The sequence below is a fragment of the Lampetra planeri genome, chromosome 53 (genome assembly GCF_965212315.1).
Source record: "Lampetra planeri chromosome 53, kcLamPlan1.2.h2, whole genome shotgun sequence".
NCBI lineage: Eukaryota > Metazoa > Chordata > Hyperoartia > Petromyzontiformes > Petromyzontidae > Lampetra > Lampetra planeri.
The window spans coordinates 3,650,831-3,711,589 of NC_136159.1; the positions used below are offsets into that span (position 1 = coordinate 3,650,831).

The following is a 60,759-nucleotide window of genomic DNA, read 5'->3' on the forward strand; positions in this document are numbered from 1 at the left end:
TTGCATAGACCGCAATACCTGCAGTCATAATGCAAACAAAAAACACAACTCTGATAATGTATGCACTGTCCTTGAAGTTGATTGGTCCACACCCGAGACAGCTTTCTTTAGAGCCTAGTCTCACATGGGTTGGACCAGATGACGCCATATTTTTACTGGCAAATGAGGTTCCAATGGTATAAACAGACCCTTCAAATACATTTTCCTCTCTCTCGTCGCGGTAAACCTGGCCGGGTGGCACAGTGGTTGGGGCAGTAGGTGGGTAAGGTGCTGACTCAGCCCATCATCCGTGCAGGGTCGATAAAATTAGAACCACTTAGTGCGCAAGTCAATCGTTTGCTATCCACTCCCCAACGTTTCGAAATTGTGGAATTTCCATTGCGGTCACCAGCCCGGCCTGAGCTAATCCCGTGAGAGGCGAGCAACACCCACAGACCATCGGGCTCCGTGGTATAATCTGAGCAAGGGGAAGCACCACGTTTAAGGTGAAGTCCCTCTGCGTGTCGCATGTTCACAACAGCGAACATTGCGAGCTAGTGGTGTGATCTCCCCCCCGGTGCTTCCCCCTCCCTCCCTCCCTCCTCCCTCCCCACACCGCCGTCTCAGCTGCGTTCACAACGCTGACTCATCGATCAGCTGAGGCCAGGAAGCGAAACTTGGGCTGCTTGCAGTCAGCAAACAACACGTAATCATCATCATCACCATCACCGCAATGTCTGGCACGCAAAAAAACTAACAACAGCAACAACAACAACCGATGTTTCGTCTGTCTTTTATTGTTGTTGGCAGCATTCAAGGTGACCGTATTTCAACCAAAGCCTGGTCAGTTTGCTGAGGTCAGTCAACTTGTCCACATGATTCAGCCTGGGGGGTTGGGGGGGGGGATCAGCTGCAGCTCACGCACGCTCGGGGGCCGTCCATAAATGACGTCACGCGATTTTGGACGATTTTTGACCCCCCACCCCCCCCCCCCATTAGTCACACGGCGTCACAAAAAGTCAGACCCCCCTAAAATATGACGTCACAAAGCTCTGCCCTCCCCCCCCCAAAATAAAACATGCTTCAAATCGCTTTAAACTATTGTCATTGTAGTGCGTATTTAATGAGGCGCTGCACTCTGATGTTGTAGGAGAAAACATTTATTAAAAAGTCAATTTAATTAAGTAGAACGTGTTGTCTATATTTATTTAAAGTTGCGCATTTTGATGTGACGTCACATTTCTCACCCCCCCCCCCTCCCTTGAAGGCACGGACAGAGCACTCAGGAGGGGTCACAGCCTCTCCCCAGCGTGGACGTGGGAGCACAGAAGTACAGGACAACAATGGGCAATTGCTGCAATTCCTTCCCTAATCAACGTTTTTGGGTTTAGATCGCGTTATTTATAAATGTGTCGTAACCCTCCATTTATAAATAACGCGATCTAAACCCATAAACGTTGATTATGAATAATATTGCTCGCGAAAGCCTACGTGTTAAAATTCCTTCCCTGATGCCCACCACGATGACCCGCAGCCAAAAACACCTGTGCATGGTGGTTACCATTCCAAGTACGAACAGGGCTCAGCGCCTGCTTAGCTTCCAAGATCTGACGAGGTCGAATACATTCCTGGGGTCATTGGCAAAACAAAAAAACGATTTAAAATCGGCCACAAACTGATGGATTAACTTAATCCAATTGCCTTTCGGCGGTGAGAGAACCCCGCTCGCAAATTGGAAGATCGCGATGTAAATATTCGCAGGTGCTGTCCAACTCAGCCGAATCATCCCGACGGGGCAGATACAATAACAGCAACAACAACAACAACACCATGTGTACGTGCATCGAGGGTGCAGTTTGGGTCACGGTACTGACATCAAGGCCGTAATTATCATATATATATTGGGGGGGGGGGGCATCCCCACATCCCCCCCAATATTTCTCAAAATGCCCCCCCAATATATCTCTATAAAATAAATTTCTGTTTATGTGATTGTGGTCATCGTTGTACTTTATTAATCCCGAATCTCTGCCAGTTACGTACAATGAAACAAGAAAAGGTAAAAAAGAAAAAACAAAGCAATGTAATGCAATACACTATTAGACATTATTGTAACAAATAAATAAAAAGTCCATCGCGTGTGTTAATGAATTTTTGTAATATTTTAGGCAGGAAATGGCAGGAAATTCGTTTTCAAATTTAGATTAACTTTTTCTGGGGGGGGACCCCCAGACCCCCTGGACGATTTTGTCCCCCCCAATGTTGACTCCATGGCTACGGCCTTGCCTGACACCCAACGCGTAGGGTCATGCCAAGTGGCAACAGCAGCAGCAGCATCATCAGCAGCAAGCCCTTTGTCAAACACGCACCACGGGCAAACATGAGGGTGTGTGGGTGATTCCCCCCGTCGTTCAAAAGCGTGAAACGGACAGCTTGCATTTTTATTTAATACCATCGCGGGAATTACCCAAATTCATTTCGGATATCTAGCCATCAATTTCCCATTTAATCAGCCGTCTTCCATCATGATAATCCTTGTCATCGTCGTCGACATCCCTCCGGGGTAGATAATTCAAGTGCCAGATCCACAGTGACAGTATTTAGTTGTGCAACAACTGGCCCCTGTCGTGGCAATGTGGAATGTTCACATATTGAGCAAAGAGACGCATCGACTTGTGTTGTTGTTGTTGTAGTAGTAGGTTTTTACCCTTTTAAACTGGTACAAAACTGACACCTTTATTCAAGGCATCATGTTTGCAATAACCACAACACAAGTGCATATTATTATCATTATCAAAGTTGCTTCTTTTTGTTTGCTTTTTTGACTACTTGTGTTGTGGTTATTGCAAACATGATGCCTTGAATAAAGGTGTCAGTTTTGTACCAGTTTAAAAGGGTAAAAACCTACTACTATATTTTGCCACTGGTAAAAGAGATCTCATAGAGTTGTTGTTGTTTGACGATACCAATTTAAGGTTTCCCGTTTACCCCCAAGGGGTAATCCTTTCCCGGAGGTAATGCCGCACAATATTCTAAACAGCCGTGCCACGTATGTATGCTTGAAAGCCTCGATGAGTCTCAAGACCCTTTCAGCAGGGTCCTGCCACACATACCGATTGGCACGTGCGGTCAATTTCACGACACATCAATTCGCCTTAATGCGGTTATCAAATCCAGAGAACCCGGACGCCAAAAAACCCACCATTACGACACCGAAAACTCCGCACAGATGGATTCAGTCCACTTTGCTGTGTGCTGTTCGGCGAGGTGTACCGATGGCCCAGGTTACCGCTCAGCTTCCGAGATCTGGTCGGAGCTGCTTGGTCACAGGCAATAATTGGGCTTAGGCCGTTCATATAAACGAGCCCATTGTGTTGTTGTTTTTTTCAAACTTAGTACTTTCATTCCATCGCAGCCAAGAACGTGCATTTGTTTAAATAGTTTTAAATCCACTTTGACGAGAAGGGGGGGGGGGACCAAAAGACTCCGTGCAGAAATTTGAACACCACCACCCAACCACCGCTACCGAGCCAACTCACCCACCTCCAAAGACAAAGATCCCCCGTATAGCCTGCACAGACTGTTGGGGCAAGTTCTCTTTGCGAGTAGCAACCAATGAAGGCCGGCACGGCACACAAGTGGGTGGATGGGCGGCACCACGCCTGGCCGCCTTTGTTTACCTAGTGGCGATGTTTACACATCGCACCAGATACTGTACTCATTTATGGCTGAGTTGACCTAGGTGAGGCTCAAGATCGTCATTGGTATTGGGGGTGGCGGCCGTGAACAGGAACGGTAGCGCAGCGCTAGGCCGAGGCTTTGGCAACCAAAATAACAAGGATAATTTTTTTTCTTCCAAATTCGGTTAAAAAACAACAACAATATTACACACAGAGCCGCAACGGGCGTGCGTAACGTCACGAAACGCTAACCGCTGCGCCACCGCTCCCCCACCACCACCTCCTCCACCACCGCCCCTCCACAGCCTCAAGAAAACCGAGACAAACACATGACACGAGTGGGTGGGGTGGGGTGGATGGTAGTGGTGGTGGTGAGGTTTTTGTGTGTTGTTGTGCTTCTTCTTGTTAAAGAGAGAGCTCCTCCCTGGGACGCTGTTGCCTGGCCGCACGAAGCAACCATTGGCTCAGCCGACAACGCGCGTTCGTGTGCACCACGTGGTTGGCTGCCCCCCCCAGAGGGCTTCGTCACGCCGCAGATGATTCGTCTCGACCCTTTCGCGTCTCTCGGCATGGGAGGAATTGTTGTTTTGATTTCTGACAGCTCTCTCAAGTTCGGGCCCTCACTCCCCTCCCTCCCTCCCCTCCATCCCGTCCTCCTCCGTCACCTCGAGGCGGAATTAATAATTTAATGAGCTCATCCCAGGCAAGGGAGCAGAAACGGTTGTACGATGGCCGCGTTCTGAGTGTTGTTTTTGCTCTTGCAGCCAGCGTCAGAGATTATTAATTAAAAGCCACTGAGGCTGGGAGTGTGTTTTTTGTTCTCTCTGTGTATTTCTTTCTTTCTCTTATCACTTTCAAGCGGGGGGGGGGGGGTTCGTGAAACATCACAGCCAGCATTGCTAAGACTTTGGGGGGGGGGGGGGTTCAAGCCCTGGGGCTTCTGTTCCTCTCTGTCGTACGTGGTCAATCCACTGCCGGATGTGGGACTCACAGAACTCACAACCCACCCCCCCATCTCACGCCTTGCGGGTCGTGCGGATTATTTGACCAGACTTCGTCAAACTGCTCCGTGTATTTGCAGGCCCCCTATGTGGGCCCACCTCCACCAGCCCACAGGGGATTATTGTGTCCGTCCGTCCGTCGTGCAGGGAGGGGCTGGGTGGGGCTGGGTGGGGAGGGTGGGGGTGGGAGGGGTGGGGCTGGTTGGGGAGGGGCTGGGTGGAGAGAAGAGGGTGGGGAGGGGTGGGAGGGGCTGGGTTGGGAGGGTGGGGTTGGGTGGGGAGGGTGGGGTGGGGCTGGGTGAGGAGGGGCTGGTCACCCCGTGGTGCCCTTATAAAACTCAACGTTTAACCTACTCACGCCGGCTTGTGCCCGCCCTCACAGTCGGGCATATTTGCGGAATACACCACGCCGCCGTTGACCCTGGCCATTGACCGAGCAACCTAACGTTCCTACCAGCTCCCTCCGCAGCAGGAATGTGTTTTGCCCGTCAACCTGCCCAACAACGCAGGCCAGCAGCCCAAGCTTGTTGGTGCATCGCCAGTCAGCTTTCTGGGATTACTCCATGACCAAGGATCGCCCCGAGTGAGCCTCACGTCTCGCCGGAATCATGATGGCCAAGTCCAGAGACACCGAGACAGCGCCTCTTGGGACGATCACAAATGTGCAATGACGACTTGGACGCAACTTGCCTTGAGATGGTTTCTTTATTATTAAGGAAATCATCTCAAGACAAGCTTCGCTGCGGGAATTCGAAGACAAAAATGTGTAAATAAAAGCGCACAAATGAGTCGATTGGGACGAGGCACAGCAGCAATCACCGTCCCCATGCGACTTTGGAGACTCATGAGTGATTGCAGGTCACGTGCCGACTCAGTTTGCGGTGTCTCTCTCTCGCCCCGGTGGTCGTGTTGGTTTTTTTCTCTGGGTCCTCCGATTTTATTATTACACGCTTTTATGTAACTCACTCTGTCTGTTGTTGTCGTTGTTGTCGTTGTTGTATCCTCAAATCTTGTAACTCAATTTTAACCCACTTCCCAATGTGGTATCGACTGCCTACTTGGTATACTTATGTCATACTGATGACAATACTATATTCTACCATAAAAAAGACATATTTTTAAACACTATTTTTTATATGTTATGTTTCGGCTTGGATCTAATTGTCCACGCTCAGCTGACGTTGGCTGTAATTGGCCACTGTCCCTTACGTTATGGCAAGCCTCGGGGCCACTTCCTGGAGTCGTGGAGTTCATTTCATCATAGCGTGTTTAAAAGAAAATTAAATACTACTTATTCTCTCCACAATTACAGCATTTGGCTGCCGCAGTTACATTTCCACGTGGCGATAATCCGCCAACTTCGTCGGGCTATCATTTGCTGCGGTAGCCAAGGTGGCTTCTGAAAAAAGAGTTTTAGCAGCTCCAGTGGCTCTTTAACCCGGTCAAATAAAAAAAATAGTTTCGTTTTGGTTTATCTTGCGCCACCGCACAGAGGAGAGCTGTCACTAGGAGTGCCCTTTCAGATGTGATTGATGCTGGCAGTGTAAGTCGCCCATCGTTGCGTGCAAAGAACTCGCTCTCTTTCTCTCTGCCTGAGACGCCCCATGAAAAACAACTGCTCATCACATCATCATCGCCATGATGATTATTATTATACTATCATGTTTCGCCTGCCAAATCACGCGACTGTGTTGAGGCCTCGTGTCGTTGCGTAGTGCGTCAGCTGTGATCGCGTTGAGCTGGGAGGCAGAGGTCGCAAACGGGTTTTGATTCCTTACCCGTACCCGGCCGCACCAGGGTCGCAAATGGGTACCCGTACCCGTACCCGGCCGGGTACGGGTCCCGTACCCGTACCCGGCCGGGTATGGGTACCCGTTCCCTACCCGTACCCTACCCGAAATGAGTGACAAACGGTTACTCACCAGTGACTCACGGCCTACCCGTACCCGGCCGCACCATCGGGTAGGGTACGGGTATCGGGTACCCGGTTGCGACCTCTGCTGGGAGGGAATTGTGCCGTCCCATAACCACCTTCCCCGCTCACTCCTGTCACTCTCTCCCGACTAGGGCTGAACGATTAATCGATTTAAAATCGAAATCGCAATTTGAAACAATGCGATTAGCAAAGCGCAAAGGCGGCGATTTTTTGCGATTTGAAAAGTCCGATTGCTTTCTCATTGGAATTGTTTTATTATTTTCATCTTATTTAATTTAACAATTGTTCTATGTTTGATTGTTCTATTTCAATAAAAAAAATCATTTTTATAAAGACATGTTGGAAACAATTCATACATTTTAAGCTATCATCCTTGCATTAGAATATATATAACAGTTCATATTTTGATGGTATCATGTGGTAATGCCCCATCACATGTTTTAAATCGATTACAAAGTGAATATTGAACTGAAGCTTGACTTAAAAAAATGTCATCGCAAATCAAATAAAAATCGCAACATCTGTCAGTAAAATCGCAATTAGATATTTTCCCCAAATCGTCCAGCCCTATTCCCTACCTTTCCAATCATCCCACGAGTCCCTGCTGATCTTACTCCCACACCCCCCTTCCTATCTCGGGGAGTTTCCATCGCAGCTCCCCTCCGTCCTTGCGTGCCTCTCTTCCTCCCTGCCTCCCTCTCCCCCGCCCCGCTTAGCCAAAGGCACGCAGCAGAACACGTGCAAATCATCACGTAGTGCACGCACACCTTCCCACACAGAGACAAAGATCCCCCGTGTAGCTCTTAACAGACTGTTGGGGCAAGTGCTGTTAGCGAGCACCCTTTGAAGACCGGCACGGTACGCGAGGGGGTGGGTGGCCCAGCAACCACACCCGGCCGCCTTTGTCTCCCCAGTTGGCGGTGTTTATACACCGCACCAGGTACTCATTTGAGGCTGAGTCGACCTAAGGGAGGCCCAGGACCGGTTCAGATAATCGTCACCGGTGTTAGCCGTGAGCGGTAATCGCAGCGTCTGCGCACACACATTTCCTATACTTTACACTCCTATCGTGTTGTTGTTGTGTACTGTTTGTTGTTGTAACGTTCTGATCCGCTCCTACTGGACACCTGTGAAAAAGAGCTTTAGAGCTCATCGGATTCCTCCTGCAGTACAAATAAACATTCCGATTCTGTGTGTGCACGTGCGTGCCGTGGGGAGCCGTGAGCGCGCTTCGATCCCCGCTCACGCCCACCAACACCGGTGACGATTATCTGAACCGGTCCTGGGCCTCCCCTAGGTCGACTCAGCCTCGAACGCGTAGCTGGTGCGGTGTATAAACATCATCGCCACTGGGGAGACAAAGGCGGTCGGGCGTGGTGTTGTCTACCCACCCCTTCATGTGCCGTTCTGACCTTCATAGGTGCTCGCTAACAGCACTTGCCCCTACAGTCTGTTAAGGCGATCATACCTGTCAACCCCTTATCAGTGCCCTACCTTATTACAGACCAATGCAGACCGTATTGGTCACCCCGTGCCCCCTATATAAATCTCAACGTTCATCCTACAAACGGCTGTACCCCGTATGGACCTCAAAACTCAATATCCCTGTGCAAGAATACGGGGTAAACCGTATGGGTTGACAGCTATGAGGCTATAAGGGGGAGCTTTGGGCTTTGTGTGGTGTACGTGTGCTCGTCTGCCAGGAGGCGAGTGTACTTACTTGAATCCAAAGCATCGTAAAAAGTTTCATTTCGCGACGCACATCTGACTCGGCTAGGTGGCAAATGTGGCAACTGCCTTTGCCAACTCATTTCAACGTCTCCCATGAATGTTGTCCGCTAAACTGCCTCCTTGTTTTTGCTCAGAATGTTTTAAAAGTTACAGACAATTCACCCGAGCAAACGTGCGTTCCAGCGCATGCTATTTCGTTGAGTTAATCCGGTCACAAGATCTGGCTGTGTGAGACTCACTGAGCTGAAAATATCATAATTGACGTTCTGGTCAGAGTTGACATTGGTGTGGCTTTCTTGTCGTCATCCTCACTTGAATCATCGTTGTCAATAGCGTCGCAATCAATACACCTCATTATGATCACGACCATCCAATCATCATCAATAAACAACCATCATTATCCTCAACAATAAATCATCACGATTATCAATAAGCCACCAGCACCACCATCACCATCATCAGATCATCATCATCCGCAATCCACCATCATCATCATCATCATCCCTCTGCGGTGGTTAAAATAGGCACCAACTGACGAGACTGCATCCCGTGGCACTGGGAGGTGTGTCAGCAGTGACGACTCCTGCTGCTGTTGCTGCTGTTGTTGTGAGCGGACCGGTGCAATTCGCGTCCATGAGCAGCATCACCCGGGACACTCTAGGCCCCGTGAACTGATTCCACCCATTTCGATTTAAAGCTTTCGTGACTGCAGGGATTCATCTTCTTGGTTCTTTCGGTAAAGTCATCACGTAGAAGGGAAATAATAAAATAATAATAGTATGTTTTATTTTTATAATAATAATATTATGTTTTATTTTTATTATTTTTTTATCATTTCCCTTCTACGTGACTTTACCGAAAGAACCAAGAAGATGATTCCACCCAATTCCGTGACTCACCAGTGGCCCAGCGGTCGCCGATCTGCAATGGCTGTCAGTTGCCGAACGAACACATTCTAAAGTCGCTCTCATTACGCACGCGAATTGCTCGCCACAATTGCGCCACAATACCTCGCTGTTCTCGTAAACCATCGTCAGGCGAACTCCGCTCACCATCGCAGCAGCAGCAGCAGCGGCGGCTTTTGGCTGCTCGCCATCGAACGAAGGCGGCGGTCACCGCATCGCGCGAGCGATTTCAGATGCGCTTCTGCGGCCGTCTGGAACGTTCTTCCCTTCCGATATGAGGAAGCCACCGGAGCATTGCACCGTGAAATCGTCTCGATTGAAAACTCATTCGTATTAGGCTGCGTCGACCTAAAGGAGGACCACACCTCCGATTGCCATGGTTGGCCACGTACAGTGCGAAGTTCAACATACGTGGTCATAATTCGAACCTAGGTCGCAGGTCAGTCGCATAATTCGTTGTATCAAAGTGTCTTCTCTCTATTGGCGGTGCTGAGTCGGTGATGGAAACTCCGCATTTCTATGGCAGGACCAGTCCCTCCCAAAAAGAAAAATCACTGTTATTGACTCTGGAGGGATGATGATGGTGGACTGAGTCGATCTCTGCAACTATCTCGAATGCTCTTCCTTTCCAGTATTAGAAAGCCACAGGACCTATGCACTTGGAAATCCTCTAGATTGAAAACTAATTTATTTAGATCGGCTTTGTGTGTTTAGTTTGATGTCCTTCCCCCGCACCTCCGATTAACATGGTTGGCTACGTACGGTGCAAAAGAAGTTCAACATACGTACGTAGTCGGGGTGTGGTTCCTGTACTACAATGACCGTTGGGAGGGTGGGAGGTTTGTACCCTGTTCAGGAAATGAACTGCACAAAGTTTAAGTGTATGAAGGATGCTTTCACTGGTCCCTGCTGCGTGAACAAAGGTCTGTATGTTATCGTTGTTATTAAACTGCAGCAGCAACAGATGGTCCCTAATGATCTAATCTGGATGCACTCCCTCCCCGTTGGTGTGTTTTTTTTTTGGGGGGGGGATACAAAAGTCTCGTAAACTTGTCCCAGAAGCCAGCACGGCCAAGTGAGGTGATCGGTCAGTCAATGAATAACATCTTCTGGACTTTATTTCACTTCTATGGGAAGTTTCAGCGTGGGTTTTTTTTGTTTTACACGAGGATGAGAAAAAAACCCGTGCATATGCGTGGATGATTACGAAACGGTTGCCAACATATTTGTGTTGTTTTTTTCCCCCCTAAAAAGTTGTGACATTTTGTAGAGAACGCCAGTAGGCAGATGAGATCATTCAAAACGTAAAACAAGTAAGCAGTGCTTGGGCAAGATACTTCACATGGTCCATGAACAAGAACATTTTTAAAACTAATTTTTATTTTTTACCAGGCAAGGCCCCACTGAGCCGTATAGCTATTTTTCAGAAGCCACGTGGCCATTAGAAATGACAGCTCAACGAAGTGGCTTATCACGTGGGAATTTATTGCAGCCGAATATTATAAACGCGCGTTTATAAATGTGGAGGGGAAAAACCGGAGGACCTGGAGAAAAATCCACGCGACCACGGGGGGAGAAACGCAAACTACAAATATACAGCAGGCGGTCAGGGTTGATGATCGAACCTACGACCTCCTGTATACCAGGCGAGGTAGTTAACATCTCGCCACCGTGGTTGTTCTACTTGATACTGAACTCATACCCAGTATTTATCACGTAACTCCCTGTCATAGGCCACACACTGAAGTTCTACCACTTCAGGTGATACTAAATGCATTCAGACAGGCAAAGACAAAGATCCCCCGTATAGCCTGTAACAGACTGATGGGGCCAAGCAGCACCTATGACGGCCGGCACGGCACGCGAGGGGGTGGGGTGGCCAGCACCACCACGTCCGACACGCACTCACCCACACACCGAGACGGACACAGCCTGACGGGCACACAGAGGGACAACACACACATGGACACACGGTGACCAACAACAACAATGGCGGACACAACTAATGCATTAACGCTTTCAACTTTTATCTGGTTGGCAGGGCAGTTCATAGGAGGGGTGGATGTGGAGCCCGGCGCAAACCCCACAACGTGGTATTACTCCACCTGACACTGCGACGTCGAGGCGCGGGGTCCTCCCCCCCCCCCCAAAGCGCGGGGCCCGGGGCGTGTTACCCTAGGGAAGGGCCTCTCGAAATTCCGTCAGGCCTCTGGGTTTTTGAGGCTGAGTGCGCTAACCATTGCGCCACCGCTCCACGCCGTAATTTGCACATCATTTGCATGCATCGTAAATCATAGATGGCGCGTGCTGTTAGCGCAAGAATCGACTTTAATCCAATTCATATGTATATAGACCGCCTTCGCCAAAGTCGCGTGACAGCTTACACAACGGCGACACGCGGAATGGAACGATGCAGTTGACAGGGGCAGTGCTGCAAGGGCTAATGAATGGGTGACGTCAGCGACAGAGGGGTAACGTGGGGGGGGGGGGGGTTCAAGAAAGGGCTGACACGGGGGAGGGCTGACACGGTTGTGGAGGGGAGAGGGGAGAGTTCAAGTTCAAGTTCATTTATTAGGTGTAGCCCTGTGAGCCATTCGGCTCTTGAATCGGGTGCAACCGCAACAAACAAAAAAACAAAAACATGAACAAAAAACATCTTTAAGTGAATATGTGACTAAGTGCAAACAGAAAATCCAAGAAAAGACAGCAAAATATTGCAGAGGGAGAGAATGGGCGAAACAGAGAAAATGCGAGGCTTTAAGGGGAGGAGGTGAATGAGAACGTGAGCCACAGCATGGCCAGGAAGATACGAACACCGCCTCCCACATGTCGTGCCCTCAACAAATCTCGTTTGACACATCCCATCAGCCACGTGGCCGTCTGGGAAGTGCAATCGTCTCAGCAGCATCAATTGGTTCAGCACAACAAGCAACATCACTCCGGGCCGGTTTTGACATCCAGTGTCTCGTCAGCAAGGCGAGGCTCGATCGGACCAATGCTGGTGGACTGCCCAGATGTTTATGGGCAAAGGAGCGCTCCCTCTCTGTTCGATATGTGGAAAAATATGCTGGAAGGTGACACTGACGGCTGCTCTGTGCTGCTTCCAGTGTTCAGGGGCCTGCTCAAGGCGCGGCTCCGGCTGGAGCACGCCATGTACCACACACACGTCGGTTATGTGCAGCGCGTCTTCTTCAAACGCTGGGGAGCCGGACAAGCCCCTCTCTGTACCAGCGTGGACGGCACCCTCGTGTTCACTGACCATCACCACCACCACGTGACTTTTCTTTCGTGTTGTGCGCGCTGCATTCAGCGCCACAGCGCGTGGATTTGTAGCGATTATTTGTGTTGCTGGTGACTTTGTGTATTTCATATCGGAATCGCCTCCAGTGCTGTTGCTGCTGGCGGCAATAAAAGTAGTTTAAAAGTCAAAAGTTTCTGTTCGATGTGGGTTCGAGCTCGAGGCGAGGCTGTACGATACACGCAACGCGAATTGATCATTCGCCTCCTCGTAGAGATTCGTAGTTTTGGTGTGGAGGGACAGGTCACGTAGATACGTCAAGGTCGAGGTTACAGTGCTCGGCTATTGCCTCCTCGGTTATTTGACCTTCGATTTATCGACGATGCATCGTTGCGCGACTCAAGAGCCACGGACGAGCGGAACGAAAACAGCGAGAGGATCCGGCTATAAATAGAGCCAGATAGTGTCACCATTGTGCAAACAAAAAAAACGCGGCTCTCAGCAAATATTGAAGTAAACCCAAACTCTTGAAGTTGAGCTTTCGTTCCCGACGCGGCGCTCACCTCTCTATTCATTGACCGGCGGGGTGTTAGCCAATCTGTTTTCCCGTTCAAAGTTTAGACAAATATCCCCCGTGTGGCCACAAACAGTCGGTTGGGGGGCCAGGTGCTATCAGCGAGTTCTGTGACACTTATGAAGGCCGGCGCAGCGCACGAGGGGGTGGGTGGCCAGCACCACGCCCGACCGCCTTTGTCTCCACAGTGGCGATATTTACACATCGCACCAGGTACTGTAATAATTTATGGCTGAGTCGACCTAGGGGAGGCCCAGGACCGGTTCATATAATCGTCACTGGTGGTGGTGGTGGCCTTGAACAGGAATCGTAGCGCAACGCTAGGCTAGGCTTTGGTAATAAAAATAAAAAAGAATATTTTTTTCCCCCAAATTCGGTTTAAAAAAAAACCTAAATTGAGGTTGAGTCGACCTTGTGGAGGCCCACTACCGGTTCAGATATAATCGTCCTCACTTTTTTTCTTCCTCTTGGTTCTTTCGGTAAAGTCACGTAGAAGGGAAATAATAAAATAATAAATATAAAACATAATAAAATATTATATATAATATAATATTTTATTATGTTTTATAAAATAATATTATTTTATTATGTTTAATAAAATAATAAAAATAAAACATAATAAAATATTATATTATATATAATATTTCATTATGTTTTATAAAAAATATTATTTTATTATGTTTTATTTTTTATTATTTTATTATTTCCCTTCTACGTGACTTTACCGAAAGAACCAAGAAGATGAATCCCTGCAGTCACGAAAGCTTTAGGTCGTGCGCGCGGGAGACTTGAACTCGGGTCGCCGGGTTCGAAACGCGGGACGCTCACTGCACCTCCACCCCACTCTGTGCCGCACGTGCCCAGACTCGCCCCCAATTATACAAACTGTTGTGTTCAAAAAATACATTTTTTTTCTTAATCTCAAATCGTGTTCAAAATGTAGCTCGTCAAGACGAGGGCACCAGGGTGACGCAGCAATTGCCCTCGAAACAAATCGACGGGAATTCCGCTACGAAAACCACACGGGTTCGATTCCCGGCTCAGAGGCCAACATCACAGCGGCGAAGTATCTGAAGCGGTCCGCCTTAGGTCGACTCACGCTCAGGTGTGCGAGTAGTACGGTTGGCTACGTACGGTGCGAAAGAAGTTCACTACACGGCACACACGTACATCCCCGCGTGGTGCTGGTCACACACCACCCTCTCGCGTGCCGTTCCGACATCCATAGGCGCTACTCGCTAACAGCACTTGTCCCAACAGTCCGTTAAGGCTATACGGGGGATCTTTGTATTTTTTTTGCCGGCCCCTAACAGCACTTAACCCCAAACTGGCAAAGGTCACACGGAGGACATTTGTCTTCGTGTGTATGTTTGCATATAGGCTGAGTGGATGATATCTCGTAAGAATATTGATATTACTAGGAGGGAGGGAGGGGGGGGGCTTGCAGTTGAGTGGGGATGGTGGCGCAGTGGTTAGCGCGCTCTGAGTCTGGTGACCTCAGTTCGATTCCCGGACAAAGGTGTTCACAGGTGGCCTGCGTCACCACCGCCGTCGAGTATTTGGCTGCTATAAACGTCCACGTGGTAAGTCGCTTTGTTGGGCCATCGACATGTGTGGCCAGATCGCTTCTGTAAAATAGCTATAGAGCTCAAGTGGGCCTAACCTGGTAAAGCAAAAGTAGTTCATAGTTTGTTCTAGAGTCGTAGTTATCTCGGCATAAGATGAGTAACGTGTGCAGGGTATCATCTTCTTGGTTCTTTCGGTAAAGTCACGTAGAAGGGAAATAATAAAGTAATAAAAATACAACATAATAAAATAATTCTCACGACGTTTCGGCCACAACGCAAGCAGCCGTCCTCAGGTGGAGAACAGGTCTGTCGAGAAGACAGAGTCTGAATGAACTGAACTGTCTTTCCGACAGACCTGTTCTTCACCTGAGGACGGCTGCTTGCGTTGTGGCCGAAACGTCGTGAGAATTATTTAATAATGTTGTATTTTTATTATTTTATTTTTTCCCTTCTACGTGACTTTACCGAAAGAACCAAGAAGATATACGTAATTCATCAAAATTGTGCAGGGTACCAACATCAACATTTCGTAGCCGAGGGGTGGCGTGATGCTTGTCCCTTCAACCTTCCTTGTACCATGCCGGCCTGGATAGGTGCTCGCTAACAACAACTTGCGTTCACAGGCTCAGTGAGTCACGGTAAATAATGAGCGACATCTGAACCTGCCCAACCCCCCACGCCTGCAATCACCACGTGCATTGACCAGCGTGGGTGAAGTATGGTCAACATACCCACACGATCGGTGCAACGGTTGCTTGACAAAGTGCTGTGTGTGTGTGTGGGGAGCGGTGGTGGAGCGGTTAGCGCGCTGCGCTACGAACTCGGCGACCCGAGTTCGATTCCCGCCCACGGCCAACACCAGTGACGATTATTTGAACCGGACCTGGGGCTCCTCCCCTAGGTCGGCTCAGCCTCAAATGAGTACCTGGTGTGATGCGTAAAAAACATTGCCACGAGGGAGACAAAGGCGGCCGGGCGTAGTGCTGACTACCCTACCCCCTCGTATGCCGTGCCGGCCTTGAATAGGTGCCTGCTAACAGCACTTGCCCCAAAAGTCTGTTAAAGGTCACACGGGGGGGGGGGGATCTTTGTCTGCGTTGTATATATATGTCCTTATTGTTTAAAGCTCGCGATGTGTTTAAACGTCTGCCATCGGGGCAGTTTGCTGCAAGCGCCCTGCAGGTATTCCAGTTAAAATGAGAAATAAATAATGAAAACAGGTGATGGGGAGAGGAATGTGGTCCGGCTGGTTTACACCTCTCCAGCAAGTGACGTTGTCTTTTAGCCGTGCGCTGATAACCGCTGCGATGCCGCATTTACATTGTTAATTTTTTGTTAACAAAAAACTAGATTTGTATTTTACCAGCTAAGGTTCCACTTATGAACGTTGACAATGCATCAGCAACATTCTAGTAGCAGCCAGTCAAAAGCGGTGATATCTTTCACAGATTAATAACACGGAAGTCTAAGTTCAATAGCTGAGCAGGGACAGCTCAAATAATTCACCCCATGCACATAAAAACGTGAAATCATAGTGATTCACATCCCGGTATAAATGCACCGCTGGATGAAGGCCTCTCCCCAGGTGGTGTGAATAGTGGGGGGGGGGGGTTGGCCATTCTATACCATGGTCAGTGGGGGTGATAGGGGTGGGGATGCTAGGGGTTGGGGCCCGTACGGGATCAGATTTCACTATTCCACTGCTGATAGACGTGGCTGGGAATTGACCTCATGTCCGTAGCGCAGTGCGCGAACCGCTTCACCACTGGTCCATGAGTTTGTTTTCTGTTTGTTAACCACTGCGTAAAACTCTTAACGTGAAATCCAGGCTATTAGACAAAAATCCCCCGTATAGCCTCAGCAGACTTTTGGGGGCAAGTGCTGTTTAGCGAGAACCTACGAAGGCTGGAACGGCACACGATGAGGAGTTGGGTGGGTGGCCAGCACCACGCCCGACCGCCTTTGTCTCCCCAGTGGCGATGTTGACACACCGCGCCCGGTACTCATTCGAGGCCGAGTCGGACTCGGTGAAAACCCAGGACCGGTTCAGATAATTCGTCGCTGGTGTTGGCCGTGAGCGGGAATCGAACTCGGGTGACCTGATTCGTTACGCGGCGCGCTACCCGATACACGACCCCTTCCCAAAGTCCCACGACCGCTGCACGTCATTGGTGCTCGCATGCCGGAACATTGTTGTTGGCTGGATTTCAGTGGAACGTTCACTTCAAATTATTACATCCTGCCTTACGACGGGAATTATATAAACACCGATGCAAACAACAGGCCTGTTATTTAATTGTACAAGTCCGAGGTCAATCCGCCGCACGGATAAATGACTCCCGATGCACCGTCAGTCACACGGGAGATTGTTTAGACATACTTCCCCGCGCTGATCATTGCAATGTTGGTTGAAGGGGGGGGGCTCGGGACTGGTTCAGAACACATTCCTGCTGCGGAGGGAGCTGGTAAGAACGTTGGGTTGCTCGGTCAATGGCCAGGGTCAACGGCGGCGTGGTGTATTCCGCAGATATGGCCGACTGTGAGTGCGGGCACAAGCCGGCGTGAGTAGGTTAAACGTTGAGTTTTATAAGGGCACCACGGGGTGAGCAGCCCCTCCCCACCCAGCCCCACCCCTCCCACCCCCCACCCAGCCCCACCCAGCCCTACCCCTCCCACCCCCCCACCCAGCCCCAAAATCCCCACCCAGCCCCTCCCCACCGTCCCCTCCTCACCCAGCCCCACCCTCCCCACCCAGTCCCTCCCCACCCTCCCCTCCCCACCCAGCCCCTCCCTGCACGACGCACACAATAATCCCCTGTGGGCTGGTGTAACCAGGAGGTTCCTACCAGTATATCCCTCGCCACTGTATGTTATTTATGTTGTCATGTATGTTGTATGTTACGAATGTTGAACTTCTTTCGCGCCGTACGTAGCAAACCGTGGTTAATCGGAGGTGCGAGGGAAGGAAAAAACGGTTCTCAAGAAATGAGTTTTCATTCCAGATGACGATTTAAAAGTGCACGGCTCCCAGTGGCTTTCTAATGCTGGAAGGAAGAGCGTTCCAGACGGCCGAAGAAGTAGCGCATCCGAAAGCGGGTGATGCCGTGACCGTCTTTGTTTGATGGCAATCGGCCAAAATCCGCTTCGAGGATGATCGGAGTTCGCGTGATGATGGTTTATGCTCCTTGACGAGATCAGCGAGTGTTTTTTTTTAATCCTTTATAGTAAGTTCACTCACTTGCTTGCTTGCTTGCGCGCTTACGACCTTGCAAATCTTGCGGTCGTTTTTTAACCCACTTCCCGTGATCCAATCGAGCTGACATTTTGCACACAGACTCGTTGTGCGTGACACTTTATTTTCGTGAAATTATTTTTCCATAACTTTACACTTTTTAGGAATTTTTTTTTTATATTTAATTACCAATTGCTTAATGGTGGCAGGCAATCATCTGACCCATAGGTGGCAGCCATCTCAAGCCAGAGGACGAGAGGACTCTAGCCGCCACGCATATAAAGGATTTATAGTGAAAAACTTTGTTTTTACGGGTTAATTTTTTGTCGTTCATTTGTGTGGCAAGAACTTTGTGTGCCAATAACCGTGGCCCGCAATCGAACTTAGGTAGCCGGGTAGATTCATAGCGCGGTGTGCTACCCATTGAGATGCGTGGCATCTGAACCGATCTTGGACCGCTTCCCCATGCCGTATTGACCAGCGTGGTGAAGTATGGTCATAATAATAATAATAATCACCACTGTATTGTATGCAGTACATTGCCGTATATGCCAGACGTAAAACAAAAAACACACCCATAGGCAAGTGACTAAACGTATTATTGTTGTAACAGGATATTTCATTTATTTTTACGTGCAGTCAGAATGTATGACACGCACTGCATGCGCAGAGGGTTAGCGAGGTCTCGTACGCAGAGATCCGTGCCTGTTCAACATCGCGGAGGTAGTCAAAGCATACCATGTGACGTGGTTTTTAGCCATGATCTACCCACTGCTGGGTGAAGGCCTTAAGCCTCATGCATCACTCACGGTCTCGTGACGTCACTCGGAATCGGAACATTTATTTACACTGGAGGAGGAATCCGATGAGCTATAAATCTCTTTTTAACAGATGTTCAATACGGGCAGGTCAGAATTTAACAATAACAAACAATACAAACACACGATAGGAGTACACAATATGGGAAAGGTAAATAAATCTATTTTAAAATATATAAATAAAACTCCATATCTATTTTTCATCTTACCAGGTAAAGTCCACTGAAGCTGTGAACTTATTTTTAGAACTCCCTTGGCCACAAATGATAGCTCAACGAAGTGGCTTATCACGTGGAAAATGCATAGCAGCCAAACATTCGAAACGCGTGCGTCTAAGTGCGGAGGGAAATACCCGGAGGGAAATACCAGGAGAAACATTCACGCGGCCACAGGGAGAGAGAAAGAGAGAGACATTCAAACTGCAAATATACAGCAGCAGCAGGCGTAAGGGTCGGGATCGAATCCACGACCTCCTGCATACCAGGCGAGGCAGTTAACATCTCCTAGCCACCACGATGATGATAAGAGAGAGAGACACGCAAACTCCAAATACTGTATACAGCAGCAGCAGGCCTCAGGGTCGGGATCGAACCCACGACCTCCTGCATACCAGGCGAGGCAGTTAACATCTCCTAGCCACCGTGGCACCCCTTTGAACAGCCAGAAGGGTGATGAGATGAGTTGATAAGGATGGTAGTAGTGCATGAACATGATGCGTGAAGTAACCGACGATTAAAGTGGCAATGAATCGTTGTATGTATAGTAGTAGGTGTTTACCCTTTCAACTGGTACAAAAACTGACACCTTTATACAAGGCATCATGTTTGCAATAACCACAACACAAGCAGTCAAAATGCAAACAAAAAGAAACAACTCTGATAATGATAATGATATGCACTGTCCTTGAAGTTGAAACATGATGCCTTGTATAAAGGTGTTGTACCAGTTAAAAGGGTAAAAACCTACTACTATATTTTGCCACTGGTAAAGGAGATGTCTCATAGTGTAAATGTTGTATGTATGTATGTTGAACGTCTTTCGTGTCTATGTTGAACTTCTTTCGCATCGTGCGTAGCCAACCATGCTCATCGGAGGTGCGGGGGCAGGACACCAAACTAAACACACAGAGAAGATCAAAGAAATCTAGATGTGAAGCTTTCGTGACTGCAAGGATTCATACCCTTAGGTTTTTTCGGTAAAGTCACGTAGGTAAAAAATAAATAATAAAAATAAACAATACAAATAATAGAAATAATCATAGAAATAAAATAATAAATCACGACGTTTCGGGCGCAACACAAGCGTCCGTCATCAGGTGGGATAACCACAGCAAGAAACAATTGCTCAAGTGGGCAGCTTCAAATCTAGAAGATAATTTACATTTTATTGACCCTGGAGGGATGATGGTGATCATGTCGTGACAGCCACTGGTCTATGAGGTTTCTTCCAGAACAACGCGTACCAACAACATGTTTACTGAAAGTTCTAATGGGGATGAAAGACACTTCTCATGAGCCCTTTATAGGCGCATATTGTTCATAAAGCAATGCGCAAAGCAAGGATACGATCCACTGACCTGGAGTTGTCTACCAAAAACATAACAATCCATGCTCCGGTTTGGAGAAATCCACGCCAGAGTTCTGTAGCAGTATTCAGGCCATGCATGGGCTTGAACAAAGTTGATTCTTTTTTTTAAATAACACTCAAGATCAGATTGTTCAAGAAACCACTTGGTTGCGTTGCCACGTTTTACCTCTGGTTCTCTGCGAGTTTATGGTTCTGTCTATAAGTGTGTGAAACTCCACCACGTGAGTCTACATCTCACACCGTAGACCGCAGAGTAACACAGGCAGCGTTTCAGAACGTCAACCTGTTGCTTCTGTGAATTCAGTTCAACGCGTAGCAGGCTTTCACGACCAACATTATCCATTTAAAGCTTTCGTGACTGCAGGGATTCATCTTCTTGGTTCTTTCGGTAAAGTCACGTAGAAGGAAGCCACAACGCAAGCCTGAGGACGGCTGCTTGCGTTGTGGCCGAAACGTCGTGAGAATTATTTTATTGGTTTATTTTTATTATTTTATTATTTTCCTTCTACGTGACTTTAACGAAAGAACCAAGAAGATGAACATTATCCATAATAAAGTGTTTTTTTTGGGGTGGTTGGATCGCGTAAATCTAAATGTGTCGTTAACTCAGCACCACCCGACACAGCAATTTAGTGTTGTCACGTAAACAACACATGCCGATTAGTTACTACTTCAGCACATTTACAATTGAGTACGACGTTTAGCTGGTGATTGCAACCAGCTTCATCAGGCGATAAAGGTGATGTCATCATCGTGAGCCTGTCACGTGCGAAGACCCGAGGGTGTTAGTGTAGTCATTTAAATTACAATGGATCATGTTAACCTGAGAATATGCAGTGCCTATCTATTATTGGGTGGGTTAGTCAGCGTTAACAAACAGTGGAATGTTTATTTGTGTTTAGTTTTAGTTTTGAAGCTTTCGTGACTGCAATAATTCATACTCTCAGGTTTTTTCGGTAAAGTCACATAGGTAAAAAAATAAAAAAATAAAAAAAAATAGAAATAAATTAAAGATAAAAAGAACTTGCTTTATTTATATAATTTTTTCTATAATTTTTTTTTATCATTTATTTTTATTATTTATTTTTTACCTACGTGACTTTACCGAAAAAAACCTGAGAGTATACTTTTAGTTTGTTGTCGTTCCCCACACCCAGATTTGCCACGGGTGGCGACGCAGCGTGCGAAAGAGGTTCAACATACACACGTAGATGATGTTCATCTCACAATATTCAGCACACGTTACCAATATGATCAGTCGCAGCGGTGGGTGCGTTTCGCAACACATTTATATTTACGCGATCTAACCCAACAACAACAGCAACAACAACAACAAAACTCCTCTATCATGAATCCCCACTGTGAACCAACCCCCTTGCACACCAAAACCCGACACGCTACAACCACAAACATCTCTCATCGGGCTTCCCCTCCCTTGTCGTGTGCTGCAAGCAGCACACGACAAAAAAAATAAGAACGGACGAACCCTACCGACCCTGGAGTGCCCGACGGAGCGCGTGACACGGGCCGCGTGTTTTCACCCGAGCACGAATATCCCGTTTAGAACCTGACCGAGACGAGAAGGCAAACCCGCTGTCACGCGTCGAGTGTGATTGATAGCCGCGGTTCTTAGAAATACACTTAATGTTGTGGGCTCGAGGTATTTGAGCTTGTAACTTTTTATATACACGCGAACCGAGTGACCCACCCCCACCCCCCGTTCCCTCCCTAGGGTGAAATGAGGACGACTTTGGCCAAGTCTCTAGGTCAACAACGCCACCACCGCCTCCACCCAAAAAAAATTATCACCCGAAATGCAACACATTACTAAAGATCTCTTCGGAAGCTTTGCAAGAGTTGGAGCCCGTAGGGTGTTCGGACAGGTGACGAGAACCATCACGCACAGACCGGTTGGCATCGGACCGTGGTGGTTATGCTGTTGTGTGTGTGGCAGGCAAGAGGGCACTTGCGACAAAAACACAATTGTTGTACTGTACTTCTGCGCCACCACGTGCGTGGCGAATTGCGATCAGACGAGCAGAGCCGTAACCGCGTGGAGGATGCCCTTATCCAGCAGTGGATTTAGATTTTTGTTTTAATGGAGGCTGCTGTACATTAATGTATGTTGAACTTTATTTTTTCCCCATATCTGCATTTACCATAAATATGCTAAATTCCTCTTGATATGCAATTTTTTTTGTCAAGGTGCGTGTAAATGAGTGCGACCTTCCAACGCGATGTGTTCAAGTGCTGGAGGTGGAAGCACGAATTCACGGTCTCCCCAACCCCGCGGTTCCCCATCCCTCCTCCACTCGCTATGCCATAAATAATCACGATTTAGGGTCTCAATTCATTATTTTTTGTGCAAACCGATGTTTTCGTTGTTGACAGAACGTTGGGCAAGTGGGTGAAACCCAAGGGCGAGTCAGAAGACGCCTCCGCAAAATCCCGACAGATATAGGTCGGTAACAGACTTGCGGAATTTCCGTCTTCAGACTGCAAGCGTGATTATCACGATGTCCGCTTGAACCACCACATGTTTGGAGCGGAGGGAGGCAGAATTGATGCAGTCATTTGCACAATGCACGACGACAAACCCAGCGACCCCGGATCAATTTCAGGCTCACGGTTAACATCAGTGGCGAGCAATGGCATAGCCGAAACCTCCACGAGATCAACTCAGCCTGAAAATGATTACCTGATGCAGTGTGTGGGCATGAGCAACAGGTGTGGTTTTTGGCCACGTCACCCGCTCGTGTCCTATTCCAGCCTAAATTATGTGCTCATAAGCATTTGCCATACCACTGCAAATGTGTGTTACAGGGAATGTCGCGTCTGCACACACGGAATACTTTACAAACTGAAACAATCGCAGTTGCAACGTTGGTTCAGCACTTGCGTCTTTATTTAGAAAATCCTTCAAGTGGTCACGACCTGTTGCGTGATATTTACAAGTGTGCATAGAAATCACAACAGGAGTGGTGTGCGTCTCTTAGACACACGTGGAATGGTTAAGTCCCCAGCAATCAAGACACGATTAGCCATCTCTCCCCACCCACCCCCTCAAGTTACAAACAGCACATACCCAATCAACAAATGTAGGTACTGATGACACACACCAGAGCACAATGCTAGGCACAGCAGCAACCTACTTACCATGTTTGCACATGCCTGCGGGTGTTCTTATAGACATATACAACACTTGAATAAAATCCACCCGCAAATCTGTATCAGCCATCTGATGTGTGCGTGTGTGGGAGTGGTAGTGCAGCGATTAGCGCGCTGCGCTACAAACCCGGCGACTCGAGTTCGATCATTAATCGCTCACGCCTAACACCAGTGGACGATTATCTGAACCGGTCATGGGCTTCCCCTAGGTCGACTCAGCATCAAATGACCTGCTGTGATGTGTCAACATAACCATTGGGGAAATAAAGGCGGCCGGGCGTGGTGTTTGCCACCCACCCCGTCGTGTGCCGTGTCGGCCTTCATAGGTGCTCGCTAACAGCATTTGAAACCAGTCTGTTCAGGTTATAGGAGGAATTTCTGTATAAAAACACACGACCCTGGCAACCCAAGTTCTATTCCCAGCCATGCCAACATCGCTGGCGAGTGACACATGAACCGGTCCTTCCGTCTCCCCCGAGGTTGACTCCCCGTCTTAAAGGAGTACAGTATTTTGTGGGGGTGCGAAAGCATCAGCACTGAAAATAATAACACTGGTCAACAAAAAAAACATTTTTTTCTGGCCTGGACTTTTGCAGCTGTTTTAGACTAATTTCAGGGTGCTGATTCCAAATCTGATCTCAGATTTGCTCTATCACATCTCATTTTATGCTATCGGCATACCCCATTTCATTGATTTTACCCGAAATTAACTCTGTCACTTATGATTGCAAGTTGTTGCGAGTCAGTGACTGCTTTAGTGTTAAAATATGGTGCTGTATTTTTAGCATAGTGTGTTTATAATATCATTTTATGTAGATATCCACATTAATTTAATATTTTTCTTCTGCAGTTTTTATTGAAATTGCAATATTTGATATCTCAAAAACCTGATGTGATAGACAAAAGCTGATGCCAGATTTGGAATCAGCACCCCAAAATTACCTTAAAAGCGTTGGAATACCTTATGCCAGAAAACGTGTGTTGACCAGTGTAATAATAGAATGCGACCGAGGCTTTGGCATTGGTCGTGACACACAATCTCTTCGTGCCCAGCACTGAATAAGTGCTCGCTAACAACACTCAACAGCCTCTATGTGGGCGGAGGGAATCTTCAACTGCACGGTGGTCAGTGCTCAACTTACAATCAAAAGGTCGCGTGTTCAAATCCCAGTCTCGGGTTGAATCAGCTCATCAACCCTTGGGTGGTTGATTAAATAGTATACCACTTTGTGGCAAATACGAGAATACTCCACTTTTTAGTGAATGGAATGCTTTCTAAACTGCTTATAGACGCTCAACATCATTGTTCAAAACCTAACAGTGGCTTTCAGTTATACATTTCTTCAGATTTGAATAGAAAATGAAAACTGCACTATTTTTGGGATATATTTAGAATTGACCACAAATTGCTTTGTTCTCTCATGAGCTTCGCGCGCGTACACACGCACACAGACACAGGCTGTTATCGTGAAATACCGGCGTGGAATTCCACAAACTGGAGCACGGACTACCAACACATGGTGTGGAACACAGACAGCAATCCAGCGGATTCCAAGCCAGCTTAAAAAAACAAGGTTATAACATTACAGTATTGCATATGTTGTTAGCTTATATATTATTACTTTTATACAAGATATGTTTTCATAGTACTTTAACGACGTTAGAAATGGTAATGAAACAAGAACATAATTAATGTGCACGGAGCAGTAAAACACGATTCAGAATGAGATGCGCGTACAAGAAAAAGTTAAAACAAAACTTTCATCACAGAAATCAGCACAATAGAGCGACGGCTGCATTGCTATAGGTCACTCCATCACACCGACCGTGCTGATTAGGAGTGCATTTTTAGAACTAAAGTAAATGTTGGAAAACGTTAACGAGTAGGTTGGGAATTGCTCGTGAGGGCAAGGTAACCTTAGCAGAAGTTTGGAATAGAACGTGGAAATTAAAGTGATGCAGATGTGATCAGGAATAGGAGGTGCGAGCGGAAGGACAAACTAAACACCAAAAGCAATTATTAAAAAACTGAGTTTTCAATCCAGAATGAGTTTTCGATCTAGACACGTGGTGCAGGTTGGAGGAGAGAATCGTCACCCAAGACGGGCAATGACATGACACCCACGGGGGCTGGTGACCAACAGGGAAGACCTATCGTGGGAAGGTCGTGGTAATGTGATCGTAAGAGCCGCCGTGAAAGGATGCACGCGTGCATGTCAACTCCAGCCCTCCGTGGGATCTGGCAGAAGGCAGATTTGAGCGAAGGAAGATTGAGATGAGATGACGTGGCAGGTAATTGGCTACAAAAGGACCCCTCTCGACCATGGACATAAACAAAATGAACCTGACATTAGTACGTACGCACGCCCCCATTCTGAAAATGTTTCCAACGACCGCTTTCGTGAACAACGGCGTGTAGTGACAAAAAAAAAATCACCGCTTCCACCGTACAGTTATGCAGTTTGCTTATCTTTGGAAGCAATACCGGGTTTGTATTTTTTAAACGTGTATGGTGTGTTAAAACGAGAGTACGTTCTTTAACTGTACAGTTTTAAAGCCACGCTCATAGCTTATAGTAGTGCAAATACAAAAATATAAAGCTAAGGTATAGTTAAGGCCAGTAATATTTGTACACACCTTCGTTTCAATCAAAACAAGGGGGGCATTTTTTGGCAAATAGCAGCGGAACATTGAAAAAAAAACACACCTGTGAAACAATCTAAGCTCGCAGTTTGCGTTTACAAAGGAAAGTGCAAATTTAGGTGGAAGTTTATTACCGAAAAGAAAACAACTATAAGACGGTGCTACGTGTGCTACAATCATTCGATAAACCTGAGATAGATTGCAAAAATACGTCGCGTCTATAAATGGGAGGATCACAATGTGCCTGAATTTATAAACCCCCTGTTACACTCCCGTTTATATTTTACAAACTGGTTTCATGCTTTCAAGAAGCGTTCCTCACAATTCTTTATGCTTATTGGAGATTATGCGGCAAGCAATTCTTTCATGTTTGTAGTGAAATTTAATTAAAACACGAGCCACCTTTTCATGTGGAAATGTGACTGTGAAGAAATGTTCTTGCTAAGGGAGGTTAAAATTTGCAAATCATCGTTTTTGCGTTTCACCACCTAACACTGTTACATCACCACCTCCCTGCAGCATTACTTTAGTATCGTCTGCCTATGCGGCTAGACTTTGTTTCCTAAACCGTTATGGATCACAACTCCCATCTATGAAATCAATCACCGTTAAGACACTCTTCATTTAGAACCATTTTCTGTTACTATCAATGCAGGTGCATTACAATGTTATTATTGCAACACCACAAAAAATTCAGTGCAATTATGCCAATGTAAAAAAAGAGTATATGTTTTAAAACATGGCACTACACTTTTTAACACGTAGGCTTTCGCGACCAATATCATCCATAATAACAAAAAAAACCTGTATTATGGATGGAACGACACTGCGCGACCATCTGCAAGTCATGACCAGCAAATGACAACCGACCCAACACTCGTGATGTCACCAGGACTTGCTGGAACGCTATTGGCTGCATAGAGCCAGCCATTAGTTGACTGGCTGGCAATGTCTTGCCATGCATTGTCACCTAGGGATTATTATAATTGATTTTAGGATGCTCTTAAATGGCCATATCAAACCACCGAAACCAGCACCAATGAAATTCCAGAGCTCGAATACAAAAAGCCACCGGTTAAATTTCTCAGCAGTCACATACGAATGCTTGTTACCTTCAATTGGTTGAGACTGGCACACGGCGGGGCACTATTTAGAGAGCGGGAAAGTAGCTCTGTATGGTGTTGGGCTAGGAGGAGCCCATTAAAGCGTTTCCCAGTGAATTAGTTCCAGAGCGTCCGCTTACAGTGCCGTTACGATACGACGCGAGCCTCATAAAGCAGCAAAGTGGGTAAAAATTGGGTGATAAAAAAAACAACTCAATGTAACAAAAAAACGTTCGTTCTGCCATCTTCGAGACAACCTCCGCTCACAAATTTCAACAGCCGTGGCGGCTTTAAATTGCAGTCTCTGCTCCACACGCACCAGGACTTCTTCGAGGTCGCTCAAACATTCAAGGCTCCTGTTCGCAAAACCATTCCGTGGCTTTTAAGGTGAGCCGCACCAGTTTCAAAGGCTCATGGAGCCATCGGCAAGAGGAAACACCCGGGAAAAACAAAAGCTAACGGCGGACGAGAGGCCTTTTCTGAAAAGCCTTTCTCTCTCGAAGCAGCTTGTTGGCATCTGGGCTGGTGTTGGCCATCTCTTGGTTTTATGCTGCTCAAAAAAGGGTCCTCCACAAAGTGTTCTTGAGGTCTTCCTACACCACGGGGAGAACGTCCTCCTGTCTTTATCACAGCGAGGAACCTCACCAGGGATTTTAATTCTTCCAAAATGTATCCGCCCTTAAGAAGTCGCCCCTTTACGTGTTCCTGCGCCGAACTTTGGTGTCGTATCCGAAAGGCTCAAAAAACTGTGCGACGACGCGAGTCTTTTTGTGCCCATTTCACGCATTTTTTCGTTGCTTGCATGCATGCAATCCGCACTGCCACTTGTTGAAATAACTTCATCCGCAGGGCAGAAGAGACGTTAAAACTACGGCAAGAATTTCAACATCATCAGGCACGGCCAGCGACTGCATTTGATGCGCAAGTTTTCACATCGGAGTCGGCCGCCCCCAAAAGGCTTCTTCTGCAGCAGGCGTCCGATAACGAGGCGGTGGCACATTTTTCCGGGGAGGCAAAGAGGTCTCTCCCCTGTTTGCGAAAACTCCGGCGGTTCGTTCTCCTGGAAGCGTCGTCCAGCCGGTCGCGAAACAACCACGGGGACCTCCGGCGTACGGTCAACAACACTTCCCCTGTGCTCATCGAGTGGAGTGGCAGGTGTTGATTTTCATTTCTTCTTCTCAGCGTCGGCTTCCATTTCAGTGGTTTTGCCTGTGTGAAGATTTTGTGAAGCCGCTGATGACTGGGTGTGGATCTTCCTGCGGAGACAAAAGCAAATGGTGATATAGTTTTAGAAAATGTTACACTTAATTAGGTATTTGCGAATGTTTGTATGTGTACGACTATAAGTCCTTTAGTCAGTCAACTCCCGAACGAAGGCTCCACCTACGACATGCCGTCGTGGGGGGGGCAGAGGGTGGTTGATTAACCGTACTTCACCACGCTTGTCAGTGCAGGTTTATGAAGGAGGAGGGGGCACAGGACAAGTTTAATGTATTGCGCGCCGCTGATGTTAAACCGTGGCTAGAAATCGAGCACCACGCAGCGTTTGTTTGACGTGACATTTAAATTATTTTGCTGCTATATATTACCACGTGATAAGCCACTTCGATGAGCTATATATAATTTGTGCCCAGTTTGCATCTGAAAAATAAGCTAATAGCTCAATGGGCTTTACCTGGTATGATAAAAATCGTTTAGTTTTATTTGTAAATATTTTCTTTTAAGCGATTTGTTTACCTTTTCTATACTTTGCGCTCCTATCGTGTTTTGTATTGTTTGTTGTTGTAACGTTCTGACCCGCCTCATATCGGACATCTGTGAAAAACAAAGAGCTTTGCGGCTCACCAGATTCCTCCAGTACGAATCCATACGGGGACTCCTCCACTTACGAACGAGTTAGGTTCCAGCAGAGGTCGCAAACGGGTTTTGATTCTTTACCCGTACCCGTACCCTGCCGCACCAGGGTCGCAAATGGGTACCCGTACCCGGCCGGGTACAGGTACCCGTTCCCTACCCGTACCCTACCCGAAATGAGTGACAAACGGTTACTCACCAGTGACTCACGGCCTACCCGTACCCAGCCGCACCAGGGTCGCAAACGGCTACCCGTACCCGTACCCGGCTGGGTACGGGTAGCCGGGTATCGGGTACCCGATTGCGACCTCTGAGTTCCAGAGGTCGATTTGTTTGCGAGTACAACTGTACTCCTGTCGATTCCAAACATGTTGTACGGCATTTACACTAAAAACGGGGAATAGCTTTAAAGTTGTATAATCTCCTGTAGATAGAGGACACTGGTTCTTCATGTTCTGCAGATGCTACTGGTTCTTCATGTGGCATCGACATGACACACAGACAGGTTTGTTCGCACCTCTGAAACTTCGCAAGTAGACGAGTCCCTGCGTTCCAATTCTGACATTAAATACCTTGGAGTATCTTCTTGGTTCTTTCGGTAAAGTCACGTAGAAGGGAAATAATAAAATTATAAAAATAAAACATAATAAAATAATTCTCACGACGTTTCGGCCACAACGCAAGCAGCCGTCCTCAGGTGAAGAACAGGGCTGTCGGAAGGGGAGGGATTCCACGTAACTATACGCTGCCAAGCTTGGTGGTGTTCATTCAGACTGTCTTTCCGACAGCCCTGTTCTTCACCTGAGGACGGCTGCTTGCGTTGTGGCCGAAACGTCGTGAGAATTGTATTTTATTATGTTTTATTTGTATTATTTTATTATTTCCCTTCTACGTGACTTTACCGAAAGAACCAAGAAGATGAATCCCTGCAGTCACGAAAGCTTTAAATCGAAATTTACCTTGGAGTACACGGGCGGAGGGCAGAGGCTGTACTCCTGCAGGAAGGCCTGGGTCCGCGCCGTGGACAGCCGATTCCGGCGGGAAGGCCGTCCCGAGGGCCGATGCCCCGCCCCCATCTCAGGGCCCGCCCCGGGCCCCACCACCTGGGCAGGCACCACCCCCTGGCCCTCTGAGGTCGCCGACACCACTTCGTCGTAGCTGGGAGGAGCTGCGAACACGATTGAAAGGAGAGAGACGCACGGGTGAACGCGCCGCTCTCCGCAAGCAATCCGAAAATCGCGTCGCGGTCGTACACGTTTAAAAATAAATAATAATAATCTGGAGGTGTTACCGTTCCGGATTGAAATAAATCGACCGCAAAAACAACGGGCCACGTTCAAATTGAATCCGCACGTCTTACGGAATACCCATCCACACCGCGACATCCACGAGTGGACGAAAAAATAAGATTCTAGAAATCACGGCGTGCGATTGCGGGATCACCGACCAGACCATCGACCAATACCCGCCATTCGCCACGAAGTGACGGTGATGTCACCATTATGCCTGTGCCAGGCCAGGTGCACTTCAGGGCCACGTGCAGTGTCGAAGACCATCGACCACACAGTCGCAAACCAACGCGAACTCCCGACAATTCACCGGGACATTCACTCAATCATCTGAAGCTAAGTCAATCATCTAAGGCATCGGAAGCTAGTTCCTGTCGAACTAATCTGGACAGACTTAAAAAGTGCAATTCGTTCAAACAGAGATGAGAAGCCAACTAAATCTGGACACACAATATTGTAAAGTAATCAGAGAGCTGTATAGCTCTCTTTCATAAGCGACCTGGACACGTTTTTAAATGTGGGTGGGAAATCCACACAACCACGGAGAGACACATGCAAACTCCTAACAAATATACAGCAGGCATCAAGATCGGGGACTGAACCCATGACCTCCTGTATACCAGGTGAGGCAATTAACATCTTGGCCAACCGTGGCACCTACGAGACGAGGAAGACCTAGACGCGAATCCGGCGCACAACACACACACACGCACACACGCACACACACACACCCACACGCACACACCTTCGGGTTCGTCGATCATCGCCGGCGCCACGGCTCCCACGCGGGCCCCGGCATAGCCGAGCGGCGGCACGGTCCCCACGACGACGGGCAGCGTGACCGTGAGCGCGCTGGCGCCGCGTACCTCTGCCCACACGGACAGCGAGTACTCGACGCTCAGCACGGCGCAGTTCTGGATAGAGGGCGACACGGGCGGGATGCGCACGCACGGGTGCGGGAAATCCTTCCTCTGACGTGCTGGCACCATGCCCAGGCTGTCGCGCAGAGACCCGTGCCACAACAGCCCGTCGTTCGCCGCGTCCAAGTTGTTGTTGTTGTTGCCGCCGTTGTGGTCGGTCGCGGTGGCGACGAGTTGGCGCACCGTCCGCGAGTGGCCCTTTGCGCGGAAGGTCTGGGTTTGGTAGAGGGCGGCGTGCGTCTGCGCCGCACGAGGGCAACCATTCTCCACCTCCACGTGGATGTCGATCGTTTCGCCTGTGGCAGAGAGACGGCGAGAGACGGTCAGTCTCCCGCGGCACATCCAAGGGGGTGCCGCTGCTGCTGTCTATTCTGCTGCCGATATCGATTCTGCTGCCCATTAAGCAGAGGTCGCAAACGGGTTTTGATTGCTTACCCGTACCTGGCCACACCAGGGTCGCAAACGGGTACCCGTACCCGGCCATACCCGTACCCTACCCATACCCGGCCGGGTACGGGTAGCCGGGTATCGGGTAGGGTACGGGTATCGGGTACCCGGTTGCAACCTCTGCCATTAAGGTCGTGCAAGCAGAGTCTACGGGATGGTGGCCTAGTGCATCTTAAAATACCACGCAAGCCGGATAATAAATAAGTAACTGAACGAATCAATATAACCGGATTATGTTAATTTTAAACTACCAAATATCTCGTTCCTTTCCGCACCCCCCCCCACTCCCTACCATCCGATCAAGAGTGACCACGAGGCTAAATGAACTCCATCTTTCTCACGGAGGCCCCATCATCTGGAACTCTCTTCCCACCATCCGTGCTGTTGTTGACTCCGTCCCTGTTCAAACTTAAGGCTCAAGACATTCCCTTTTTTACGCCCGTCTATGACCGTCCCTTTCTCTGTAAAGCAAACACGGCCACGGTTTTTCTCCGTACGGCCGAACTTCGAGGTCTCATTTCAACATTATATATAGAACCATCGTATTGTATTGCAATGCGGATTTAATCGCCACTATCTGCCAAATACTGACAAGTGGCTCTTGTAGGGCACTGTCTGCCAGCGAGCAGCCTCTGGCTGGAACAGTCACAAGTCGCGCCTCTCACCGGGACAGAAGCCTTTGCGGTTGATCCTGGCGGCAATGGAGACAGAGCCAGACATGCAGAACCAGCACTTGACCGTCTCTTCTTTACTCTCGCGAACAGGCGACTGCGGAGACACAGCGGAGAAGGTCCAGGGTTAAAAGGAAGGTACAGACAACTTTACAGGCATGCTACATTTCGTCCAAGCAAGTCGCTGACAAATGTGCTTTTGAAGAAATGGGAACTGCAGAACAGGCAAATATTTTTGCGATGGAAAAAATATGAAAATGCGTTTTATTTGTTTGTTGTGCAGTGATTGGCGAGTGGGTCGAGATCATAAAGTCACTACGCTTGAGTATAATTGGTTTTAATCACGGGCAGATGAAACACCGAATCGAACCCAGGGGTTTGCGGTGGCAAGCTCGGCGCGTCTCTGACCACAGTATCACTGCAGCTGTTAGCTACCCGGCCACCCCAGAAGAATTTCTTACTCAAGCAATGTTTAACTGCCAGCATCAGCGGGAAGCTCACTTTCACCGCAATACCTAATTACCCTGCGTTGTTTGCAGAACACCGAGGAGGGCTCAATCGGTGTTGGGGTTATTTTTTTATGGAAACTTCAAGACGAAAATACTCTCTGGAGGTAGCGTGTAAACATGAAGCCCCACTACTCCCACGAGACTTGGCGAGTGGAAAATGTTTCGCGACGCGGGAAGTCGAAAAGCCTCTCGCGTTGCCGTTCCATTATGTTTCTGGGGGTGGGAATCGCTTGGGTTGCAGGCACGGCGGTTTTATCAGAGCGAGCGATAACATTTTGCGTGCAGCTTTCTTTTTTTTTCTTTACTTAAAACAAGATTAAAATACAATTGGAAATAAAACACCAATCCTATGAATGTTTTGGTCGTAACGTTTTAGGAATTATTAGTTGTACAGTAACACAGTTTGGTTTAGACTTTGACTTAAATTAATCTGTGTGGTAGTATGGTTAAGAGCGCTCGACAATCATTAGCTCGTAAGTTCAAATCCCGGTTACAGGTCACGTGTACATCACGGTCGCCATACATCACCATCCTCACTTCTCTGGAGTCGACAAACCGAGTTTTACTTTACTGGAAGTCAACAGTGATTGCTCTATACTTAAAGTGGCTACTTTTATGGGAATCTACAATTCCTACCATTTGCAAAGGACAACAAAAACAGATAATAAGGGGAGATGATGTGAATGATTATTTCAAGACATTTTGTGGCGCATCGATTTAAATGAATTTTTAGGCTCGCAACAAAGCATCGGACCACACGTATGAGAATTTATAATTTGTATTCATATGTAAAAGGTTAACTTAATCCCTTCAGGAACTCCGAGTGCTACATTCACCACAACTTAAAGAAAAATAACTCAACTCAATTATTGAATACAAATCCTGGGCCCCAATCGTAACGATTCATTGAATCGTTAGGTAATGGGCACGCACGGACGGAGGGGAATTCTGCGACATATCAACACGTGTTACAGATACAGGCTCGCGCGCACACGCACGTAAATAGAACGGCTAAGACATTTACTGCACTCTCGACTAAGTATTATTTAATTTTCGTACGAAAACTTGGCACGAAGACCACAGTGATGTTTGGGTCAAAGTTCTCCGTCTCGTTTTGGCCGACGCCTCTCGTTCCTTTGCAATTTTTCCAGCTGCGATTCCAGTTGGACTCGCACAAAAGCCGGCGGGCGCTTTCTAGAATTCGAACTCTGAACGCAGAACAGATAGAATTTGTAAACACAAGAGACGATAACATCTGTGCCGTACTCGTGGGGTTGTCTGGCCCCATGACCTTTAGATCCCGACCACCGCCCCCCCGCCTCATCAGAATGTAACCATGGGACAAAGGCAACGATCGCCCACATTTAGCATTGCAGAACAAGTGTGGTTAGCGAGCGCCTATTAAGGCCAGAAAGACTTTACTGGGTTATATGTTTAACCACGCATGTATGTATAAATGTTGAACGTCTTTTGCACTGTACGTAGCCAACCGTGCTAATCGGAGGTGTGGGTGAAGGACAACGAACTAAACACAACAAGCAGTTCTAAAGAAATTCGTTTTCAATCTAGAGGATTTCCAAATGCATAGGTCCAGTGGCTTCCTAACACTGGAAAGGAATAGCATTCGAGATATATATTCTTGGTTCTTTCGGTAAAGTCACGTAGAAGGGAAATAATAAAATAATATAAATATAAAACAATAAAAAGCATTCGAGAAAGTTGCAGAGATCGACTCAGTCCACCATTATCATCCCTCCAGAGTCAATAACAGTGATTTTTCTTTTTGGGAGGGACTGGTCCTGCCATAGAAATGCGGAGTTTCCATCACCGACTCAGCACCGCCAATAGAGAGAAGACACTTTGATACAACGAATTATGCGACTGACCCCCTGCGACCTAGGTTCGATTTCTGACCACGTATGTTGAACTTCGCACCGTACGTGGCCAACCATGCCAATCGGAGGTGTGGTCCTCCTTTAGGTCGACGCAGCCTAATACGAATGCCTGCCGTGGTAGCGGTGTGTCTACAGCGATAACGGGGAGACAAAAGCGGTCGGGCGTGCATATGGTTGGACAGGGTCAGGAGAGTGCGAGGTTGAGGTCTGACCGAAGAGTAGTCAATGTGGATTTTAAAAAAACCATGACAACCCTTTGTCAATGAATTGCTGACCAAAGTCCTCTCAACATCATGTCGGTGGTTGTGGTGGTTGCTTGACCATTTCTCCCTCGCTGGTCACAGCACGTTGGCAAAGGGGATATTCAGGACCGGTTCAGATATCCCTCGGTGCGCCAGGCACTGCTCTCCACCCCGGATCATTGAATGGAGAGACCGAGTCGGGAGAGTGAGAGAGAGATTTCAGGCCATGTAGACAGTGCGAGAGACATGCAATGCCGATAAGGTAGAGGAACGTGGGTGTTGGACGGGACAGACAGGGTTCAAGTGGCAGACAGAATAAACAGGGAGAAGGGGGTTGTGTTGCCACCAAGGGTGAAACTAAATTATTTTATTTTACCAGGTAGGGCCCACTGAGCTATACTGTATAGCTCTTTTTCAGAAGCGACCTGGACACAGATAATAGTTAAATGAAGTGGCTTATCAGATGAAAACTGTAAACAAGCCAAAGACTCTAAATGCACGTTTCTAAAATATGGAGCCAAAAAACCGGAGGACCCGGACGAAAATCCACGTAACCACGGGGAGAGACAGGCAAACGCCAAATATACCGGCATCGTCAGGGTCGGGATCAAACCCACAACCTCCTGCATACCAGGCGAGGTAGTAAACATCTCTCCACCGTGGCTCCCCTTTTTGGCGACAAAACGCCTCCCTCCCCCCTTTGGCGATTTCTGAGACTCCCTTGAATCCGAGAGCCCCACTTACACCACTTCTCCTCCCCACCTCTCCCGGGAGAGGGAAGTCGTCAAGACACAGAGTTAGAGGTGGAGCACAGGGTAGAGAGGAGCCGGACGGACTGAGGAGAGTGCACGGGGAGACTGTGCGAGGCCCCTCCCTCACCAGCAGCGCGACCGTGTTCACGTCCACGTTCTCCAGCACGGTGAACTCCATCCGGGTCTTCTGCACGGGCAACCACGGACGCTGCAGCTTCGACTCCACCCAGTAGCGCACGCTGCCATACTTCCCCTCAAAGGATGTGGGCAGCGGCCTGGGGGCGGACAAGGCGAAAGTCCGGTACCGTTAGCTTTAGCGTGCGGGCGAGAGCTCGTGGTGGAGGGCAGGACAAATCGACGAAGCGCACAGAGTTAAGATCTTCTTCTTGGTTCTTTCGGTAAAAGTCACGTAGAAGGGAAATAACACAATAAAAAAAAATTAAACATAATAAAAAATTATTTTATTTTTATTTTATTATTTCCCTTCTACGTGACTTTACCGAAAGAACCAAGAAGATGAATCCCTGCAGTCACGAAAGCTTTAAATCGAAATTTAGAGTTAAGATCACTTCGCTTTATCGTTATCAGCATCGGAACCTTTAGTTATGGGTCCCCACCATGTGAATGTGGAATTTTCACCACTGCAAAGCTGCCCAATAAACGCGTCCCCAATGCTCATTTGTTTCGAGAGACGCTTTAACTTAATGTTACATTGGTTATAGTAGATAAATTACATTATTGATTATTGTTGTTATGAACAGGTGGGGTCCTCCACATGGACCCCCCCCCCCCCCCCCATCATTCATAATCATTTTGACCTTTCTTTATGGAAAGTAAAGCTAATAAAGAAATCAACGCAGCAGCTAATATAACGAGGCAAAAAAAGGCTGTGTGCGTGTCCCGCGCGTGACATCACTCCACATGAGCCCCCCCCCTCATTAATAATCATGAGCTGAACAATTTTTCCTATGAATATTTAAGATTTACTGCCATATACACCCGTCCTTGGACGGGCAAACAAGCTAGTTATTTATAAACAGCATTGACGCCTGATCTGGGAAAGGCATGAAGACAATGAAAACTCGGCCGTCATGGAAAGTAAATACCAATAAACTGAAAATGTTAATTTGCTCACGAGTACAAAAGTGCATTGTATTTTTTTGCCCAAAGTGGCCATTAAAGCAAGTATCCCACTTTGTCAGAAATCAACGGTAGTTTTTTTATTCTCTTTTGGAGCCGAGTACCAGACTCAAGCTTTCTCGCGATCGATGGGAAATGCCATCGCGAGGGTTTTGACTCTCACTCACGGTGCAAACTCACTCGAGCGGAAGGAGGAAGGAGAAGGGAAAATAGTGTTTTCCAATGGGCAGCACCGTGATATCCTCCACGCTGTCTCTTTCGCAACCTGCTGCCACCATCAGATACAACAACAAGCCGCACCGTCAGCTCGCGCCGCAAGGGAAATCCCGCACAGCTAGACAACCTCACAGTCAACGTTTCAAATCATTATGTACGTTCAACTTCTTTCGTACCGTACGTAGCTAATCGGAGGTGCGGGGGAAGGACAAACTAAACACAAAAAGCAGTTAGAAAGAAATTAGTTTTCAATCTACATTTCAAAGTGCATAGCCCGAGTGCCTTCCTGATATTGGAAGGAAGAGCGTTCCAGACTGCCACAGAAGCACACCTGAAAGCGCACGATGCCGTGATCGTTTTTATTCGATATTTTATCTAGAATCTGCTGCTGCTGCAAGGATGACCGGAGTTCGCGTGATGGTTTATGCTCTTTGATTGAGATCAGCAAGGTATTGTGGTTCATTTGTGGCAAGCGCTTTTGTGTGTAACGAGTGAATACACATGCAGCCTCTTTTCCCACTCACTGCTGAGCGAGTGCCTCCTCAAGTCGTTACGTATCGTGGTAGTTGTTTAGACCGCGCTTAAACCACTCCTTCCTTACCAGCCACATTCTACTCTTCCAAGCCATTCAAAGTGTTGCTTCGCCCATTTCTGCCAAAAAATTATTCCCAGCATAAAAAGTAGGTTTTTTCGTAGCAAATGCAATGATCTATATTTGTTTTCTGGGTTAGGCCTTGTAGTGGTTTTATTGATAATGGCCTAGCACCATCCACATGTGCCCGGGTCCCCAAAAGCCAGAAGTTCCTCCGACGGAAGTTGCTTTGTCAAAGTCCAGCTTAATGATCGTACAGTAACAGTGGTTCGTCTCGTCAATCAAAAATCCACGCGAGTCCACGCAACAGACCTTAGCACGGTTAGCTACATACGGTACGAAAGAAGTTCAACATACATACAGATCTTCTCACGACATAAGCACTCCGAGCCCAAAAGGAGGGATTTGTGAGCCAAAGAACATTTGCACGTCAGCTTTTTTGAAGGGTTTTTTTTGTGAATTTATGGGAACACGACACCAGGTTTTCAGTATCAGCAGCTTTATGCTGTGTCCTGGCAGAGCACGTTCCAAATTTTTTTTAAATTAAATTAGTAAATATCTCATTTATCATGCAAATCCTGAATCTCAGAGCTCCTTAAAGGAAGGTCCCTGTACAGTATCTTGGATGTTTGACCCTTTCCTTTTTTTGTCAAAGTACTGCACAGATCTTAAGTCAGCATCAGATGAGGATGGGTCAGTTTAAAAATACTGTCCTGACAACATAAACAGACAAAGATTCCCACGTATAGCCTCACCAGACTGTTGGGGCAAGTGCTATTAACGAGCACCTATGAATGCCAGCACTGTGGCACACGAGGGGGTGGATGGCCAGCACCACGCCCGACCGCCTTTGTCTCCCCAGTGACGATGTTTACACACCGCACCAGGTACTCATTTGAGGCCGAGTCGACCTAGGGGTGGCCCAGGACCGGTTCAGATAATCGTCACTGGTGTTGGCCGTGAGCAGGAATCGAACTCGGGTCGCCAGGTTCGTAGTGCAGTGTAGCACTAACCGCTACACTACCGCTTCACTGACAACATAACTGCATAATCTAAATAAGTCCCCTACAAACACCAAACAGAGGGCAACGATGCAGAATTGAAACTCACCTACAAGATTCTGTGTTTATAAAGGACAGTGCGTTGTCTAGCAGGGCAATAAAATGTTAGAATTTTTGGCAGACGCACTGCCATGACCTTTACTCGCACGGGAAGGGAATTTTTTTTTTCCCTCTTAAGTGAGTCAAGCACTGTGAGAAAAAAACACATAAACCACACAAAAACACAGTACACTCTGCAAATCCACATTGCAGAGGAATACAGGAAAAGAAAGGTACTGTAAACGATTGCACCGCTAGCTTCTATGAACTGGATTTGAGATTGCAGGTTGAGAGAGCATTTGCATGTTTGGAATTTTAAAAAAGAGCCTCCTACAGTGCAGTCAGTGAGTGCATGCTAACCCTTGCACCGCCACTATCTTTCAGCATAGCATCGCAGTCAAGAAAGATGTATCATCTAACTTGCTTCCTGAAAAGTTTAGTTTCTGAACCAGTCAGAGTTTCCCTCTTCACCAAATGCTTCTGGATAATATTGATGCCTAAAGAGCAATTAGGTTGATAGAATTCCATGTTATTTACACTTTTGTCCATTTAACATATATTTTTGCAGTTGATTTAGTCATGAACACTTCCAAATTAAGATATGCTATTAAACTGAATTATACTACCACAGCAGCACAGACCATCTTATGAGTTGTATGGGCCAGAAACATGCTAATCCAAGCTTACTTTCTGAAGTGAGATCATAAAAACAATACGATTTATATATTTTTTTTTAAAGACCGATTTGGCACGCACAAAAACGCTAACCGGTTTTTTTTTTTACAATATAAAAGGGATCCATTTGCTCGGGAGGCAGTCCAAATTGAAAACTCAAACAAACAACGTCGGTGGGGGCATTCTCGAAGCTTGATATGTATTTATATTTAAAACCACGAACAAGCTGACAAAACAATACACAGATAAGTTCATGATTTGCAGCAATCCATGGCAGCATGTCATGCTCCTCCTGCCAAGCGTCAAACTGGTTTGAGCCGGCTGTATATTTTGAAAGCTAATCTTTTTAAACAATTGCCAAGAAGTCTGTTGTAAAATAGGAAGAGAAAAAAAATCAGTCCGTGTAAACAGGGCAGTTAATGAAATCGAGTTGGTAAATTAATAACTTCAAGTCGTGAGGACTGCGTTACACAAGTGCTTGGCTGTATAGATGTATTTCATTAACTACATGTACGCTAAATTTCGATTTAAAGCTTTCGTGACTGCAGGGATTCATCTTCTTGGTTCTGTCTACTCGACAGACCTGCTCTCCACCTGAGGACGGCTGCTTGCGTTGTGGCCGAAACGTCGTGAGAATTATTTTATTATGTTTTATTTTTATTATTTTATTATTTCCATTCTACGTGACTTTACCGAAAGAACCAAGAAGATACATACATGTACGCTCATCATCGTTATCCCTCCAGGGTAGATAAAATACATTCCCGTGCGTAGGCAGTCAGAAATGATTGCTTTATAAGCATCTAACGATGCACCGATTCTCGAAGAATAAAAATCGAAGCTTACACTCACGATGCATGCATATGTAAGCATACGTGTGATAACCAATTATTTTACAACGTAAGCAAGTTATAATTACACGCACACATTTAGGCGGATAAGACAAACGAGAAATACACACAAGGTAAAACAATTGTGACAAGATTCTCGAATCACATCGTGACCCCCTTGGAGGGGGGGGGAAATCTTCAGATTATCATCCACGATCTACTGCTGGATGAATGCCTCGGGCAAGCCAGCACCATCAATCAGATCCACGTGAAGCTCAGCCCCTTGTCTCTACAGTCGGCGTCTTCGTTATCATTATCAGTCTCCACCATCTGCAAGCCCACCCCCCTTCCAGCGAAGCGTCCTGCCTAAAGGCCAACTTCCTTTCCATAGCAATGCGTCTTTAACTCGGGGTTTGTTTTTCGAATACATGCTGCTCTAAACAGTCGCATTGCACGAATAACCTGCGTCATCGACACGACTAAAGCAAAATACGGAAACCGCTGTTGTGAGCAGAGTCAGACGTAGATATATCGGTGGTGGGAGCAATCATGTTGGCATATTGAGAGCTTTTCCCACGTCACGGGAATTCCACATTGGCTCAGTAACACCAATGGGCATGTGTTCCTCTTTGCTATCTCTCGAAAGCATGCAGCTTCTGCAGCTCTGAGCGGGAATCGAACTGGAGTCGTCGGGTTTCATAGCGCAACGCGTGGACCGCGTTCCTCACCACACTAATAACAACAACCACCTCCACTCGCCAGCAAGCGGCGGTGGTGGTGGCATCACCACGACCGCCTGTACCACCAGGCCAAGTTGCCCCTCACTTTTGGAGTTCCACAGGGTCAGACTCCCAGCACCAAGATAACCCACGGTGGGGGGGGGGGGTAGACGTACCGACCACCACCAAATCACCCCACCACCACCAAATCACCCCACCAACATCACCACATCCCACAAAGCCCCACACACCCCCACAACCACCTCACCCAGCCCAACCAACTCACCCCCAATGAGCTGGCACCCCCTACCCGTACAGAGTGGACGTACCAACCACCACCACAACCAAATCACCCCACCAACCTCACCACATCCCACCAACATCACCACATCTCACCAACATCACCAACATCCCACCAACATCACCACATCCCACCAACATCACCAACATCCCACCAACATCACCAAATCACCCCACCAACATCACCAACATCCCACCAACACCCCACCAAGCCCCACACTCTCTCCCCACACACCCCCACAACCACCAACCACCCAACCAACCAACCAGCCCAACTCACCCCCAATCAGCTGGCACCCCTGTCTGTACAGCTCCCGCTCCTCGCCGTAGGTGTGTGCGTGAGCCGTGCTCGACCCTCCGCCGGCGCTCCGCGTCTCGCTCCATCTCGCCCGCGCTCGTCCGCGGGCAGACGCCGAGAGGCGGCGGACACGAACAGGGGCGCCCGTCACGACCACGCGGACACGGCCACGGATTTCGTGGCCCGCACGCACCGCGTGAGGCCCTCCGTGAGGCCCCCTGGGCCCACGGACACCGGCCGGTGACTCCGACTCGTCGAGGAGAACGCGGACGCGAATGCGCCCGGGTAGTCCAAGCACCATGGTTGCGAGTCGGTGGAGAACTGATGGATGAATGAAATGTGACGGATAAATTTCGTGGGAATTCTGCCAGCTAATACCTCCTCCCCGTTGTTTGGCACGAGTGTCTTTGTCACGGTTCGTGGTATCGTCCGTGATCTGTCGTGTTAAACGCGTTGGTTCCTGTCGTTTATAGCGAGGCCGCTCATGACATTCGCCAAAATTGGGATTGGCTGGAGGTCTTCGTCCAAATCATCATCCTGCTGGTGCTGCTGGTCGCGATGAGGGACCTCGGTAAAATCTCACAGAGCTCAACGTTCACGGATAACTCGAGATGATAACTGTGGAGGATAACTCACTCTGGATAACCCTGGATGGTAACTAACTCTGGATGATAACTGTGGAGGATAACTCGCTCTGGATGATAACCCTGGATGGTAACTGTGGATGATAGCTCGAGAAGATAACTGTGGATAACTGTGGATGATAACTAACTGTGGATAACTCGGGATGATAACTGTGGATAACTGTGGAGGATAACTCGAGATAACTGGATTAATCGCGATAAAAATAATAACAGCTATGCTACGAGCTGTACAGTGCTTTAGGTTAATAGTTAATAATAGTTAATGATAGTTATTAATAGTTAATAATAGTTAATGACGACTAAAAACGACGTTGGTTCGACTCCCAATTAACTGCGAATCAAAGCAAGTTTCAAATATCAAAAGCGACCTGCGAATACGTTTTTATGTGATAAGACACACTTTTATCTCATCATCATCGTCATTATTATCAATAACGGTACTAATGCTAAGTTCGACTGTTATTAAAAACGTACAAAAACTGTATTTGGTGTTTTTAAAGCTCCGTTTTAAATAACTAATCTCGCGCCTCGCCCTTTAAAAACAAAACCTCAAACAGTCGTCAAACTTAATTAACTTCCCAGCGAACGTAGCAATGTAAGCGCTAATCGATCGAACTTTTAATTGTATAACATTTTAATTTACATTTCGCGTTGATGTTAACAATGAGGAGGGGGTGGAGGGTGGATGAGGAGGTTACGCGCTCTGGAGGTGAAATTAAAACGTTAAAAAATAATTTCAAATAAGCGACTAACAAAATTATAAACAAATAGGGGGAGGGGGTTGAAATTAAAAGCCGCACGTTGAATCGCGGATCTTAGAACTAAAGAAGAAGACCGCCGCCGATGATGATGATGAGAAGCTGCGTGGTTGATGCTCGCTTTAGACTCTTTTATAAAGGAGCGGCGAGCTCGTAAACACGCTCACTGCGCATGCGCGAAGAGCGGGGAGTGGGGGGGGGACTCGAGGGTGGGGGCTGAGGGAGGTGTGGGGGGTGGGGGCGATCGTTGTTCAACTCACGAATGTGAGTGGTGGACATTGTGGGATTGTCACTCATTGGTGGACATTGTGGGATTATCACTGGTGGACATTGTGGGATTGTCACTGGTGGACAATGTGGGATTGTGACTCATTGGTGGACATTGTGGGATTGTGACTCATTGGTGGACATTGTGGGATTGTGACTCACTGGTGGACATTGTGGGATTGTCACTAATTGGTGGACTTTGTGGGATTGTCACTCATTGGTGGACAACGTGGGATTGTCACTCACTGGTGGACAATGTGGGATTGTGACTCATTGGTGGATATTTGTCACTCACTGGTGGACATTGTGGGATTGTCACTCACCGGTGGACACCACCTGTGCGCGACTCTATTACGTGGTACAATTAAACCCGAAAGGCGTCATGTTAAAAGCACTTCCAGGTGAGCGTGTGGAGCGCGGCATATCACGTGGGTTCAGTCCCGATACGGGGTGCAACGGGCTGGAGCACGTGTTTGAACGAGGGGGGTTGGTGAACTGACTGCAGGAAGACGATCAGGTTCTGTGTTTGCCCAGGAGATTAAATAATTGGTGAGCCTCATTCGGGCCGCCAATTCATCCAGCGTCGCAGCATTAGGCACTGCGAGTGGCGATAATTAGCGGGAGGAACTGCACGGATTGAGATTTTTAGTTGTTCGGAGTCCGCCTACGAGAGGAGGAGGGGGGAGATGGGGTGAAGGAAGGGTGCAAACGTTACATCCGAGCCCCCCACGGAAGCCAATAAACTACTTGAGCCGTCGCACACTCGTGTCGGGAACAAGTCCGAACGGTCCGACAATTGCGTGCGAATTATTTAATCGCGGCTCGAGAAGGGGTGGTCTGTGATTGCTCTGCACTGCAATCGTTCCGGGAAGAGCTCCATTGCGGCGAGGTGGCTTAATTATAGTGGAGTGCTGCACAATTGTGCCGTGAAAGTCACGCGCAGTTGAGCCAAGAATCAAAATTGTGCACCGTTAGTGATGATGACGAGTGCCATCTACTGGAGTGCAGTGGTATTCTCAGGATTATGCAACGGCACTTCGCCCCCTCCTGGATTAACACATTCCTCCTGCGGAGGGAGCTGGTAGGAACGTTGGGTTGCTCGGTCAATGGCCAGGGTCAACGGCGGCGTGGTGTATTCCGGAAATATGTCCGTGAGGGCGGGCACAAGCCGGCGTGAGTAGGTTAAACGTTGAGTTTTATAAGGGCACCACGGGGTGACCAGCCCCTCCCCTCCCCACCCAGCCCCACCCCTCCCACCCAGCCCCTCCCCACCCTCTCCTCCCCACCCAGCCCCACCCCACCCTCCCCTCTCCACCCAGCCCCACCCCTCCCATTTTTGGATGCACGACGGACGGACACAATAATCCCCTGTGGGCTGGTGGAACCAGGTGGTTTCTACCAGTATAAAGCAAACAATTGGTAGTTGCATCTTATAATGTTTTTTTTTGTAAGACCACATTTCGATAACCTCATTTCACACCGGGCACGACTTTTGGGTGCGTCTTACTTTCCGAAGTGCCGAGGTACTCTCCAGATTATACAACGGCACTTTCCCCTCTAGTATTGCATCTCATTATACATTCTGGTGTGTTTTTTTGTTGCAAGAACAGATTTCGATAACCTCATTCGATGCGAAAATGTACATGTGATATAACTGAAAAACGAGGCCATCTGCGTTGACAAAGTGCCCGGTTCCTTTACATGCCGCCCTTGTTCATAATCAAAGCCAAGTTCTCATCAACACAAATGCCATCGCTCCCCCTTCCTTATGCTAGATGTCACATCCTTTGCATCGCACTGTAATGTTTAATTTCACAGAGACGTGTCAATCCATTGCTGGACGAAGACCTCCCGACACTGAAGTCATGGACGTTGTCCTTGAAACGCCGAGTTGGTGATGGGGGTTGTTTGTCTATACTTCACCACGCCGGTCAGTGTGGGTTGGTGAAGGTTGTGCTGAGTGGGGCAGGACCGGTTCTGACTTTACTCGCCACAGATGTTAGCCGTGGCTGGGAGTCGCACTCGTGTAGCTGGGTTCGTAGTTCATTGTGCGATAACACTGAAGGTGAAACGCATGCATGTCCTTGATTTAATCCAAGACTTCGTTTGTGTTTTGTGGCAATTGGAATTGCATCGGTGGTGAGATGTTACCTGCCTCGCCTGGTATACATGAGGTCGTGGGTTCGATCCTGACCCTGACGCCTGCTGTATAATTGGAGTTTGAATGTCTCTGTTTCTCTCCACGTGGTCGTGTGGATTTTTCTCCGGGTTCTCTGGTTTTTCCCTCCACATTCACAACCATGTGTTTATAAATGTGCCCCTTTGTTGAGCTAAGACTGACATACTGTATGTAGCTCAGTGGGCATTACCTGGTAAAAGACAATTCATGTTAAACGGAAATCTGAGAGATGTGAATTCAAATACTGAATTTAATTCCAGTGTGGTAAAGCCAACCTTTCAAATAAATAATATCGTTTGTGCCGAGCGCCATCTGCTGGCACGTCCACGTATATACAGATACACATGTTGGTCTATGCAAACATGATTCCTTGTAAAAAAAGGTGTCAGTTTTGTTGCCAGATAAAAGGGTAAAAAAAACTATTATCATATTTTTACTTCTGGCAAATGAGGTTCCAATGGTGTAAATTATTACCCCGAGCTCTCATACTCTGATGGTGCATTGTCTTTGAGTTGTGCGCCTTTTGGCGTCAGCTGGTCCAACACCATGTAAGACTAGGCTCTAAGGAAAGCTGTCTCGGGTGTGGACCAATCAACTTCAAGGACAGTGCATACATTATCAGAGTTATGTTTTTTTTTGCATTATGACTGCAGGTATTGTGGTCTATGCAAACATGACTCCTTGTAAAAAAGGTGTCAGTTTTGTTGCCAGATAAAAGGGTAAAAAAACAATTATCAGATACACATTATTTGGTGATACAGCACTGCGTTGGCAATGGTGCACGAATACAAAAAAAACCAATACGTTCGTCAATAAAACTGCCTTTAAAAGGGAACACTATATAATAGACGACGTTTCAGGCAATGGGCCTTCTTTTGATGCGCTATGAAGAGAAAATTGTCCAAAACACCACACATTTCTCCTGTTAAGACAGCGTCATTGACGAACGTACTCGCGTAGATACTCACAAGTTACAGTACTCATCTAAGACGGATTATATCTCGAGAAGGCCCAGAACTGGTTGAAATATCCACCACTGTTATTGGTCTTGAGCGGGAATCAAACCCAAGTGGCCAGGTTCGTAGTGCAGTGCGGTAACCACTACGCCATCACTTTACAACAACTACTGCAAGGACATGCACGTACTATGCACGGCCGCCTTTGTATCTCTAGTGGCGGTGTCTTCACAATGCACCAGGTACACATTTGAGGCCGAGTCAGGAACCGTTCAGCAGAGGTCGCAAACGGGTTTTGATTCCTTACCCGTACCCGGCCGCACCAGGGTCGCAAATGGGTACCCGTACCCTTACCCTACCCGAAATGAGTGACAAACGGTTACTCACCAGTGACTCACGGCCTACCCGTACCCGGCCGGGTACGGGTAGCCGGGTATCGGGTAGGGTACGGGTATCTTGTACCCGGTTGCGAGCTCTGCCGTTCAGATATTCGTCACCGGCATTAGCCGTGAGCAGGAATCGAACTCGGGCCGCCGGGTTCGTTATGCTACAAAGACAAAGATCCCCCGTATAGCCTTAACAGACTGTAGGGGCAAATGCTGTTAGCGAGCACCTATGAAGGCTGGAACGGTACACGAGGGGGTGGGTGGCCAGCACCACGCCCGACCGCCTTTGTCTCCCCAGTGACGATGTTTACACACCGCACCAGGTACCCATTTGAGGCTGAGTCGACCTAGGGGAGGCACTGGTGTTGGCCGTGAGCGGGAATCGAACCCGGGTCGCCAGGTTCATAGCGCAGCGTAGCGCTAACCGCTACACCACCGCTCGCATGCACACACTTTCTAGTCGGTCCATCACTCACTGCCTACCCCTTGAGGCTGGGGGATTTGTGACACCCTCTCCAAATAGCAAAACACACGCTTTACCGCACACCCCGATGATGCCCGAGGGGAGCACGGGGCTTTCTCCGCACACCTGGCCACGTTTTGGGTTTCCTGCCCGTCGACCACAAACGATCCATCTCACACGCCCAGTGACAGCTCTAAGGGTCCGGGCACAATCACCGCAGGGCAGCCGAGGATATTAACAACGGGTCAGGCGAGTTTGAAAAGAGACGGGGGTTCAGTCAGGCGGACACACGACCCCTCTGCTGGAGCACACGTGGGCACGGTGAGAATATTTTATTATTATTATTAACAATATTAATTGAGTTGTCAGTTCAAAAAGCACAAAAGGGTCCTTAGACGGCGGGGGGGGGGGGGGCGTAAGTAGCCTGTTGCCAGCAGCAAAACTTGCGGTGGATGTCAAAGTGATGATCTCCGCGCTCACATTGAGTGCTGCGTGGTGCTCTTCTCTATGAGCAGCCCCTTCACCAGTGGTAGAAAGCGCACATCGCCACAGTGGGGGCCCCATTCTGTTCAAAGGAAAATCACGGCCGACTTCCCACAAAGTGATTGGTGGAGGTGTGTCATGTGATTGAGTAGGTTGAGTGGGTGAAAGAGTGGTTGAGTGGACAGGTGGGTGAGCGAGTGAGTGGGTGGATGAGAGAGCGAGTCAGTGGGTGAGTGAGTGGGTGAGTGGGTGAGTGTGTAAGTGAGTGAGTGAGTGGTTAGTGAGTGAGTGGGTGGTTGAGTAGGTGGATGGGTGAGGAGGTGGATGGGTGAGTGAGTGGGTGGGTGAGTGAGTGAGTGGGTGAATGAGTGAGTGAGTGGTTAGTGAGTGAGTGGGTGGTTGAGTAGGTGGATGGGTGAGGGGTTGAGTGGGTTGTTGAATGGGCTAAGTGAGCGAGCGGAATTAGACAGAAGGTCCCATTTGTGTAGGCCCTAACTTGGGCCCGCGTCGCCGTGCCGCCCCCCCTCGCGCTTGGAGCCCCCCAGGCACGGGGGGCTGGGATCCACGCGCCCCCCGCTGCTCCCCCACTGCTGGGGCGTGCGCGCCTGTATGGAGAGGGCGTGCACACCGCCCGCCAGCTCGTCGCGCAGAGCCTCGTTGACGAGCCGGTGGCGCGCTAGCAGAGGCACGCCCTCGAACTGCGTGGACACCACCACCACCTTGAGAGCGAGGGGAGGGGAGTGGGGGAGCAGGGGAGAAGGAGTGAGAGCACGTGGAGGGGGAGGAGAGTGGGGGAGAAGGGGTGATTGGGGGTGGGGTCAGAAAGGTTGTTCCACGGCGTATATGGCCACTGAATATGGCTTGCGTGTTCCATCACATTCCATCCTCATTCTGAACGTTAACGTTGCATTATATCGGTTTCTATTCTCTTTTTGATTTGTTTTATTCCACCAGTGTGAAAAGTACATTCCTTAACATTCCTTGAAATGTCTCTGGAATAAACTGAACAGTATGGAATCCTTCAGGCCAATGTTAGTATACAGCATTATTTAACAACAAATCATAGCCCCTTTGTCATACCACTGCACACAGAAACAATCACACGCACAATAACACTGACAGACTGTTGGGGCAAGTGCTGTTAGCGAGCACCTATAAAGGCCGGCACGGCACACGAGGGGGTGGGTGGCCAACACCACGCCCGGCCGTCTTTGTCTCCCCAGTGGTGATGTTCACACATCGCACCAGGTACTCATTTGAGGCTGAGTCGACCTAGGGGAGGTCCAGGACCGGTTCAGATAATCGTCACCAGTGTTGGCCGTGAGCGGGAATCGAACCCGGGTCGCCTGGTTTGTAGCGCAGCGCGCTAACCGCTACACTACCGCTCCCCATTCACTGAACACACACACACCCGTAGCACACGCAGACTCGCAGGACCAGCTTGAAATGGAGCTGGCGATGGTTTTGGGAGGCGTTCGGTCAGCAGTGGATCGATCATGGCTCATACTGCCCTCACTCCTGTTCCACAGCACAGTGGGGGTGACACCGCCAGACCCTCAGTACCCACCCCCCCCCCCCTTGCCACTCACCTTGAAGTGCGTCTCAGATCCGCGGGGCACGGCGTGCATCCCGCTCTCGTTGATCACGTCCAGGTGCACGGGGCCCAGGGACCGCGTCAGCTTCTCTCGGATCGACTCCTGCACGGGGCCACCGGGGGCCGCCGTGGCCGGCATCGTGGACCGAGACCTCGTGGTCCAACGAGGTCGCGTCAGCAGGGAGCGCAGGGCTGGGGCGACGAGCGGCCGGGCGAGCATGGGGCGAGCGCACGCACGACTCCTGTTGCTCCGCACGACTTCCGTGCTTCCGCTGTGGGGCAGAGGTCGCAAACGGGTTTTGATTCCTTACCCGTACCCGGCCGTACCCGTACTCTACCCGTATCGGGTACCTGATTGTGACCTCTGGGATGAGGCCATGTTGCAGGCGCGGGTGGGTTGATTCTAGGAACTTGAATTGTGAGAAGAGACAAGACGTTGGGAAATGAGTGACAAACAGTTACTCACCAGTGACTCACGGTCTACCCGTACCCGTACCCGGCCGCACCAGGGTCGCAAACGGATACCCGTACCCAGCCGGGTACGGGTAGCCGGGTATCGGGTAGGGTACGGGTATCGGGTACCCGATTGCGACCTCTGCTCTGGGGACACAACAAGGCACAGCGTCGTCAAAGAGAGATCAGAAAATCGGGCGGCTTCAAGAAGCGGGAACACCAACAGCGGGCAGGAACGGACTCAATCATCGAGGGTGGTGTGAGCTGCTCAATTCGGATCCTGAAAAAGCTGTCCAACACGTGGGGCGAAACGTCGGACCATCGTTGCCCAACAACACAAGTGTGCGTCTCACCATTGCACACGTCCAATTCTAAAGCACGCTACGCCGTTTCGTATGGTCAATGACGTATAGTCATTGACGCATTGACCATACTTCACCACGCTGGCGTCATTGACCATACTTCACCACGCTGACGTCATTGACCATACTTCACCACGCTGACTGACGTCATTGACCATACTTCACCACGCTGACGTCATTGACCATACTTCACCACGCTGACGTCATTGACCATACTTCACCACGCTGACTAAATGACGTCATTGACCATACTTCACCACGCTGGCTAAATGACGTCATTGACCATACTTCACCACGCTGACGTCATTGACCATACTTCACCACGCTGACTGACTGACGTCATTGACCATACTTCACCACGCTGACTGACTGACGTCATTGACCATACTTCACCACGCTGGCTGACTGCACAGGCCGCTCGCTCTAATTTGTGTTGAGCTGCAGAGCGCTTTGCGGAGCGCAAATCTCGCCCCGTGTGGTGACAACACTTGTGGTGGTGTGGGATGTTGTTGTGTTTATTCTGTTGTGTATATTGTTGTGTATCATGTTGTGTATTATGTAGTGTATATTATTATGTATTATGTTGTGTATAGTATTGTGTTACGCTGTACACTACAAGTATGATATTGGTGTGTATTATGTTGTGTATATTGCTGTGTATTATGCTGTGTATATCATTGTATATTGCTATATATTATGTTGTGTATATTGCTGTGTATATTGTTGTGTGTATGTTGCTGTGTATGTTGCTGTGTATATTGTTGTATATTGCTGTGTGTATATTGTTATATATACTATTATATAGTATGCTGTGTATATTGTTATATGTAATGTTATGTAGTATGTGATATATATTGTTGTATATTGTTAAGTAGTATGCTGTGTATGTTGCTGTGTTTAGTATGTTGTGTATATTGCTGTGTATGTTGTATATTGTGTATAATGTTATGTAGTATAATGTTGTGTGTATGTTGTATATTATGTATTATGTTATGTAGTATAATGTTGTGTGTATGTTGTATATTGTGTATAATGTTACGTAGTATAATGTTGTGTGTATGTTGTATATTATGTATTATGTTGTGTAGTATAATGTTGTGTGTATGTTGTTGTTTAACGCCTTACACTGCAAGTTGGTGTTTCGTAGCCCAAGTCGCTCGCCGCGCATTGAAGACGTCACGTGGCCACTCGAGGGCTTCTCGGTCGCCTCGTGATGACGCCACGGGCCCACGTGACGCGCAGTGACGAGCACGTTGGGGGGGTGAGGGGGGGCTGACCACGTGCGCGTCAAGCGACCACGTGTCTCGCACTGCGGTTCAGGCGAAACTCATCGCCTGTCAGAGCCCAACACACGGGGTTTTGTGCCCCGTGTTCTTGTGCAGGGGAATTGAATTTTGAGGTCCGCACGGCGTTATACAGCCGTTCCAATACGGGCAATAAATTAAAATAATCATTCGTCTTCTTGGTTCTTTCGGTAAAGTCACGTAGAAGGGAAGTAATAAAATAATAAAAATAAAACATAATAAAATAATTCTCACGACGTTTCGGCCACAACGCAAGCGGCCGTCCTCAGGTGAAGACCAGGTCTGCTTGCGTTGTCGCCGAAACGTCATGAGAATTATTTTATTATGTTTTATTTTTTTATTATTTTATTACTTCCCTTCTACGTGACTTTACCGAAAGAACCAAGAAGATGAATCCCTGCAGTCACGAAAGCTTTAAATCGAAATACAATCATTCGTGTCTATTTGTTTGTGTTTCTCCCTTTAGATGGGACGTTGTAAGATGAACGTTGAGATTTATAAGGGCACGGGGTGAGCAATAAGGTCTGAATTGGTCTGTAATAAGTGAGGGCACTGAGAAGGGGTTGACAGGTATGATAACAATATTTTTTATTTATTTTACCAGGTAAAAAAACTAAACTAATTTTTATTTTACCCGGTAAGAAAACAAAGGACCCGGAGTAAAATCCACGCGACCATGGGGAGAGAGACACACACAAACTCCAAATATACAACAGGCGTCAGGGTCGGGATCGAACTCAGGGCATGAGGGATCTGTAGGGGTGTATTGGGGTGAGTGAGGATATATGGGGTCCGTAGGGGTATATCGGAGTCTCTTATAAACACCTCATGGTCTGTGCACGGTATATTAAAACACACAACTCGATTCTTTACATGAGTGGCAGCTGTCAATGAGAGTGACAGTTGCAAGTCGTTGAGTGACAGTTGCAACTGTCAATAAGAGTGACAGTTGCAAGTCGTTGAGTGTCAGTTGCAACTGTCAATGAGTGACGGTTGCGACTGGCAATGGAGCAAGTCGTTGAGTGACAGTTGTAAAGTCTCCCCAGCAGGGAGCGCTGTGTGCAACCCTCATCGCTGGTTTATTTTTTGTATCGTTTTATTTACTTTGCTTGTTGTTTATTTCCTTGTGTTTAATTTGCATAAACATAGGTCTCGGCAAAGTGCTTTTCCATGAAGTCATATAAACTAAAAGATTGATGTTGCAAGAGGTGCATATGAGGGTCTGGTCAGAGTATCCGTTCACCTTGAGGGCCCGATGTACATGTTTTAATTCACTGGACAGGTGGTGCTGGTCAGATATGCCATGAGCTCTGTGGTATAGTGTTTTGATGAGAGAATTATTTTGAGCCGGGTGGTGGTGGGAATCAGGTTTCAAGTAGGAATCTGTGTGGGTGGTTTTCCTGTAGACAATGTCCCAAGGATCCGTCAGGTCTCCTCTCAAACAGAACATCTAAGAATGGTAGTTTGCCATCTTTCTCCACTTCCATGGTGAATCTGATGGATGGGTGTCTGGAGTTGATGTGGTCCAGGAAATGGTTCAATGCTGGGAGGCCATGTGGCCAAATGACGAAAGTGTCATCCACATACCTCTTCCACAGGGAAGCACGTAGGGTGGACGTCTGGATGGTGTCTGATTCAAACTTTTCCATGAACACATTGGCTATCACTGGTGACATGCGGGAGCCCATAGGGGTACCCTCATCATCCAATTATCTTCTAGTCAACTCATAGCCATATACAAGACCACTTTGTCATACGTCAATCAAACCATGAAATAGGGATACGTTATGGAGCAGCGTTCTCCACTAATTTTCAGAGGGGGGGAGGAGTGCACTGGCCGATAAGACATCGTCAGTGTGAGAGCCGCCACATTTTAAGCCATTGAGTTTGACAGAGGTCACAAACGGGTTTTGATTCCGTACCCGGGCGCACCAGGGTCGCAATCGGGTACCCGATACCCGTACCCTACCCGATACCCGGCTACCCGTACCCGGCCGGGTATCGGGTAGGGTACGGGTACCCGATTGTGACCTCTGGGATAAAGCCATGTTGCAGGCGCGGGTGGGTTGATTCTAGGAACTTGAATTGTGAGAAGAGACAAGACGTTGGGAAATGAGTGACAAACGGTGACTCACCAGTGACTCACGGCCTACCCGTACCCGTACCCGGCCGCACCAGGGTCGCAAACGGATACCCGTACCCCGCCGGGTACGGGTAGCCGGGTATCGGGTAGGGTACGGGTATCGGGTACCCGATTGCGACCCCTGGTTTGACAGTATGATGGGGGTGTGCTCACACGTTGAGTATTGTCGGGGGCCGCACTAAAGGCCACCAGGGGCAGCTAGTGGCCCGCGGGCCTTGCAATGAAGAACACTTGTCGAGAAAACATTTTGTTTAAAAGCCTCGACATAGCTCCAAGCAATATCAATGCACGTGTTACATTTATTCCCAAGACATCGGGCAACAGCGATCACATCGTTCAATCAGCTGTTGAGAAGAACGTAAGAGGGATATGAAAAAAAATCTGTTTTACAAATTTCGATTTAAAGCTTTCGTGACTGCAGGGATTCATCTTCTTGGTTCTTTCGGTAAAGTCACGTAGAAGGGAAGTAATAAAATAATAAAAATAAAACATAATAAAACAATTCTCACGACGTTTCGGCCACAACGCAAGCAGCCATCCTCAGGCGAAGAATGAAACACCCCAAGCTTGGAGCGTATATTTAAGCTGGGTTAGAGGGGGGGGAGGTGGGAAGAAGAGCGCCTAAACAAAATAATTTGCATATCAAGAGGAATTCAGCATATGGAAAATGCGTAGGAGGTGGGCGGGGGGGGGTTCCAAATCAATACTATGCCCGTGCATTATGCAGGATTAGCAGCATCAAAGGGGGGGGGGAAGGGGGGGAGCATTAACAAAGGAAAGGAATGTTAATAGTATGTAGCTGTAGTTACTAAACAACCACGTAAAAAACTACAGTATAAACTGCATGACAAACTAAAGTATAAACTACATAGCATCATCAGTAAACTTACTATACTCTACAATAAGCTGAGTTACTAACAGTAAGTAATACATGAAATATTCTACGTTGTAAAAAATTATATAATATGCTTCCATCTAAACTTTATTCTCTTACATCACACGCGTCTATACCGTACTATATACTTCCATAGGCAAAACCAACATTAAATTACATACTGTATTGCTATAAACCACCCTATACCTTATACATTTTTAATATAACACTATGTATTATTCTACCCACCCTAATGTGTATCAAAATGGTTTATTACGTCCTTCCAGTGATTGCTAAGCCAGAATCCATCTTCTCGGTTAAAATTGTCTCTGTGTTTGTAAATGTGGATCGCCTCATGTACGAATCTCTCATGATAGCCAGATGGCTTGCAGAGAACCTCTGTCTTGGAGAAGTCAATGTCATGTGAGCCCACTGAGTTGTAACAGTGATCTGCCACGGCTGAGGTGTTTGTCCTACAGTGTTTCAGGTCAGCTTTATGTTCACGGATGCGGTCCGAGACATGTCGTTTGGTTTCCCCAATGTAACTGCTACCACAGAGGCAACTTAGTTTGTAGACACCAGGGTACTGTATGTCTGGAACCACATCTTTTACAGACGGTACCAGATCACGGATTTTATGTACTGTGTTGAATCGGACCTGGATCTTGTGTTTAATCAGGATTTTGGAGATCTTTTTTGTGACCCCAGCAATGTAGGGTAAGGTGATGGTCTTGAAAGGCTCCTCAACAGGATCTTTCTTGGTGGTTGGAGTGATGGCTTTGCGGATTGTGTAGTCGGAGTAACCATTAGCCTTAAGAGCTTGGCGTACGTGTTTGAGTTCACTGGAAATGTGTTCATGGTCGGAGATGCATTGGGCTCTATGATATAGAGTCTTGATGAGAGAATTCTTTTGGGATGGATGGTGGTGGGAATCCGGTTTTAGATAAGCATCCGTGTGGGTGGCTTTCCTGTAGACAGAGTGGCTCATTGAACCATCAGGTCTCCTTTTGATTAGGACATCCAAAAAGGGTAGCTTGCCATCATTTTCGACTTCCATGGTGAATCTGATGGCTGGGTGTATGGAATTGATATGGTCGAGAAATTGGTCTAGAGCAGGCCGGCCATGTGGCCAGATGACAAAAGTGTCGTCTACGTACCTCTTCCATAAGGTCGGGCGTAGAGTCGCAGTCTGGATGGCGTCCGTCTCAAATTTCTCCATGAAGATGTTGGCTACAACCGGAGATAAGGGGGAGCCCATTGGGGTGCCCTCAATTTGCTTGTAGAAGGTTCCATTCCAGGTGAAGTATGTATTGGTTAAGCAGTGTCTCACCAGGGGGGGTACCCCAGCATTCAGTCCTTGATGAACCAAGTCTTCAATGATTGCGATGGTGTCAAGCACAGGCACCTTGGTGAACAAGGAAACCACATCAAAACTGACAAGCAGGTCGTCTGGGGACAGGGCAATCCCCTTGATTGTTGATACCAGGTCAGTAGAGTTTAGTACTGCAGAGGTGGTTTTTCCAGTGAAAGGCCGTAGGATTTCGGACAAAAAACGAGCCAGTTTGTAAGTCGGGGAGTTGATAGTAGAGACAATGGGACGAAGAGGTGTATCTTCTTTATGTATCTTTGGCAAGCCGTACAATCTTGGTGGCCTGGCTGCAGAAGGTTTCAACGAGAACTGTTTGGTCTGATCAATTAATGCGGTTGAAGCAGAAATGATGTTGTTGGTTTTGGAGACGAGGCTGTTGGTGGGGTCTCTTTTTATTTTTGTATAGCTGCCATCGGTGAGTAGTTCTTGAATTTTTGTTGTTGTATTCTATTTTGTCCATGATGACAGTGGCATTGCCTTTGTCGGCTGAGAGGATGACAATGTCATCCCTCTTTTTTAATTGAGCTAATTCAAAACGCTCATCTTTGCTGATGTTGCTAGCTGGCATCTTAGCGTTTTTGAGGGTTACAGAGATTTCCGATCTTGCTACGTCTGCAGCGATGTGACTCAAGCCCTTGAGAGCTACATCTACTCGAGCAATTATATCATTAACTGGTATGTGTCTAGGTGTGACTGCAAAGTTTAGTCCTTTAGCTAAAACGGATTTCAAACCTTCAGAAATAGGACTGTTACTGCGATTAATTACGACTTTGTTAACATCTAGCTTTTCAATGTGTGGGTCCGGTTTCTTGTTTGAGAGGCGGTTGAATTTGGAAATCAAGTTGTCCTTACATTTAGTCGACATAGCGGCAGCTGAAGAGGCAGTCATTTTTTCCACATGTTCCCAATCCGATGTGGACATTGTTGCACTCAAGGATAAGTGTGATTTGTAGAGTGTCTTGTCTAACTGATCTAGTTCGGTGCGCGTAAGTCTGATTTTCTCTGAGATAAGAGCTAAGCTAGTTCTAGACAGAATTCGTTTCGCATTAGAAGAAGTTACAGCAGCAGATGTTAGTGTAAATGCGTTCGGTATTACCTTAGAGTCGCGGCATCTCTTCAGAAAGGTGAGAGACTCGATTAGCTGAGCCTTCTTGTCCCGGAGCTTGTTGAAGGATCTCAAAGTTATGTGGAAACCCTCCCCGTAGAGGCGGTTAAATTTCGATTTAAAGCTTTCGTGACTGCAGGGATTCATCTTCTTGGTTCTTTCGGTAAAGTCACGTAGAAGGGAAGTAATAAAATAATAAAAATAAAACATAATAAAACAATTCTCACGACGTTTCGGCCACAACGCAAGCAGCCATCCTCAGGCGAAGAATGAAACACCCCAAGCTTGGAGCGTATATTTAAGCTGGGTTAGAGGGGGGGGAGGTGGGAAGAAGAGCGCCTAAACAAAATAATTTGCATATCAAGAGGAATTCAGCATATGGAAAATGCGTAGGAGGTGGGCGGGGGGGGGGTTCCAAATCAATACTATGCCCGTGCATTATGCAGGATTAGCAGCATCAAAGGGGGGGGGGGGGGAAGGGGGGGAGCATTAACAAAGGAAAGGAATGTTAATAGTATGTAGCTGTAGTTACTAAACAACCACGTAAAAAACTACAGTATAAACTGCATGACAAACTAAAGTATAAACTACATAGCATCATCAGTAAACTTACTATACTCTACAATAAGCTGAGTTACTAACAGTAAGTAATACATGAAATATTCTACGTTGTAAAAAATTATATAATATGCTTCCATCTAAACTTTATTCTCTTACATCACACGCGTCTATACCGTACTATATACTTCCATAGGCAAAACCAACATTAAATTACATACTGTATTGCTATAAACCACCCTATACCTTATACATTTTTAATATAACACTATGTATTATTCTACCCACTCTAATGTGTATCAAAATGGTTTATTACGTCCTTCCAGTGATTGCTAAGCCAGAATCCATCTTCTCGGTTAAAATTGTCTCTGTGTTTGTAAATGTGGATCGCCTCATGTACGAATCTCTCATGATAGCCAGATGGCTTGCAGAGAACCTCTGTCTTGGAGAAGTCAATGTCATGTGAGCCCACTGAGTTGTAACAGTGATCTGCCACGGCTGAGGTGTTTGTCCTACAGTGTTTCAGGTCAGCTTTATGTTCACGGATGCGGTCCGAGACATGTCGTTTGGTTTCCCCAATGTAACTGCTACCACAGAGGCAACTTAGTTTGTAGACACCAGGGTACTGTATGTCTGGAACCACATCTTTTACAGACGGTACCAGATCACGGATTTTATGTACTGTGTTGAATCGGACCTGGATCTTGTGTTTAATCAGGATTTTGGAGATCTTTTTTGTGACCCCAGCAATGTAGGGTAAGGTGATGGTCTTGAAAGGCTCCTCAACAGGATCTTTCTTGGTGGTTGGAGTGATGGCTTTGCGGATTGTGTAGTCGGAGTAACCATTAGCCTTAAGAGCTTGGCGTACGTGTTTGAGTTCACACCTAGACACATACCAGTTAATGATATAATTGCTCGAGTAGATGTAGCTCTCAAGGGCTTGAGTCACATCGCTGCAGACGTAGCAAGATCGGAAATCTCTGTAACCCTCAAAAACGCTAAGATGCCAGCTAGCAACATCAGCAAAGATGAGCGTTTTGAATTAGCTCAATTAAAAAAGAGGGATGACATTGTCATCCTCTCAGCCGACAAAGGCAATGCCACTGTCATCATGGACAAAATAGAATACAACAACAAAATTCAAGAACTACTCACCGATGGCAGCTATACAAAAATAAAAAGAGACCCCACCAACAGCCTCGTCTCCAAAACCAACAACATCATTTCTGCTTCAACCGCATTAATTGATCAGACCAAACAGTTCTCGTTGAAACCTTCTGCAGCCAGGCCACCAAGATTGTACGGCTTGCCAAAGATACATAAAGAAGATACACCTCTTCGTCCCATTGTCTCTACTATCAACTCCCCGACTTACAAACTGGCTCGTTTTTTGTCCGAAATCCTACGGCCTTTCACTGGAAAAACCACCTCTGCAGTACTAAACTCTACTGACCTGGTATCAACAATCAAGGGGATTGCCCTGTCCCCAGACGACCTGCTTGTCAGTTTTGATGTGGTTTCCTTGTTCACCAAGGTGCCTGTGCCTGACACCATCGCAATCATTGAAGACTTGGTTCATCAAGGACTGAATGCTGGGGTACCCCCCCTGGTGAGACACTGCTTAACCAATACATACTTCACCTGGAATGGAACCTTCTACAAGCAAATTGAGGGCACCCCAATGGGCTCCCCCTTATCTCCGGTTGTAGCCAACATCTTCATGGAGAAATTTGAGACGGACGCCATCCAGACTGCGACTCTACGCCCGACCTTATGGAAGAGGTACGTAGACGACACTTTTGTCATCTGGCCACATGGCCGGCCTGCTCTAGACCAATTTCTCGACCATATCAATTCCATACACCCAGCCATCAGATTCACCATGGAAGTCGAAAATGATGGCAAGCTACCCTTTTTGGATGTCCTAATCAAAAGGAGACCTGATGGTTCAATGAGCCACTCTGTCTACAGGAAAGCCACCCACACGGATGCTTATCTAAAACCGGATTCCCACCACCATCCATCCCAGAAGAATTCTCTCATCAAGACTCTATATCATAGAGCCCAATGCATCTCCGACCATGAACACATTTCCAGTGAACTCAAACACGTACGCCAAGCTCTTAAGGCTAATGGTTACTCCGACTACACAATCCGCAAAGCCATCACTCCAACCACCAAGAAAGATCCTGTTGAGGAGCCTTTCAAGACCATCACCTTACCCTACATTGCTGGGGTCACAAAAAAGATCTCCAAAATCCTGATTAAACACAAGATCCAGGTCCGATTCAACACAGTACATAAAATCCGTGATCTGGTACCGTCTGTAAAAGATGTGGTTCCAGACATACAGTACCCTGGTGTCTACAAACTAAGTTGCCTCTGTGGTAGCAGTTACATTGGGGAAACCAAACGACATGTCTCGGACCGCATCCGTGAACATAAAGCTGACCTGAAACACTGTAGGACAAACACCTCAGCCGTGGCAGATCACTGTTACAACTCAGTGGGCTCACATGACATTGACTTCTCCAAGACAGAGGTTCTCTGCAAGCCATCTGGCTATCATGAGAGATTCGTACATGAGGCGATCCACATTTACAAACACAGAGACAATTTTAACCGAGAAGATGGATTCTGGCTTAGCAATCACTGGAAGGACGTAATAAACCATTTTGATACACATTAGGGTGGGTAGAATAATACATAGTGTTATATTAAAAATGTATAAGGTATAGGGTGGTTTATAGCAATACAGTATGTAATTTAATGTTGGTTTTGCCTATGGAAGTATATAGTACGGTATAGACGCGTGTGATGTAAGAGAATAAAGTTTAGATGGAAGCATATTATATAATTTTTTACAACGTAGAATATTTCATGTATTACTTACTGTTAGTAACTCAGCTTATTGTAGAGTATAGTAAGTTTACTGATGATGCTATGTAGTTTATACTTTAGTTTGTCATGCAGTTTATACTGTAGTTTTTTACGTGGTTGTTTAGTAACTACAGCTACATACTATTAACATTCCTTTCCTTTGTTAATGCTCCCCCCCTTCCCCCCCCCCCTTTGATGCTGCTAATCCTGCATAATGCACGGGCATAGTATTGATTTGGAACCCCCCCCCGCCCACCTCCTACGCATTTTCCATATGCTGAATTCCTCTTGATATGCAAATTATTTTGTTTAGGCGCTCTTCTTCCCACCTCCCCCCCCTCTAACCCAGCTTAAATATACGCTCCAAGC

General features: G+C 47.5%; 2 protein-coding genes across 3 annotated transcripts; both read right to left on the minus strand.

The window, feature by feature from the left end:
* Nucleotides 1-23,132: 23,132 nt before the first annotated feature.
* Nucleotides 23,133-43,150, minus strand: LOC144734946 (arrestin domain-containing protein 2-like). 2 transcript variants are annotated; one of them, XM_078617417.1, is made up of 7 exons: nt 41,595-43,150; nt 37,063-37,147; nt 35,870-36,017; nt 32,339-32,441; nt 31,052-31,522; nt 29,977-30,185; nt 23,133-28,419 (listed from the first exon to the last, which is right to left on the minus strand). In XM_078617417.1, the coding sequence occupies exons 1-7, from the start codon at nt 41,911-41,913 to the stop codon at nt 28,360-28,362; spliced, it is 1,395 nt and encodes a 464-aa protein (XP_078473543.1). In that variant the 5' UTR covers nt 41,914-43,150; the 3' UTR covers nt 23,133-28,359. The 2 variants fall into 2 exon arrangements, with proteins under 2 accessions (XP_078473543.1, XP_078473542.1); XM_078617416.1 differs by having other exon boundaries at nt 37,063-37,150.
* A 4,432-nt stretch (nt 43,151-47,582) lies between these two features.
* On the minus strand, nt 47,583-51,419 carry BOLA1 (bolA family member 1). Its single transcript, XM_078617228.1, has 3 exons — nt 51,283-51,419; nt 49,338-49,614; nt 47,583-48,467 (listed from the first exon to the last, which is right to left on the minus strand). Exons 2-3 carry the CDS (start codon nt 49,560-49,562, stop codon nt 48,240-48,242), a joined length of 453 nt encoding a protein of 150 aa, XP_078473354.1. The 5' UTR covers nt 49,563-49,614; nt 51,283-51,419; the 3' UTR covers nt 47,583-48,239.
* Nucleotides 51,420-60,759: the final 9,340 nt, after the last annotated feature.

Excerpts from the sequence above, each read along its gene's own strand:
- LOC144734946 (XM_078617416.1), bottom strand. The coding sequence starts at position 41,913 with ATGGTGCTTGGACTACCCGGGCGCATTCGCGTCCGCGTTCTCCTCGAC. Across the intron at positions 36,018-37,062 it reads TCCTTCCTCCTTCCGCTCGA|GCCGCTGCCCACATCCTTTG; the intron begins GTGAGTTTGCAC and ends GTCCGCCCCCAG. Across the intron at positions 31,523-32,338 it reads CCGCAAAGGCTTCTGTCCCG|GCGAAACGATCGACATCCAC; the intron begins GTGAGAGGCGCG and ends TCTCTGCCACAG.
- BOLA1 (XM_078617228.1), bottom strand. The coding sequence starts at position 49,562 with ATGCTCGCCCGGCCGCTCGTCGCCCCAGCCCTGCGCTCCCTGCTGACG. Across the intron at positions 48,468-49,337 it reads GATCTGAGACGCACTTCAAG|GTGGTGGTGGTGTCCACGCA; the intron begins GTGAGTGGCAAG and ends CTCGCTCTCAAG.